The 72,089-nt window shown below is 40.1% G+C and overlaps 2 protein-coding genes across 2 annotated transcripts; one reads left to right on the top strand and one right to left on the bottom strand.

The window, feature by feature from the left end:
- Nucleotides 1-24,481: 24,481 nt before the first annotated feature.
- trhr2 (thyrotropin releasing hormone receptor 2) lies at nucleotides 24,482-43,108 on the bottom strand. Its single transcript, XM_079567186.1, has 5 exons — nucleotides 42,645-43,108; nucleotides 38,734-38,866; nucleotides 38,507-38,658; nucleotides 36,546-36,669; nucleotides 24,482-25,453 (listed from the first exon to the last, which is right to left on the bottom strand). The coding sequence occupies exons 1-5, from the start codon at nucleotides 43,007-43,009 to the stop codon at nucleotides 24,902-24,904; spliced, it is 1,326 nt and encodes a 441-aa protein (XP_079423312.1). The 5' UTR covers nucleotides 43,010-43,108; the 3' UTR covers nucleotides 24,482-24,901.
- A 10,390-nt stretch (nucleotides 43,109-53,498) lies between these two features.
- On the top strand, nucleotides 53,499-69,459 carry pard6a (par-6 family cell polarity regulator alpha). Its single transcript, XM_079567183.1, has 6 exons — nucleotides 53,499-53,897; nucleotides 55,493-55,715; nucleotides 66,105-66,394; nucleotides 67,203-67,328; nucleotides 67,685-67,884; nucleotides 68,566-69,459. Exons 1-6 carry the CDS (start codon nucleotides 53,814-53,816, stop codon nucleotides 68,885-68,887), a joined length of 1,245 nt encoding a protein of 414 aa, XP_079423309.1. The 5' UTR covers nucleotides 53,499-53,813; the 3' UTR covers nucleotides 68,888-69,459.
- Nucleotides 69,460-72,089: the final 2,630 nt, after the last annotated feature.

Here is a 72,089-nt window from a genome sequence, read left to right as displayed (position 1 = left end):
TTGGTGTTTTGCCGTCTTTATATCCACGCTGCCCCCCCACGTCCTCACCCAGCGTTCCTTCCTCCAAAGCTTTGAACCCCCAGTGTGAGATGGTCTTGTTACAGCATCTGTGAATTCAGAATCACTGGCCTTTTCGAGATGTCAAAGCCATCTGCACCCACTCTGCAGGTATTCTGTTTCAGCGCGCTGAGCTGCGCATGTGGAAGCTGGATGTTGGGTCATTAATCCTGGCATTCAAGCTTTTACGCCACAATTAAGCTTTACAGCACGGTATCATGGCTTAATTCAGACTGATCCTTCAATGATATTTAGATGCATGATGAATCATTTCGCAGTCTTAGTTTAGATTAGTTGATTTAGTTTATGAGTAGCATAAGCAAAAAAACAAATGTTTACAACAGGAATAAGAGTGAATTTACAAACTCGAGCAGGTTGAAGTTTACAGAATTTATAACCTACCCCTGACTTGTCAAAACACAAAGTTGCGGTTTTGTGACATAGATTTTCACTTAAGACACATAAACCATTGGCACATTACTCTCATATCTAACAAGGCCAGCATATATAGAGACGGCATCTCTGGAATCGCCCATATATGGTCATGTTTGAAAACAGTTAAGGGGGAAAACAATTTGGAGAAAAATCTAAACCCTCTCTAATTATTCAAAAACTACTTAAACGCTGAATTATGAACATAGTTTTCTACTAAATAAAGATACAAAGACATGGAGAGGAGCAGAGTAGTTCAACAGCCCATAAATACATAAAAATACGGAGAATGCTAACATGATGCTACATATTAGCAGGGTGCTAATGCTAACGCTAGCTAGCGCTTGCTATGACTGCCGTTTTTTTGCCGCTTCTACTGAACAATCTGCTGTGAATAAACATCCCCTATGGACCCGATTTACACTAGACTTTATTTGTATGTGATAAATAAGTTCATTTGCCACCAGAAAATGGCAAAAAAGAGTGTTTCCCAAAAGATTCTATTTCCCCCTCGGCGAGGCCACGCCCCCTTCTGTGACGAGATGCCGTCTGTATATAGAGTACCTTGTTTACAAGAATAAGAAACCTTAGATAGGTTGTTTATAGCAGACTCTAGATAGGCACGCCAAGCAAGTATTTGGTACTCGTTTATGGTCGTACAAATTATAAAGAAGGTGAAACGAAATGTAAAACATTTTACAGAGTATTTTCTAAGACCTTTGATAGGTCCATAATGCCATCTATTAACATTTATGATCCTACAACCTACAAGAGGAAAACACCAAGCATTTGTCAAACAGCTACCTTCAGGGAGAAGTCTTGATCCACAACTGTTTTTATATCTGTATTTTATTTTACTGTGGGCCTTATCAAGGTAGAAAAGCGCTGTATAAGTTGAGAACATTTACCATTTCAAATATTATGAGGTGATACTTTGTGGGAAATGTTTGATATAAACTATAGAACGCTTTAGTCATGTTGAATTTATTAACTGTGCCGCCATCAACCAAAGGACGAGTTGTTAAAGCCTTCAGAGAAGTTCATGCTGTCCTGCTGTCATTGGTAAAGTAAGTGACAAAAATATTGACCTATTTTATCCAATCAGTTTATCCTGTTGCACTGAACATGATCCCTGATGTTATAATAGTGTGCTCTTCAAGTTGATTTTTCTGCAAATTCTGGGCATTTAATTGACATGTGCTGTTGTTCACATAAATAAATGTTCTTATTTGTCCACTCAGACCTAAGCCGTGTTGAATGTTCTTTGACATTTAATGCCATTGTGTGAAAATGCCAACCATGCTAAAGTACTTATGGGTGGCGGCAAAATCAATATAGTTCTGCACGGCTCTCAACAGCAGGGCGGTGAGGACTGACATGAACCTGTGGTGGGGATAAAATGCTCTAAACCTGAGTCTAATTCCCTGACTTACATAGAGCCCTCAAATGTTATATGAAAATGAAGTGTGGGACTGTTCTCTCATCTTAGCATCATATTCACCAGGATTGTTGTTTTAGTGAATGACTTGTCTCTCATGTGAATAAGAGACAAGTTTAGATTTCTAATAGATTTTTTTTTTTTTTTTTTTTAGATTTTTAGGGCCAGATCTTGTACCTTGTGCAAGGATAGCAGCTCCGAGCAATAAGGTTATTTTCCGAGTGGTGGAGCTGTTGCGCTATGAGCATGCACTTGCGAGAGGGCGTCGCTCATAAAGACAGAAAGGACTGAGGCATGGTTTATTACAACTGTACAATGAAAATACGCACAGGTGTTAGGCCTGTGCCGCTGCGACTGAGCGCGCAGCCATTGTGGGTTAATCTGACCAGCAAGTTTTTTGGAGGTAGGGGAGAGTACTGCCTTCAGTCTCCTCTGATCCTCTGAAACGGTGCAGCACCCCCTGGGTTTGTCCCTGTTTCAGAGCGTGGTGTCCCTCACTGGTCAGCTCCTGCACTTCCTCCACTCCCTCCGCTCCCCAGTTGTCTTTCACCATCTTCTAAGAAGAGTGTTGCAGACGAATATAATCCGTCTTATTGTCCAGTTAACGAACATTAGTAGTAGTAGGGTTAGAAGCAATGGGCGAGGAACACGCTTCTGTATGGTCCTTATCGCAGGGAGCTGACATTGCTGTAATACCACCCCCTGGTGGCCAGGGGCAACTCCAAGAGACACTTGGGATCATTGATAATGAGACTTCCAACGTCCCAAGAACGGCTTAAAAGCCTGGCTTAAAAGACCTTTTCTTTTTCTAAAAATCGCAAAAAATCCTAAAACAACTGGGGTAGGTGAAATATTTTTAACCACGCTAATTTTTTGGATTTTCAGCCCGAAATTTGGAAGCATTTTTAATGCGTTGACTGGCTCCAGAGCCTGTCAATCAAGCTCTGGAGCTCTGTAGAGGCTCCGCCCGCCCCACTAGCACTGGGCTTCCCGCCTTTTTAAGGAACAGGCTGTGTAGGAGAAGACAGAGCGGCCATTAAGGTTCACACTCGACTCGGGAGCCTCTTTCATTGAATGGGGCTGAATGGGACCCACTCATCTTTATTATCTTATATCTATGCCTGCATACCTCCTTGTTTGCCCCTTTTTTCTTTCCTGTAGCTCCTCTTGTGACGCCTCCACTGTGCCGCAGATGTGGGGGGGCTCTTGGTGCCTCTTCATTGTTTCAGCAGAAGAAATTGTATATCTCAAATGTAGCTCTGGACTCTCTGCAGTAAAAAGAAAATCCACTGTATCTCACAAAAACTCTGCAAAGATGTACAAAAGCATCCAGTAAAATGATGTGGAACACCGAAACTAAAAATGCAGTTCACAGAAAACTAAAAACTTCCATCCCCATCATGTCCCCAGACAAATAGATGTCGCACAGCGGTAATTGCTATTTATATAAGTTACAGCTGTAGCGTCTAATAAAGAAAACACCTTTTATCATCAATTTCCAAAGAAAATCATCCAAACTCAAAAACGTGTTGTATGGGTTGTACAACATGGCTCTCATTCATAACAGACTCCACTAAGCAGTTACTTTCATTCATAATGCAGAGATGCCAGAGTGGTGCCCTGGGAATTGACAATGAGCTGGTGGGGACAGCTCTGTACAGTGTTTGCTTTGTTTTTATTTTTCCAAATCTTTTGGGCCATTTTTAAAGGGACTATGCGGAGATTAAAAGGGTCAAAATTTTCCTACATGTTCCAACAATGTCCTAAGGTGTAGAATGAGCCCAGACTTATTCACCACAACTGCCTCTAAAATCCTGCACTGTCAGTCAAAATGGTGTTAATTCGGGTCCGAATTGCCGTCATGCACGAGCTTAATATTACACGTATGACGTATTTGTGTTGCGATGCGTAGTTGGAATCAAAGTGTGTGTTGTCTTTCCATACTTTTGGCTGAATTCTTTATGATGACATTACAAGTCCAAAAATGCTAGTGCTTGTAGATAACCTTGGTGATTTGACTCCAACAAAAGATTTTTGCGATAGACCGTGAAATAGCGATGGACTGTGGGAGGCATGGCTTCCCACATAGTGTTCAGCGCGGGCTAACTGAAGCTTGTTCATATTAGCAGTTATTGTTGGTTTTGGTAGCTAGCACAATTATCTAGTAGCCTATAATAGGACAAAAATGAAAATTGCGAAATGAAAAATATAAAATATATTAGACGATGTTGAGCATGTTATGATCATAGACTGCAAAATTAAGAATGGACTAAGGCATTCAGTGCGGGCTAGTTGAAGCTCGTTCATGCTAGCAGTTTGTATTGTTTTTTTGTAGCATAATAGGACAAAAATTAAAATTAAAATTGCGAAAGGAAAAATATAACATATATTAGACGATTTTGAGCATGTTATGATCATAGCCTGTAAAATGAAGAATGGACTGAGAGCATATGGCTTCCCCATAGCGTTCAGTGCGGGCTAGTTGAAGCTCGTTCATGCTAGCAGTTTGACTGGGTTTTTGGAGCCCGCTCCATTATTTAGAATAGGGTCAAAAATTTAAATTAAAACAGTGAAAGCATAAAATTAGGACAATGTTGCGTTGTTAAGACAAACTTGTGAAGGCATGGATGATAAGTTCAATAATGACTTAAAGAGGAGCAAAGTGTATGGTCAACGAAATGTCCTCAATATGAAAATAACCCGGTCTTCTTTGTTTGATCTATTCTTCGGGGCTACAGGGGTCAGAGTGGACAACCATCGAACGACACTGTTTCTCTGTCTAGTGTTGGTGTTACCGCCATGGGCCTCTAAATGGATTCTACATTGACAGATATGTGCAGTGACAGTCATTGCCATTATTTATAAATGCATTTATTCCCATGGTAGAATTTGAACATCAACAAGCATTTCATTTTGCAAAAGCAAGGGCTACATGCAAAGCTCTGAATGATGGTGTTGATATAGATAAATGGCAGCAGAATGTGTCTATTTGCAATTATCTCCCGCTCAGTATAATTAGGTTTAGCTGATTTTATTACTGTGTGCCAACAATAGGATTTCCTTGATTGAAGCCATTCCATTAAGATATCACATTGCCACGCACAGATTATCCATTAATTAATTCACTGTGTTTTTCTCTCTGTGCGTTTTGTGGAACAAGAAGCACAGTAAAGCCTACAGCACATAGCAGGATCCGGCTTAACATCATCTAAACAAACAGGCTGGGTGGACATGTTTACTGTGATGGATTTGGGTCTGTACACGTTGTCGCCTTGCCTCTCTCACAATCTCTTCAGCTTAGTCTAAGGAATGAACTTTCTGCCTTGTGCCTGCTTTGTGGGTATCAACAAAAAGGCAAGATTGCTTTGTTATTAGAATACTTTCATATATGTTTGTATGGGACTAGCAAATATAAACATATAGCCCATATATTCATTAGTATAGTCATAATGATATGACAATAAATGTATTTTAAAAACTACAGCTAAAAACATTACACAAGCAGACATTGCAAAGATAACACACACATCCTTATTTCATACCGGAGGGATTCTCGACATGTGCAAATTCATTAATACATAAAAGAAATCCACTGCCTTTAATATTCTCCCACGCAGTGATGCTGTTTTTTATCTGTAAAGAATAGACTGGAGAGTAATGATCTTTCCCATTCAAGCTAAATATTTCATAACATTGTCCATAATGAGTATCATTTCGAAATCTCAATGTGCCATAACGTCAATATTGTCACGGATCATTTGGATTATGAATTAGAATAACTGTGATGATGTAGTAGGGCTTCATTATGGGCTAAGCTGTCACACAGAAGAAAGACAGATATTTGTTCTGGTCTAAATGGCGATATGGAGTCCCCCTATACACAATGACACAGACACAACAAGCCATGCCCTGAGCTATTCTGGTCGTAGGCTGATTAGACACATTTTTGCAGCCCATACATTCCTTGAGAATAGTGTGACCAGCTAATCCTGCTTCGTGATAAGGGAAAATCGCATATTTGATCGAATGCTAGTAGTCTTTAGAAGGCATCACGTGTAAGAGTGTGATTTCATCTAAATGAGGGGAAGGATGTGTGGATTCTGCCCAAGTCCTATGCTCCGCTGAGGGATGTGCAGAGGCATAATCCCTGCTCATGAAGCTATTGAATTGCGCCTGCTAGAAGAATGGCAGGTCTAAATGGTACATATAAGGCAATTTTACTGGAATTGCTTCTTTTTTTTTCTTCTTTTTTTTTTACTGTGGTTTTCAACTGTTGTTACTTATCATTGTTATAATCACTCCACTTGGTCTACAGTTCACTCCAAACAAAGAGTATGAAGAGGGAAAGTGTGAGCCCTTGGCATTTTGAATGTCAGAACTAATTCTGCTGGCCAACCTTTTGGGTAATTTTCCTTTATCCTTAATAATTTAGCTTTTTTCTTTCAAACGTCATATCTGAGTGAAAGCAGCAATTATTAAACCCTTTTGTTATGGTAAATTTACTGCGGCGGTACTTCATACAGACCAATTTCATCCATTACCGAAACACATAACAGGCCCGCATTAGATTTCAATGTGATACGCATTTTAGGACCTTTTCACCTATTAATAATCATAGTTGCCTTTATGTAATTGTGATAAGCCAAATTCAAAGCTCAATTCATGTTAAACTATAGCAGGGTGAGAATTACATTTCTTAATTTATTTTTCTTAAACATAATACCACACTGCCACACGCACAGGTACAGGAACATGCAGATTGCAGTTAGTGACAAAATAACATTCACTTTTTCTGGATGTAGCTAATGTGCAGTTTATTCAACTTTACCTCATCAGTTTGTGTAAATTGTGCATATACTATGTACCACAGTCACTTCTGGGGATTCTTACTGTTTCAGATGCCTGGCTGCTGGCCGATCAATGTTCTAAGTCTCAACCAGTTGAACCCTGGACCCCCCGGTACCTGTCCCTCACCCTTCCTTCCCGCTCTCTTGAAGTCCTAGCAATAACTGAGCTTCACAGACTTACCCGTCAGTCCTGTCCGCCCATGGGAGCTGTGGATCTCCCTTTCAATGGGGTTCTTCTTCTCAAGGTTTTCTCCACAGCTACTTTTTTTTTATTGCCTAAAGAGGAGTCTGAGGACAGGAAACACCCAAGGACAATTCACTATTGAACATTCTTGTTATTACCTGCAGTTTTTTTTATATATAGAGGACAGTGCAAAGTGAGTCAAAGTGCTGGTACCTTTTGAATTTGAAATGATGAAAAAGCAGCATTGAGAGCGAGGCTGGGTGTATCGGATGACTCAAAAAGAGATTGACTTGGAGCTATTGTTTCTGCTGCAGTATTCATCCATCTTCAGCTCTGCTCTGTACTTCCTTCTGCTCTGGGTGTTATACAATAATAATGTTTTTGTTGTGGTTAGTTCAATCGAAACATCACATAGAAATTGGAATCAAATGTACCTGGGGGAGGTTAGGAGGCGCCTTCAATCACACCTCGAAAGTTTACAGTGTGCTTCTGATAAAGAAATAAAAAGATAAGCACCGTAGTGGGATTTTTATACAGTATAACGTGCCACTTGTAAGTCAGGACATAGTTAACTAATGGAAGCTTCTTTAAAAGTTCTCTTTCCACTAAATTGAATTAAGAAGAGAGAAAAATCACCATGCCAACTACTAACCAAATGCTGGACATTTAAGTCCTAAAGGGATGTTGGTGTGAATATGGAAACATCTGACAAGAATGCATTTTGACACATGTAGGCGGAAAAACAGCAAACCTCATTAACCTTATTATTCATCCTAAAGGGTGCTATTGTCTCAGTGTTCTTGGCTATAATAGGTATAATGAGTTAACAGATGCGGCCCTTCTGCAGACGACTATAATGTTTTTTCAACAAAGAAATGGACTAAAGGCTAGAGGACTGAGAGAGCTACTGAAACAGGAGGTGAAACTTTTTCCAATCATGTGCTGGAAAGGTTACAGCTACATGGCAATGCAAATCGAACATCATGATCAGCGTTTATTAATAATGACTGTATTGCGTTTTTCAAGCCTGTGTTACTAGGCTTCTCAAAGCGCCCCACTGTAGTCATTATTCACTCCATTCTCGGTGGTGTTGTAAGCTCCTATTGTAGCCGCCATGCCACCTCTGCGGTAGACCGGTGTTCACAACAGTGAGGAGTTGAGGACCACCGCCTTTTCTTTCTCTCTCTCAATCTCTGTCAGAGCGACATGAAGCTTCACACGGAGCACACGATGACTCCTGTGGAGGATGAAAGATCATTAATTGATGCCCAGAACATAAAAGCACCTGCAGTAAGTCACTGAAAACACAGTCATGTGCAGGTCACCGTATCAATAATTAATGCGATTCATTACAAAACACTAATTGTGTGTCTGAGTTTGTAATTTCTAAAGTCAGAAGCAAATAGTTGGGAATGAAAACCCCTGGAAGCTAAAATAACGTACAGATGATGTACAGTCTATTTTAAAGTATAGTATAGCAAATATTCAAAAGTTGTAATAATAATAATAATTCACTCGGTGAAAAAGGCTTAATATGTTGTGGCCCCCGACCAACACTGTGTTTGCTTTTTTGGCCCCCGAATGTTTACAATGGTGACACACAAAACTTTTATTACTCATTTTCATATGATAATGAACTCCACTGTATAGATTACAATTGAAACAATACACATTTTTAATAATCACAATGAGGCAAAACAATGCAGGTGAATCGGAACATTGTACAGATTTAGAAATATCATAATTTTCAAACCTTTCCTGTATTAACATTAATAAGGGGAAAACTTTACTTTTTTTCTCAGCATTAATATTTGATATGTGTCTGTGTATGGAAAACACGGTTAGGTGAGAGGACTGTGTTGGGCAGTATATTAAATTTGCCTGGAGCGCCCTCTATTATAATAACAATAACAACACCAACACAATTTGGTCGCACAACTGCTCAGAAGTAATGTTTTACTTTTACTTTTTATGGTCTGTCTTGTTACATCCACTTGACTATGTGCTGTTTTGTGGCTGTAGACGCTGACAGCAGAAGCCCACACTTGTAGAATTTATTTAGCCCTGTATTTTGCTGTCCTGCTGGGAGTAATCGTGCTCCGGGGAATCATTTTAGAGGCGAGCCGAAAAGGCCATAATCAATCTGAGCTCTGAAAAACTGGAGAAAGTGCATCTCCCACTGACTCCAGCAGCAGACGATGCTTAACCATAATCGCAAGTACTAAGTGTGATGCAAGAATGCACATGTTGATTTTGAAAATAGAGAGAGAGAAAACAAAGTGCTCTGACCAGGGAAATGGCAGAAGTGAACACTCAGTTGACTGTGGCCTTGACTCAAAGAAAGTTAGATGAAGACATCCTCATGTACTTCAAGGTGAGTGTGTCCCAACAGCACAATCCTATTTAACTGGCTGAGTGAACAAACATGATGTCTGCCTCTGCCGGCCCTTGACAGTTTACACATCTATATTAGTGACAGCGGAGGAAGTCACTCGTTCAGTGGAGTGGACCAACAAAAGTAGAGTACTGCGACAGGCCTGAAAACCCCGGAGGAGTTCAAGCCTGGATTGTAAAGAAAAAAAAAAACGAAAAACCTTTAAAGTACTGTACATCAGGGCTGTGGGAAATCTGAGACCTCATAAGGTTTGAACCAGTTGAAAGCGTTGCCTCAGACTGGATTCTGCTTCTCACATTTGTCACCAGTCTGCAAAAATGTGTCTTAGAGGAATACATGGATGTAAATCGAGACGTCATTTTGCAGCTGTCACATTATCTGAAACAGCACTCACTTGAAAACAGTTCCACGGGCCATGCCACAAAATCTATACCAGAGTCAAGCAGCAAGCTTGAGCAAGGCATCAGAGCAGAATACCAGTATTTCAATATGATTCTAACCATGTTTTTATTGGTTATTGCAGACTATCGCGTTGAAGTAGCCTATTTTGTTTTGATAATTTAAAAAAATAAACAAGAACAGTGTGTCTAATGGCTTTACAAAGTAATTCTGCTCAGAAATACTTTTTCCTTCACACAAATTGATCTTATCGGTATCTTTGTTATTGTATCACTTTTGTGATAAACAAGATTTACCAACTGTTTTCCAGCTCACACTTGGGAAATGTTGGATGTTGGACGGCCATGAGCAGAAGTCCAAGAGATAAATATAGCATATTTCATATTTTGTTGAAATGTAGTAATTCTGTAACATTTGGTCCATATACCAATAACAGAAGGACGCGGCCATTGCAGAGCGAAGCCTCAAGTGCAGTCAGTCTGGACACACTGGACCAAACAGGCCTCAACAGTTTAGAAAAGAGCCACTTAATCTTTGGTTCTTATCAGCTTGGATTTGGGGAATTGTGTTTTCAAAAGTTTTGTGAAGTTTCAATATGGCAAACTTATACTGAACCACATGGTGTATGTACTGACCTTTATTCATTCCCTTTGCAACAATTTCTGAAGTTGAGATGAAAACAGACAGAAAAACATACATGGTAGCAGTTATTTTTTATTTGCATGATGCACATGTCTTTGCGACTAATCAGTTTGCAGTACATGTGTCACTGTTGTTTGCATGACATTCAAGTCTCTAGGGACATTGCTTCTCTGTATGTTACCCATCTTTAAACCAGTGCTGCAGGGGAAACCATCTTCTAGGATCTTGGTCATGAGTACCAAGTTGAAGCATTCGGCCACTCCGCATTTTCTGGGTTGATGGAGGTAACCAGAGCACCAGGAGGAAACTCACACAGACAAAGAGAAGCAAATGCCTCTGAGAAATGTCAGGCAGGAGGAATCTAACCCGGAGCCTTCGCTGTGACATTAACGTGCTAGTCTTGCCCGCATATTGCTATGGGTGCAGAGTAAAATGGAATGAGTCTCTTGACAGCTGCCACCTTCTTTGACACTACAGACCCCTGGTTCTTTTTTAAGCTCTGCAATATCTAACTTGCTTCAGCTTGTGTTGGTTCGGAGGCGTGGCGGCGCACTCACATACCAGCGCTGTATGTATAATTGATGGAGAGTACTGCTGTACTCACACCCACCACTGACCCATGTTATCGGCATAGTCTCGCAGGGCGGCACAGCGCTGTCTTTAGTGTGGCACTGTCACTATGACAGCTGCTCTGCTCCCTCCCAACTTTGTGTCTCTTGGAAACAGGCACTTTGCTCGTGGATGACTTGGACACACGCACACACATGCAATCTTGTACTTCTATCTTAGTGAGGACACTCATAGACATAATGTATTACCCAGCCCCTAACCCTGAACCCTAAACCCCTAACCCCAACCTCAAGCCTAACCCTAATCTAAACCGAATTTAACCTTAACCCTAAAACCACATCTTGACCCTCAAACAGTCCTTCAAATAAGTGAGGACCCCCCAAAATGTCCTCACTTTCCAAAAATGTCCACTCTAAAAACTCACACTGGTCCTCACAATGTCGGAAGTACACACACAACTTTGTGTCTCTTGGAAACAGGCACTTTGCTCGTGGATGACTTGGACACATGAACACACATGCAATCTTGTACTTCTATCTTAGTGAGGACACTCATAGACATAATATATTACCTAGACCCTAACCCTGATCCCTAAACCCCCAAACCTAACCTTAACCCAATTCTAACCCTAACCCTAAAACCACATCTTGACCCTCAAACAGTCCTTCAAATAAGTGAGGACCACCCAAAATGTCCTCACTTTCCAAAAATGTCCTCACAATGCACTTTTTTCCCATGAAGCAATGTGGAAGATTGTTGCAGCAGCTACATGTATGTAAAAAAGCTATGTGATGCTGCAACACCCCCTTCAATGAAAAGTTTTTTAGCAAGCACAAAAAAGTCCAATCTCTCAGGACAGCACAGGGTAGAAATGTGCTATAATGTATTTAACTAATAAATAAAACATGAAATACAACCATAACATGGATTCCTCATGAAAAAGACTTAGAAACAGGGCCCAAAGTCAGTCATCGCTGCAATGTGTTTACTCAGAGTTTACTCATTCTTTCAACGCACTGCTCCTTATTTTGCGGAAGTTTATTTCCCTTGTTGCTGTGGCTCTCAGCTTCGAGCTGTTTTGATCAAGAGATTGGTTTAATATGTTTCAATGGAAGTCTAAAGATCCAAGTTTGACTCAAGAGATAACCTCTAAATTACACCACTAACACCCAGAACCAGCTCCAAAGTAAAATCTGCATTTTATTTCCCTATTCACTATCAGTCACAGCGCTCTGTCTTCATGAAAGTGGCTGATGAGCGTGTTACCATGGCCGCCACCTGCAGCTGTTTATAGTTACTGTACGTCTTGAAACTGTCATACATCCTAATGTCAGAGATTTATGTCAATTCAAAGATGCCACTATCAATAATTGTGTTGGGCTGGAGCCTCATTTGCATCAATCATCTGTTCGTTAAATGTCAGCATCTGTCACCATCGACTGATTAAATAACAGGATAAACACGAGTTTTACGTGGAAAAACAAGCTCACAGAAATATTTTTGAAACCACAACATCCAGTGACATTTGGACAAGTGCTCTTGTGCCAATGGCAGCATCTATTTGTACCACTCACTTACCTAAATACCAGGAACAGTAGTTAGCTGTTACCTGCTGCAAAGAGGAACACTAGAGGTGGATTCCTCACCAATACGATGTCCACAGTACCATCAGCAAAATGTCGAGTTTTGGGGAATTGATTATAGTATTGATTGAATTTGGGGCAAAAATACCTCAAATTCTGGGCTTCTGTTTGCATACTGTGTTATATTCTTGTATAAAAGAGGGCACAAGTGCAGCTGGTACATTCACCCTCCAGAGTATTATGATTAAATGAACAGTGCAAAGAGACGGTTTCACTCTTGTCACTCATCGTAACGTAAATATTATTCTGTCACATTCTTTCTGACTATTTACAAAACTATATCCAAACACAGGGAACAGGAAAGCATATATACTCAATCAATATCTTTCTTACATTTTCTTTACAACACCCGGCTGAATCCCATCTTGTTATCTCAACACCACCTTCTATCATGTAAAACGGGAATGCATTAAATCCAAGAGAAACAGCTTCTAACCACTCAGCACTCAGATATATCAAACATATTGAATCTCTAATCCATGCCTATAAAGCCCTGTGATGCCTGAGGGAGAGAGCCGTGTGTGTTGATGTAAAGGGCGTCTTCGCAGGCTAAGCCATAGTCGTATAAAGAAAGAACAAAACACAAGCCTCTATTTAAGTGCCGATGTTTTTCTGAAAAGTACAACACTAAAAGAAAAGCGAGTTGTAATAAACATAGATTTATGCCTGCAGACTAAAAAAAACAACCTGGCTAACTGCACTGTTCTTGTGAAGTGACAAGCTCAACATGGCAAAAACAAATGAATCATCAGAGCGCCTATTGAATCTCAGAAAGAGAAATTATGATATAGTGAGAGTAACATTTATATTGTGAATGATTTAAAAGTAATGTATAGGATTTAGCTCTAGCCGTACTATCACATGACACATTTCTAAGAGCCTTGATAACAATTTAGGCTTAATCATAATTCACGTCACTAGCAGCTTTACGTATATTGCCAGAAGGAGGGAACTAGCACCTTTGCTGCTCCTGAAAATTCACACTCGACTGTAATTGGCTTAATCCACCTGTGACTCATTCAGTGGGATGGACGGACAGACCATTATAGAACAAAATGGAAATGGGTCATATGTCTTGTTTCTTAGCACATAAAAAATAAAACCAAATGATATATAGTACAGAACAGATCCAACATACGTCCATAATTGAATTTCGACAAATAGAGAATTGAATCAGGATTCAGCAAGTGGTCGTCTTTGAAAGTTCTATAGTGCTGGAAAAGAAGGACAATCAAGCACAGTCTGAGCCAAAATGTTGTACAATTAACTCACAACTAACATCTTTCTCATCATTCTTTTCAATCACCTCCACATCAATCAACAGCTCATTTCATTTTCAGAATTAGCAACCTTCATCTCCACCCGTTAGCAACTCGAGGCTTGGAAAAATGCATCATAAACGAGCAGCTATTGGTTTCTTGGTGGAAAATGGAACAAAGTCAGTCGCTATTTTCCATCATTTTTGAAGTAATTTGATATAGGTGATCATGTGCAGTTGTTTTTATGTTGTTTTTACGTTGCAGAAGAATGTGACACTGATAGGGCAATATCACTGGTGTTACTTTGTTGACAGTAATTTTGTTTGGAGTTAAGGCTGCAGATGATGCTTTAGAATTATCCTTCTCATCTTTCCTGTGCGGCAGATTAAAGAAAAAATAAATACTCAAAGGGGCAGTGTCTAGCAGGGAAACCCTAATCCCACTAAGTAATGTAATTCTGCTGGTCCAGGTCTGAACACATTGGATCCAGCTCTCAGCCAAAACGTAATCAGTTTTCCGCTTCCTCTTTCCATCTTTCCTAATATGGCCACAACAACAATCTGAATATGTCACAGAGGAGGCAGGATGTGTCTGCCGAAGCATTTGCACCTTCCAATTTGGAGCAGAAAAAACAACTAAAATTAAGTATTGACTCATACAATCCCAAACAAAAATTGCGGCAACATATGAGCTTATGAATAGAAACAATACATGTGTGTGTGTGTGTGTATAGCAGCATGTGGATCCTGCTCTCCTAAATAAACAAAGGATTATTAGGGGATTATCCAAAACATTTGGAAAAGGAAAACAGGTAGACTTTTTAGATGAGAGACATAAACAGTGCGGTCAGCAATTTATTTAGTATTATAATTACACAAATTGACTATAAAGTTGTGTCTAATAAGTAAGTAAGTGCTTTATTTGTCATTTTTCAACCGTACAACGAAAGAGTGTTCAGATGTTAGTCCTGAGCCACTGCGACTGAGCCACGCCACCACTGTGGGCCAACCTGACCTGGTTTTGGAGGTCGGGGAAACCGTAGCACCCGGAGCCTTCAGTCTCCTCTGATCCTCTGAAACTCTGCAGCACCTCCTGGGTTTGTCCCTGTTTCAGAGCGTGGTGCCCTGCACTGGTCAGCTCCTCTTTTTCCTGCACAGCTCCCTCCGCTCCACAACAGTCTTTCACCATTTTCTCGGAAGAGTGGGGCAGTTCATCTGTTTTATTCTCCAGTGAACGTCTATTAGCCAGAACAACAGAGGGTGTGTGGCTTAGCTGTAAGTCTTGCCCGGATACCTCCTCGTTTGTCCCTTTTTGTTTCCTGTAGCACCTCTTGTGTGCTGCAGGTGTGGTGGGCTCTTGGTTCCTCTTCAGTGTTTCAGAAGATGAAATTTGTCGGTCTCAAACATCATTAGCTCATAAGCTAGCTGTTTGTTTTACCTTTTTAGTCATAATAATATAATCATCATCAAAATAATATGATAATAATCATCAAAGCAAACAAAACGGTATTATAAACTCCTCAGTCCTCACTAAGATCCTGGTTCAAGATCCTGGAGAAGGGTTCTGCTGTCCTTCTTCTACTTGCTCCTGACAGTTTGCCCTTTTGGCATTGAAGGATGGGTTCACTGTAGCTGACAAATTTTCTGACTGCAGTGAGAATTAAGCTCCTTTACTCCTTATACATACTCATGCGTTTTTGTAACAAGGGGAATATACAATTTTACTCATAAAAGCTTGGAACATCTTGTACAGCTCATTCGTCCTACAGTTTTATATGTCTACCAGAGCAGTGTTTTTGCAAACAAATGTTTTAGCGATTATACAGTGTCTTTGTGCAGCGGTGGCCTGTTATAAATGTATTGAATCGGCTGCAGGCGCCATAACAACAACATGAAAGGTCTTCAGGCAGAGCAGCAGTCCTCATGTTTTGTTGTGCCTTCCACGAGTGCCATCATTACCATATTCAAACACCATTAGGCCCCACTGTGTCTCCTCAGCTGAATGTACCGTACATCTCAAGCGGCTCTTTTATTTACATGTCAATCTCTGGCAGAAGTCTTCTATGGGTTCACATGATATGCCGAACAAAGCTGTAAAAGTAAGCCTTGTTCTCTGGCACAAATGGTTTGTGTATGTTAACAGCTCAACTCTCCTTTGCCGCTTGCAGATTGTTGATCCTGAATTCTATACACTGTAAATTCCAATTGAGGTGGTGACATGAAATAAAGTGTTATAATTACTAGGAGACCTGACATTTTCAGCATTTACCCTCTATTCCATGTAAGAAGTACATTTTCAAGAGAAAATTGTGATTAAGTGCTTTTCCATTTTACAGCAACGTGCTTCTGCTCCAATAACAGGGTTTTGCGAGTACTGACTAACTTTACATGATGCCAGTAATGATTATTTGTGGTCCTGTTGTGCTCACGCTCATTCTAAAGTATCCATTATCAGATTCTGTCCCACTTACTAGGATTTGCCAGTTTTGAATAATATCGGCTGAACATTGGCTTGACTTGCTTTTCCCTTTATCCAGTACATGGTTTTAGTAACTCTCACTAACCTCCCCAGTGTTCTCTACTGCCCCCTGTAACGGGAACTTGACTGTCTAGTAATCGTAACTGACAAAACTAAGCTGTAGCCTATGCTGCCTGTGATTGGTTCAGGTCATATGTCACATGTACAGAATGAGCCAATCAGGTTGCTCTGAACTGTTTTGAATTCAAAAGAGAAGTGTTGAACAGCCTCAGTGTATCATCAGTAGAAACAGCAGAAAACAGGACCTTTCCTGTTTTATTTCTCATTAATCGACATAAGGTGAGTGTGTCTTTGGATATATTTGTGTTTGCTCTGAGAGTTTGATGTATTGTTACCATTTTCAGTATTTTTTTATATTTGAAAAATGCAATAACGCTCTTGCTCTACCTTAAAACACATTTGTTATTTAATTTAGTGACTGCACAGGGGCCTGTCTAATATTAGTGACACAAATTTAAGTAGTAAAGCTCCAGACGTGTCATTTAAAGACAGAAAATAGATACTTAAGGGTCATTTACTGAGTGTTCTCGTGCAAAAGTGAAGCAGCAGCACAGTCATGTTTGTGTTTTTAACTCATGCAGCATTTACATATTAGCTTTGGCCATATTACTGTAATACTCATTACTTCGAATGTTAAATCAAGTGCAGCCTGTCCACAAAATGGCATATTATATTTTTTAAGTTTGCACTCACCATTTAACAACTCACTGCATTAAATTAATGTATATCTAAGACCACTGGTTATGATTAAAGTTTTTATTTTTTCCACAGACAATAGCAAATGTAAAGATTTAGAGACTGACTCTGCATCAAGGCCGAAGGTAAGACTGCACTGATCAGTGTTTTAAACAGCATGTCATTTAATAAAATAATCTTTGAAATGGTTTGTGTGTCCAGTGTCAGACTGAGGAGTCCAGCTGTGGAAAGACCTGATGAGACGGAGCTGAACACACTGAGGTGAGACTCAAATGTTTGTGTCAAAAACATTTTACCTGTGGTTTGGACTTTTATCAGTCCTGATTTTTTATGATATAGTTTATCCTTATTGTGATAAAACTCTGAGGACGTTCATTACTTACTGTAATTCTTTGTTTTACAGAAATGAACTGCTGTAAAAACTTTGAGACCATCTCAGCATCCAGGCAGTTGGTAAGACAGCACTAATCATTATATTTGGACAAATTGGCCTGAAGTTGGATGTGAAATAACATTCATGAATGCTTTTGTGTGTGTCCAGTGTCAGACTGAAGAGCAGCTGTTGAAGGATCTGCTGAGGCTGGAGGTGAACACACTGAGGTGAGACAGAGTCAGAGCTGAGATGTTTGAATGAGACAAAGCAACATTTTACCTGTAGGTTTTGGTCTTGCCATAGGGACTCACAACTAAAGCATTTTTGTTGTTTTTATGTCTTACAGAAATCTGACCACGCTGATGAAGACTTGACGGTGAGTTACAAAGATGCCCTTCCTCCTGCTGTGAGTCTGCAGAACCTGCTGCATGTACAGAGTCTGTGGAACCTTCTGAGACACTTCAGCTCCTCGTCTTCATCGGCTCAGTACAGACTCATCCACCTGTTTGGACTGATGTGAACTATAACTGCAGAAAAGAGATGTTTTATCATTAACTGCACCTAAAAATGTAAGTGTTTTACACTGTGTTAATGTTAAATAAATTGACTTTATAACTATACTTTGTTTTGCTTTATTACAACATTTATATCTTGTACTAAATTTGTAAAACTTCAATAATGGGAATAACCAATAAACCATAAAGGGAACAGGAATATTCCAGTAACCAGCACTAAGCATAATAGTACAGGTTAAGGTCATGTTTAAGTAACAAAAGTAATCAGTACTCGGAAACACCAGTTGGCAGTACTAACATGTTTAGTAATCAGAACTTGTATCATAAGCAATGAATACTGTGAAAGCCGTCTTAATCATAATAGCGTTACTAGTAATCATGGCTTAACATTGGATGTAATAATTATACATCGGGTTTACAACTTATCCCAAGTAAGTTCAATGAGTTGGAATTTACAGTGTAGGAGACACTTTAATGTCAGGGCATCACACACACACACAGCAGGAAATGGATCGCGGGCTGACGGAGACTCTCATTTTCAAAACAGCTTCTTTGCTCTTGTTTTCACGTGGGAAATATCTGCAGATGTTCGTGCAAAGCCCCTTCATGTCTTGACTTGGAAGAATGGAGTGGTAGGTCAAGGGTTAGGGCGCGACGAATGCAAACAACCAAAAGAATGCAACTTTGACGGGACCACTTTGCTAGTGACGCTCTGCAAAACATCTTACTTGAGCTGTCCCCCCGGTGAACTCATTTTAATTCCCATCCTCCGCAACGAAAGCTTGAGATGTTCTTTTTCTTGCTCTGCCTCTTTTCTTACATTGACTGAATTCTTTGTAACTTTATTTGATCGATGCAAATAATTGTGCCGTTGATTGTTTGACAGCGAGGCCCGCACTGTGTTATTTCCGTATGGGCCAATCATTTCAGGGAACAAATATACAGCTATTGTGCAGAAGCATTCATGAAGACGTCGAACATACCCGTGAGTGCTGTTCCGGATTGATCGGAAGCTAAGTTGATGCACTTCACACTTCTACAGTTTTCAATGGCATGTTGACTTTGTGTGTCAATTCTGGAAAATGTAGAGCAGGGGTCTCGAACAGGCGGCCCGCGGGCCAAATCCAGCCCGCAAGATGATTCAATCCGGCCCCTGACTTGTAGAGCACAAATTCCAGAGTATGTCAAAAAGTAAGTCTCTAGCCCATTCCTGTGCGGAGTTATGAATTTTTAAAGACATCACCAGAATGCTCACTCCAGCCACTAGGAAAGAAAAAAGGAAAGAATTCCACATGTGTCCAACAGAGTCCAGCACTGACATAATAAGAGATCAGGATATAAACAACACATTATAATCACGTGGTAAATGAACAGTCTGCCCCTGGGTGACTGTGGCTACAATTGTAGCTTACCACCACCGAGAGCTGAGTGAGTGAATGAATAATGACAACAGTGTAGCAGAGACTCGTGACACAGGCTGTAGTGTCCGGCCCATTATTATTCATTTATTGAAAAAGTCTCCTAGTCCTCAATAGTATTTTCCCAATCAAAACATATTTAACTGGAGCTTTTGTTTATGGACCCCGGCAAAACACTCCCGATATATTCTGGCCCGCAGTGAAATTTACTTGGAGACCCCTGATGTAGAGTATTTATGGAAATGTAAAAACTTTAAAACAAACAATACAAGAGCAAGACAAAGCTGAGTATGATATCGTAATCTTGTATTGTTCCCTCAAAGATTAGATTTTCCTCCTCCTGGGGTTGCAGCAGCTAACATTCTTTTGAAGTGATTTGCATAAAAATGTTAGATTTGATTCAAGATACCTTTCCGAGTGCAGTATTACATTTGTTTTCCATAACCATGTATCATGTATTCAGAAAAATAAAACTGCTGCATCCATGTTTTCACAATACACAGTCTTTTCAAACATTTTGCACATTAGTTACACAGTAATTATAACTGGGGAGACTCAGGGTCGCAGCACAAACAAATCCATTAAGTAAAAGGCTTACGATCCTGAGCTATGTGTGGCGGAGGTGGAGGGGTGGCTGCCATGGTGAGGCTGGAGATGATGTGATGATTGGATGGTGGAAGATGACACTGCAGATACGTAGGTCTCCAAGGTTGCCACAGAGAAACGACAAAAACGTGCAGGAATTGTAACAGTAACATAGTAAAAAAGCAACAAAAGCACGACTGAAGAGTGATGAATAAGCAACATAAAAGCAACAAAAGAACAATGGCCGCTGGCTGCTCTGCTTTGTGACGACGACACTGGTTACCGCCATTGCTGTAGTACCTCCATATAGCCGCTAGGACCCCATTGGAATGCATTGCGCTTTAGACACGTTAAAAACAACTTTAAAGCCTGGTTTCTAATTTTCTTAAACTTTCTACTGCTAGATATACCTCCTGTGATAACGCTGGGTTAGTTACATTTAAAGAAACCAGGCTGGTTTTCGGGAAAAAATGAGGGTCGGACTGTTAGCATTGGAGCTGCTCGAACAACACGTCACACAGGGGCTGAATCTACAGTGAAGATCCCGCCCTTATGCCCTTTAATGAACATGCTTTCGTCAGAGCTGGGGAGGCGGAGTCTGTAAATCCGCCATGATTTCCCCCTCGAGCGTAGTCATTGTGGCAAACAGGGAGGAGAAAGGAGGAGTCATCTATTATTTTTTACGGTCTATGCAAAAGCGCCCCAAAAAACTGATGAAAACACGATAAAAAGCGGAAAAAAATGCAATGCCAAAAGCGTACAAAATCACAACAAAAAAGAGACGAAAACATGACAAAAACGCTTCCAGAATGTGATAAAAACGTTACAATCGGTTATGCAGGCCTTAGCTTTCAAATGAGGCGTTACACTGGCTTACAAGCATCGAGAAGCTTTAAGATTTGGGTGAAGCCGAGCTGGAGAAAATCCGCTTGATTAAAGTGGGGGGTAGTAGGTTAAAGTCACATTACATGACATTTCTCCCAATACATAGAAAACATATATATGGTATTACAGATAGTTTCATTGTTGAAAAATACCTAAACAATGAACAAACAGACTCTCTCCTCAGACCTGATTGTGGCTTTACTTTAGTCTCTTAAATAAAAGATGGGCATGAACAGTATAGGAAAGGTCATAACACCACACAGTGATGTGGCATGAAGTGGCTGCTTATTACGGTTATTAGCACTCTATATGTCACACTATAGAGCTTGAACGCAGTTAGGGTAATGGTGTGAGTGATGCGGCTACAGGTGTGTTTAAAAGAAGAGAACATTATGATATGACTACAAGCTCAAACCAGCTTTTTCAGTTTGTATTGTGGTTTGTATTTATAATAATCGCTGGTTGTCTTTAGGCCGTCCCTGAAGCTAAACTATTGCATACTTAAGAGTATGCATTGAGTATTCAATCTTGACCTACTTTGAATGTCAATTAGTCACAGGTATTTAAAATCACCATTAATGTGACTCAATCAAAAGAAAGTTCACCCACTTCACATCAAACTCAGACTGTTTTAATGTCCTGTGACTGTCACTGTGCAGCTGTGTGCCTGAGACTGTAGCGGCGCGGTGTAGCTCTCCTGGTGAGTGCAAATGTCACAGAATGGTATTTACATCTCCCTGTCAGTGTCTTCACAGTCCTGTGTCCGCCATCTGCCTCCTCACTGCTCCTGCAACACCTTTGACAAAGTGAAACGCTTAACTTTCACGCTTCGTATTGTACCGTGAGAGGTGAGAGAAGTTGTATTCTCGAGAGGCAGCTAATTAGTGAAGATAGTGTTAAGCATCAACAAAGAACGCTATGGCATTGAGCGGAAAAGGGACCTGATGTTTATGTGATTATATTGTTTGTATTATGTCTTGGCTGCAGGAAATAGAGATCAGTTTTTAAGTAAAGAATGTTGCATGGAGAATAGCTATAGTTTAGTACCGCAATTTTAGTGAACTGCACATTGGTGTGTACTATGTAAAGCTCATTTTCACTCCTACAGCATCTGGACTTGTCACAACCGACTTGGAGCAAATGCTGTCCCTGCATCACTGAGCTGGATCACACCCAAAAGGAGTCCATCAGACTCGTGAAGTGTCACAAACTCTGCTCAGCCACTTTACTATTTTCTGCACCCATTACCATTGCACTGTTTTTTTTGTTTTTTATATGCATTACCCAGTCATATCCATAGACTGCTTTACAGAAAATGTAAGTTCACCAGCTCACATTGCTTTGTTTTGTCAGTGAGTGCATATACTATACCATACTTAGAGATTAGGTCTTTATTTCACAAATTGTAATTGTTCCTTTTTTGTTATTGTTCACTTCCATGTTCAACCATTGCAGTGAAAAAAACAAATCCAAGTAGGTGAACCCTTTCACTCACAATGGCAAAGGAAAACATTCTGAGTCCGAGAACTCTGTATAAACCAAGAAGTTTTGAGAAAAATAACTTAATAAGACCAATTATTAAAAGATGTTTTTCCTGTTGCAATAACAATTACAGACATAAAAGGTAACTTGTTTGGCCTTGTGCCAATCTACCCATAGGTTCTGACAAAAAGTGCAAAGAACTCAAATATCTGTGGTAATAATAACAAGTAATAACTACACATTTTAAGCCTTAATAATGATGAATTAGCACTTAAAGTGGGAGGAAAAAGTGAGTATACCGTTTGGAATTTCTCACATTTCTGCCTACATTGGACATAAAATTTAGGCAGAAATATGTTTAATCATTAGAATGATTAAACAGTGTCTGCTTAAACTAATACCACCCAAACATTCATCATATTTTTATTGGCCATAACATGTAAAGATTCACTGGAGAGTGATGAATAAATAAGTACACCGCCTGAATCTCACTGAACTACAGCAGTTTTGTAAAGAGGAATGGTCCAAGATTCATCCTGATCGTTGTGAGCGTCTAATGTGCAACAACAGAAAAGCAGTTATTGAATAATAATAATATTATGGAATAATAGATGTAAGTGAACCCCTATATTAAATAGCTGATCCCTCTTTTGCATCAATAACTGCTTGTCTGTATTTGCAGCTCTGAATCTTGGAACATTCCTCTTTACAAAACTGCTGCAGTTAGGCAAAATTGAGACGGTGTACTTAATTTCACGCTCTCCTGTGACGGTTTACATGTTATGGTCAATAAAAATATGATAACATGTAAATGTTTGGGTGGTATTAGTTTAAGCAGACACTGTTTAATCATTCTTATGGTTTTGATGAAGATCAGACCAATTTAGGCAGATATGTGAGAATTTCCAAATGTACTACTTACTTTTTCTTCCCAATGTAATTAGCCGCCAATCAGCAACTTTTTTACCGTGTATGGCCAGACCCACCTTCTTTCACCCAGAAAGAAGTGGGCGTGGTTTATCAGGCTACCTTCTCTCATATGTCTTGGTTAATCCTGTCATTCAAGAGCAAGACATGGTCAAATATACAACTAATTTATTCATAAAAATAACATTGTATCATCTTACATCTCAAGAGCACATGGCACTTTTCAAAATGCTGACAGGATTTTACAAAAGCAACAAACACAGTCATCACAAACTTGAGTGATCACAAGTGAGAAGACGGGCAGCTGTCCAGGGCTAAACCATGACGCACTCACACGTCCACGACGCACAGCACCACGGCCAAACACCATCCACACACAAAACACAGCAAGTTTGTATTCAAGTTTGTGCTATAGAAATCTGGTGAGTCACTGTGTTGGACAAATGAAAAATCATAGAGTTCCTCCTGCTGTAGCCGCCGGGGACGTAAGAACAAATGGGCCAATATCTAGCAGCGCACGTCCACACAGCAATGGCTCATGAATTATAGAAACCACCAGGCAATCAACAATATATATAAACATCAATAAATAATATCTTTAAACAGTTGTAGAAGGTAATATCAACCAAAGTGACTGAGGCACAAAGAAACACTCTTACAGAAAGAGCAATTGAACTTCACATGAAATAATACATCTTAACAATACAATACACTGCACAGATCATATGGACTAGTAAGTAACCGAGTAGAACTTCAGTATGTTGTTTTTCCCCCCAATAAATTATTACAAAGACTATATCACGTTCCACACAGTTAAAGTCTGCAATGATCAAGTAAAATCATTTGGGACATAAGAATTTAAAGGGTAAGCTGACTTACAGGACAGGGTCTTTACGCCCTTCACAATACACAATATACACTTTTTATCCCCAAGTTGACACAAGTAAAAATTACAGTTTTCAAAGTGCATGCTTCAAGAATCTTTGAACAAATAAATGCTATTTCACATTTTCAAACTATTCAGAGCCAACAAGCCCGACATCGTATTCACACTAAATACATGATGAGCACTGTACAATTATTACAGGCGCAGCGCCAAGTGCCAAGTGTGCAGTGATTATAACTGATGTATCATTTCAGTCTCTATATGGAACATTACATACTGTAATGCTCCTACACATTATATATAGGTGATCCTTCTATCGCACTGCTCACTGAGGGATGTTGACCACAATTAACCTCCTCATGTGGAGGTTCACCAGGACCGACCACAACTGTCACTGGTGACATTTCAGAAGGCAACAGTAGATTGTGTGCTTTGTCTCTACAAAACCACATTAGCACTCAAAACACGTTTGAAATCACAATATTTATACACATAAAACATTTTTGGCAGAGAGAATTATCTCATTTTATCAAGATCAAGTCAACTCACTGGCAGTGGTCAGCGTAATGTGGATTATGTTCTGTATGATAGATATGTATTTGAGGGCTTGTGACTTTAGAATTCTTCAGATCAATGCTTTGGACTTTGAGTTATGCTGTGAAGGTACAATGAAAGCTATGCTCGTACTGGACAATGTGGAGCAATGTACAGGACATGTGGTATGAAGGCTTCACATCTGAGTTATTTTGTGCTGTTCATTACTTATGAATGCGCTTGAAAATGTGACCGTGTTGTCCACCGCTGAGGGTGTCTTCTCATCATTCTCCACTGGGGGCAGAGGTTCGAAGGTGAACGCCACTGGGCCGCTGTTGTTTGCTGCCTTTGTGCCATTAACTACGATCTGGTGACCGCTTCCATTGTGCTGCGGGCTCACATTTAGTTGCTTTTTGACCTTCTCTCTGTCTCCATCGCTGTGTGGCTGGGAGCTGCGCCTCTCTCTAACCGTGCCAAACCCACTCTGCAGCACAGACATGGTCCGGTGAGCGCCCTCTGGCCCCTGGCAGCGGTACAGCCCTCGAAACGCAGAGCGAAACTTCTGCGACATGGCGTTGTAGATGACTGGGTTGATGGCACTGTTGGCGTACATGCAGGTTCGACAGAAGAGCAGGAACCAGGCGTCCAAATAAGGGGTGGACACGAAGGAGTTAATCAGAACCAAGGTGCGGTAGGGCATCCACAGCAGAGCAAACAGGATTACCACGACCGCCAGCATTTTAGTCACCTGGAAACAGACACTATGAATTAGTGAATTAGTTGTCATTTTCTTTTGGTCATTTATGGATCCACGTTCTCTATGAAAAATACTCTTTTTAGTATTTGTACAGAGGTCGAGCCCCGTTGTTTACAAAGTGGTAGCAGATATCAACATAATGGAAGTTGGGAGAAGATGTGAACAAGGCGGTGCAATGACAAGGTTAAACCCCACCCAACTGAATCTATATAAGTAATCCAGCCTGCTACTTGTAATTTCAGCCTGACCTTATTATGGAATTGTTGTCTGTCCTGTGCTGGGTGTTGGGTTTCTTTTGGTTCCATTTCACGTTGGTGTGTGTGGAAATTAAAAAGCTGACATGGCAGCAAAGAGGGCCTTAAAGCAGTACTATGGAACTCATGCCCCTAGTGGCTATAAGCGCCACTGCAGGTGTCGAAGCATTTTTGCATTTTTTTACTCATTTATTGTCCGTGAGAGTAAATACTACACTGACAGAAAAGACAAAGGGAGAGAGGGATATTGTACATCCAATAACACAATGGAGATGATTTTCTTTCACTCAAGCTTGGCTGTAAATACTGTTTAAGTGGCGCTAGCCCGCTGTCAGCTTTGCCCGTTAGCCTGTTTGCTTCTTCTTCGTGATTCCATTAGTGTGTATTGGTGACCCGGAGGCAGGAAAGCTTCAATTGTGTTTTTTTGGCCAGAGACACCAGGGGGAGATGAAAGACCCCCAAATCATCCCATTAACATTTGTATTAACCCCAGACGGGACTATGGAAAGGATTTATTAAGGTAATAAAGTTACTCAGTACTGCTTTAAAGAGAGAAATAAACGTCATCATAGCTCCGGGAGTGCTTGAGTGGAGGGTATACTTCAGCTGTAAAACCAATAGCAGTGTACAACGAAAAAAATAGGAACGCTGCTGTTATTCTGACCAGGCTAAGATTGGTGCATTGTGGAATTGGGTTGGGATCTTGTTAAAATAGGGAAACATCCTAGCTTATGTCAACACTGCAAACAAGATCAAAACACGTTCTTATTGATTGTCCATTGCATAGAACTCAATGAGCAGAGCTGTTTCAAACTGTTGCGCCTCTGTCTCAGAATAATTGTGTTAGTCTTCAATCATTATTAAGTCCTTCCCAGGGTCAGGATTTCGCTATAAGAGCGCTGCTGCTGGACTTCGTTGTAGCCACAGGGCTGGCTGTTTTGGATGTAATCACCTAGAGAGGCAGCAATGTTCAATGAGGTACCTAGTCTGCTGGAAATTGCCAGAAGAAGAAGAACTGGGTGTTTGACAAAGCTTTTGTGGTGAATGTGAACCAGGTATAAATGATGACTAAAACAACCCTTATCTATTATGCAAATCATCATAATCCATTTTCTTGAAGTTCATTTTTTTTACGTAGATGTTCCGTGTTTGAGGTATGTTTTTATGGAAATTAGCTCTGAGCTAAATCCGGCATATTTACAGCACTGGTTGTCTGTTCATTAATATGCTTTGTCCCATTCAAACAAATTAATAAATGAAAATGAGTTTTTTGAGTGATAATTAATTTGGGTGAAATTAATTCAATTTTGAGCCACTATATTTACAATAATTATTAGATCAAGGAGATGCGAAAAATTTAATATGTAAATGTTAATGGCATTTCAGAGTGTAGGCGGTTTGCTGTGGGCAGGATGTTAATAGTCACATTAGCAACTGAAGTATTAAAAAAGCAGAAACATGTGTATTTTAGTTAGAAAGAGTAAGCGTTAGCATATCCAGAGTAACCGCAGTGAATTGGCAGTGACACAAAAATCAGGAAATGTACCAGGAAAGTTATCCATTGTTTCTTTGGCTTGGATTTTCAATATTTTTTAAAACGCACTGCACTTATTAAAGCTGTTGCAAAGAAATGGGGGCGATGAGGTAAACAATAATGCATTTGGGATTACTGAATTGGTGTTATTTGTGAAGCTTCTTGTCTGTTTATCTAATGCTGAGGTGGCTGTCCCTGGCTTAGGCTCACCTCTTTATCTTAAATAGGCTGTGCATTATACCAGCTATCTAGCCACAGCCCAGCACTTAAGTCTATTCTAGTGTAGAGCGGGCAGGAGCACGGGAGATGGCTCTAAGCTGGAGGTAGGAGGATGTGTGGCTTTACTGGAGCAGATAAAGCTAATCACTGAAGTCTTTTAGGTCCACCGCGACAGCAACCTTCACTCAGCTGTTACCATGGCCACCAGCAGAGATGACAAATACACACAGGTGATTTTTCAATGCCGAACTACCAAGCGGTCAAGGTCAGGTGGTCATGGTTCTGCTCGTTTGGGGTAACTGACTCGCGCCTCGTCCTTCTGTGTTTGCAACACTGAGACTGTGTTCACGGTAAAGTATTGTGACACTATATTGTGTGTGTAAATCACATTACTGACCCCTTTAATGTTATGCTAAATATGAACATCAATCACTGTTACCAAGAAAATGGCTGTTTTAACATTCACTGTATAATTTTCAATCCCACTGTGGTGTTGTAATCAAGAGACGTCATAGAAATGCGCACATCTGTTAGACAACGCCTTACCGGATCTGTTTAACGAATGGTGAAGCCAGTCCCTAGAAGTATGGTATGACATGTCCGTTTCATGGCATTAAGCTATTTGATGTGGTTTCTTTATTACAAGAGGAGGTTCAGCGGCCACTTGATGCGCATGCGACCACATAAAAGCAGAAACTTGACTGAATATGATTTTGCGTTCAGTTTAGATGAGAATTTATACGATAATTCTCATCTAAACTAAGATTTGTACATCGATTATTGATTTCGACCTACCGGGGAAAACATCTGGATCGTTCATAATTTGCAATGTTACCATGGAGATCCGCCATGTTTGCAGCTGTTAGTATACATTTTCCATAGACTAACATTCGCTTAAAGAGGGGGTATTATGCTTTTTTCAATCACATAGCACCATTCTATAACACACTACAATGATGACGAAACCTTCTCTTCGTCTGTAAATGCAGTAAATTAGAAAAACTGCTTTGTATAACATTGCTCTCTCAAAATGGCTGTAGCGAATGTCTTGAAATAGGCCTCTGTCTCTTTAAGAACCTCTGACTCTTTCCGACACGCCCCCTCCACACGCTGTCTGTAGTATCGGTGGGGAGGGGGTTCTGCTGAGGAGCAGTGGTTGGTTACTCGGCTGGTGACGAAAGCTCGGAGGCGTCTCCAGGAGGTGGGGGCGTTCCTAGGAGGACTCAGGCAAACCTATCCCTAAAATGGCTGCCATCAGAGTTTTTACAGATTACTCAAAAATACGTGAATGTGCCAAGGCAACACTTCAGGCATGTTTTTAATGAGGGAATGACATAATAACATGATGTAAAGCTTGAAAAAGTCGATTTTGCATAATACCCCCCCTTTAAAACTGTATAAAACGTGAAGAGAAAAGCCATGGAGCAGCTCCGTTAGCTGCTGAGTCACTAAAGGTAAATACGTGTCTGTATTAGTGTTTTAATGTGAACTATAACTCCAGTATTTCATTTTTTCAAATCTCTATTAGTTTATCATTGCTAAAGACATCACGATCCGGAACTCTAGTATAAGGAGTATTAAGGCTTTATCTTATATTTGTGGAGACTTATAGAAACAAATCAAAGACCTTTTTAATTATCATGAAAAGATGCAAATATTTCTCTTATCAAAATCTTTTTATTGTTGAATTATAACTGATGATAATACATTTGGCCTAGTTTGCTATAGTGAAAATTTCAAGTGAAGTGAATATTTTTATGCAATCAAATACGAGGCATGTTAAAATCAGCAAAATCCCATAATGATAGGGGCTGGGCTGGTTTTGATACCCAAACCCATCAAAAAATGTGCAGATTTCTTCCCTCGTGTTTGAAGACTTAATCTCTGCACTTAACAATCAGACCGTGGCCCCTCGACTATTTTGAGAACATACAAGGTTCGTATCATTATATATCTGATAGGGAAGTGTCAAGTGACGGAATAAGTGAAGACATCTCTGGCAGTTGCGCCCTCATTATGTAAATCCTGCGCTCTTTGAAGGAGGCCACTGAACGCATCAGATTAGGCGCCTCTCAGACGACGAGTGTGGTCATGAGGAGCAGACCGCGGAGGGGTCGAAAGGATTCCTAATTTGACTCTGAAATAGGGCCGGACTGTTTTGGATTTGCCCTTTATTTTGGATTTTGTAACATCAATGATAATAGCTGAATAAGCGTTTGTGGGGCACTGTTTTGTGTTGCATTATACACCGTTGGCTGAGCGGACGAAATTCCCAATGGGGACAATAAAGTATAGCTTTACCTTACCTGGACCTTTATGGCTTGCACAGTTGGCAATTGTTCCCATACCCTCCAAGGAGCTCATTTTCTTTTGTTTGTTTGTTTATTTATTGATATCTTTGTTTGTCCCTTGCCATTTTGTTTGCTCACAGTAAATATTTCATAAACATATCATAAAATAGAGATTAATCGGTAGACTGTACACCCCTGTAATTGGTTCCCTGGGCCACATGCCACCTGTAAAATGATCAATTATTCAGAGTGAAGTGAAATTACGTGCCGCGTTAAAATTCAAGGCGCGAATGTTCCATGTCCTGGTATAGCCAAGCTGCTCGCATATGGAATTATAAACGGCCACTGCTGAAAGAGGCCATTGGCACTGCTTTTTTTAAAAATAATGTACTGTATTTATGTTCTTCTTGCATTTTTGACACTTCTTTTGAGAAAACACTGTGGGGAAGGCTGACATTTTAATTGCAGTTCAAGCGCAGAAAAAATACTTTACTTTGGCAGTTGCAAAAGCCAGTGACTAATCATGTCGAAATGCCTTTGACTTTACTTGCAGCCTCTTCTCATCTTTTTTTCAATAGGAAGGTCTTTGGTCGAATGGAAATGCATTTTTCCTAATAAACTGTGAGAAGAGGTCCATTCGCCTCGCCTTTCAGTGGCACGCATTCTGCAGTTACTCAGACAAGAAGAAAGCAACAGTCACCTATAGCTCAGAGTGATGACACCTGACAAGTGTTATGAATGCTACCATACAACATTAAAAAATCCTATAACATGCATGTATAAATTGCTTCGCCTTTTGTCAATAAATTGTTCATCTTTTGTGGGTCTTTGAGTTTTTGGAACTGCAATAAGGGTTTTTAAAACATGACTCAATAAAATATGCCAAAGAACAGACTGCACGGAGTAAGGTTGGTTGATTTTGATTCTGTAAAAACTGGACTTCACAGGTGTCTTCTTTGTAACGTAGCCAAACAAAGCCGACGAGCTTTGCAGATGGATGGGACTGTACTTGGACCACGAGGCAAGAAAAATAAAACAGCCAATGTCTTATTGGAAACAGTCGGGGGATCGTTTCACAAAAAATCACACTTGTGTCCCTGAAGTGTACATTCACGTTAAGACTGCCGGAGAATGAGCTTGTATGTAAACTTAAAATAACGAGATCGGCTGGTGGTGATGGTCGGTGATGATGGTCGGAGGGGCCGATGGCACAGTTCAGCAGCCTGATTACGTCAGTCTAACTCAGGGCAGATGTGACTTATATTACCACTGAGTTTGGAAAGAGAATTTGAGTGTCTGGAAAAGTGCTGTTTGCATCAGTGTTAATTTCGTCGACTAAAATATTTAGTCTTAATTTTAGTCAAAGTGATATTTTTGACGACTAAAATTGGACTAAAACTAAATTAAAAGTTTTTCATGAGACTAAAACTATGACTGAAATGTCCAGATATTTTAGTCGACTAAAATAAGACTAAATAAAAATGAAAAGGAGAGACTAAAATCATTCAAACTTCTATCGACAGTCTGAAAGCGCCTCATATCATTTAAATTCACTGCCAAATGAACAGCTCTGAGCTTTATTCATGTGGAGCAGCTCCATGAAGTCGAGGACCTGATTAAATATGATTATAATGAATATTATTATTATTAAATAAATGCAAAGTCGACTAAATTAGTCTTAAATTTAGTCGACTAAATTGACATGCAATTTTAGTCGACTAAAACTAGACAAAAATTGAAAAGTTTTTTTAGACTAAATCTTGACTTAAATTAAATTACATTTTAGTCAAAAGACTAAGACTAAAATTAAAATAATATATGTTGTCAAAATTAACACTGGTTTGCATAACAGGGGCGAACTGACGGAGACAGTTTAACTATTGTGAAGGTAACTATTGTGAAACTGTATATTGAAAACCTCAGTGAGTTTTGCACATTATGGGCCCGATCTTGTGTTTCTAAATGCAGACTATGGCGTAACATTTTCAGATCTTGCCACTCCAGAGTTAGCGCATTTAAGTGGGAAGTACATGGGGTGGAGAAACACCCATGGCCAATGGCGATGTCACGTACAACAGCCTTTTCCTCCAACCAGACTCCGTGGCAAAGGGGAGGGAGTGGGGTTGTGGGGGAGTGGGGGTGAACTACTGTAACGGACTATTCATTGGGCTTCCTGTCAAAGAGCTTCAAAGGCTCCAACAGATACAAAACAGTGCAGCTAGAATACTTGGGCGAGCCAGGAAGTATGATCACATCACACCCATTCTGTTTTCACTGCACTGGCTGCCGGTTTCTGCTCGGATCGATTACAAAATCCTGCTGCTCACCCATAAACGCATCACTGGTCACGCTCCATTATACCTGCAGGAACTCATACCACGGAAAGCCTCCACCCACACCCTCAGGTCATCCAGTCGCCTTCACTTTCATGTTCCTTTCACCAAGCGCCGAACCATGGGGGATAGAGCCTTCACTCTGCTGCGCCAAGGTTTTGGAAACAGCGGAGTGGAGCTGAGAGAGATACTAAACTGGGACTCTTTTCAAACTAAAATGAAGACATTCCTTTGTAAGAAAACTTCTAATTGTTGATGTTTTTAAATGTGTGTGTTTTCTTGTAGCACTTTGAGAATCACTGAATGAAAAATATGTTACAAATAAAATGTTATAAATAAAAAAAATATTATTTTCATGAACACTTTGTTTTGGTCGCGTTAACGAATAACAGCTGAGCTAAAATGGCTGCCATCAGAGTTTTTACAGATTACTCAAAAATATGTGAATGTGCCAAGGCAACACTTCAGGCATGTTTTTAATGAGGGAATGACATAATAACATGATGTAAAGCTTGAAAAAGTCGATTTTGCACAATACCCCTCCTTTAAAGGGATTAGATGCAAGTTAGCCATTTTATACTCACTACTGCCACCTCAGGTCATACATGTAACGGCACCTTCAATATTAAGCTCGTGCATGACGGCTCTTCAGACCCGAAGTAGCACCTTTTTGAGTGACAGTGCAGGATTTTAGAGGCAGTTGTAGTGAACAGGTCTGAGCTCATTCTACACCTCAGGACATTGTTGGAACATGTAGGGGGAGGAAAATGCATAATTGTAACATTTTTAAACTCAGTATAGTCCCTTTAAGAAAGAACAGCTGCGCCACATGGAAGATAGTCATAGCGCTTGAAGCTTGCGCTGTCCTTGCACCAGGCACAAAATTTGGCCTTATGTATTTCCAATCGAGTCAATGTTTCCTGATTGTTTCTTCATTTTATATTACCAGTATCTGGTGCCACTCAAAAAGCAAACCTCAGCCTTGCCTTCTGTAACTAGCTATTAACCTGTGCTGTTGCTACATGCCACTAAAATATTCTGCAAATAATGAATGTTACAGTTTTGTGTTTCTTTTTTTCATCTGGGTGCAATTCAATGAATAGGCTACTCGTCACCTATTTTTGTGACTCTAATAAACTATAAATAGGCCACTTGAAAACGGCGGCAACACAATGTACTCGATCAATATTGCACCATTGACGGGCACAACACTAGTACATACCGTTCTCACCTGCACATCACACCATATTGGACGTCCACCGCGCTTTATGCTTTGGTGGTCACAGCTTGAGTTTGAGCTTCAGACAAAATGAATCGGTTGGCTGGCACGTTTGATGGTGTGAGCACTGCTGCAGTTAGAGACCACCCTTTTCAATAAGTCTTGTAATTCTCCCGCAGCCCTTTGTCATTTGTGCCTTTTTTATGAGAATCTCCGGCGTATACGAGGGGGATACAGAACTTTATCAATCCGAGCGATATCTCAGCAGTGAACAGTGCCACAATACCATTATGTACCACCACTATCACTGGACTATCATCTAGATCCGCCTGGACTCCTATCTCTAAAACAAAGAGCAGAGGGATGTAATAAAAATCTATACAAGACTCTCTTTAGCAGTTTTATTCCTGCGGATTGTCGAAGAACCCTCAAGTGTCCTAAATGTAAAAGATAAATGCAGAGGTGCTACTTTTTTCTAATAACCTTTTGATAATATGGCTGATTGTTGTTCAAAGTATAAAGAATAGATAGAGATGGTTTGAGTTTGTTCTGAATTAAACATGCAGATTATTCTTGTACCAGTGGTGCCAAATGGCTACATCTGCATCAGTGAATTTGATTGCTTGAGAAACAATCAATTTATTCAAGTTTTGGACGTTATTCATGTATTTACATTCAAATTATTGCTGGGTTAGAAGGGCCACCCTGAGAATCTGGACTGTGAGAGGTAAGTTGTTTGGACACAGGTGTATATATATATAGCTTTTGTATATAATCACATGCAGCGAGTTACATCATTGAGCTACAAAGAGCAGGTTCAAGTGGTTCAAGAGGTTGCATTTGTTTGACCTCAGAACATTCAATGGAGCCTGAGGAGAAGAACAGGTCAGAATCCAACAGCAGATTGCGTCTTTGCAATGACAAGATAGAAATGCCTGGATCTGGTTTATGGTTAATATACCTGGAATCAATGTCCTCAATATCCATATGAAACAAAAACTGGTAGAAAAGACAAAGGCTATTCAGTTCAAACAAAGGTGAAATATTTTCGTCACTATATCAATAAAAAGTGCTATTATAAACGTTTTTCACTGCATGTGACAGGTGTCTTTTTCTAATTATGACTTAGTTTGATGGGATAACGCCTTTAGTGAGTATCAATCATAGTTTTACACCATTTAAGTGACGATTTTATGAATGTCTATGTTCTAAAGCTATTCACCTTTAGATACTGAACCGAAAACAGTTTTGGCTCTCAACGCCTTAAAAACATAACCTTTACCGCCTAAATCTAAGTGAATATGGGCATGCTGCATATCATTGTAAAGCTAAGATCCATTGCTGAGTTAGTTTCAACCTCTGCATATGCATTTTGATTGCCGCGCTAAATGCCGCGGTTAGCATCAGTATGCTAAAGCTAGCATGCTAACGAAAACGTATCAAAGCCGGGACAAGAACTAACATAGAAATATCTAAAGCAGCCTAATAAAATAAAATCGACCACTGCTGAAGCCAAGTGGTTGTATTTTAGTTTAAGAAATAACAGATCTGACTGTATTTGTAATGATCAGATCACTTCACTTGAGTTGTCTATTAATGTGACCTAAAGCCTGTCATATACCCAAGGACATTTAGTGTAGAAAAGTCCAGTGATCTTTGTTAAATGTTTATCCATTAGTTTATCAGTAGATATAATTGATAAATGATCTATAATATCATGACAATAAAATATGGCTTAAAATGGAGAAAAGAGTCAATTCCATTTTACACTCAGAGAAAGCCCCTTTTAAGAAAGTGGTATCGGTAAATATCGGGTATCGGCAGATTCTCAAAAGCCAGTATCGGTATCAGAAAAGGTGGATCGGTGCATCTCTATCTTTGGCACACACATTTCTGATTGATTGTGCCCTCAGACCAATTTCAGTTGCCTCATGCAGCTTGCTTTCACACTTTTCACACATTTTATAGCAAGTTTAATTATGCTGCACACAGTTATTACTCAAATAGCTAATATTCCAGTGAGAAAAGGCTGCATTAAGGGTCTAAGCCTAGTGTTGTCAGTGTCACACCATTAAAACCTCTGCCAAAAGTACCAAGTTATGTGTTTCTCTGCATTGTCCAGCGATATGCACCCCCCACTTCAGTATGCGGCCCACGATAAAAACAGCTTAGACACCCCTGGGCTAAATGGATATATAGTGTAATGCTATTGTAATAATACCTTTTTATGCATGTGATGTCATAACATATAGCAAAAGAAAGTGGAGTGGAGTGGCTACGTCTGCAATGTTATTCTTTGTCCCTCAATTTCACTTTCAAACTATCATTGGAGGTTCCATTAACTTCTATACAACTCCAACGCTGTAATGTTTGTCATTAGTGCTGGATGGACTCACTCTAGGTTATTACAAAATTTCAAAAAAGAAAGTAAATAGATGGAGCCGCCAAGGGTGACTTTGGGACTGGCATATATATATATTTTCCTTTCTGTTTGGTTTATTTCAGTCTGCAATTATGCAGTAATCATGTCACAAAAGAGAACGGATTGATTTTTCAAAATTGCCTAAACTGAAAAACACCGCGGCAAAAACAAGAAGAAAAAGAAACTGTAATGCACCATTTTTGTGATTGGATTGAAGAGGAAAACATGATCTGAGAAAGTTTATTTTCCTTCACTATTGAGCCCTGATGCGAAGCTTTCAAATGCACTCAAGCTGGAGCAGTATTTGATGGTGAAATAATAAAAATGTCAACACGTCTTTGAAAGATTTTGAACAGATGAGACATAACGCAACAGTTCTTCCCAGCTCATGCCAGCTTAAAAAACACAGGCAAATCCAATATAAGTGGTAAAATGCTGATGAAAATAAATAGTTCAGAGCAAGATGCATTGGAGGGGGGTATTGTAGATTCAAAAGCCTGGAGCAATCTCAGCAAAAGGAGTGCTTTTTCAAGAAAAAGCCCCTTTTCACTGTTCAAAGAAGCCATTACCAACCCAATTACCTTTAGGGCTTGTAACAGGCGGGACGGAGAGCCACCAAGAGGGCACTTTCTGATGCTTTGGATAGCGGGACATCATCAGGGCTCGATAGAGAAATCTCACCTCGACACTCGCACATAAGAGGGCAGTGGGGTGAATAGCGGCGATGTGAGGCAGTGATTGGGGAGATAAGTGCATATGTCAGGAGAGGGCGGGGAGCACACAAGGCAAACGCTAAGCCCAAAGCACTGACCTGTTTCCTGGAAGAGTGGGCAGAGCGGGTCGAACGCCCCCCTTTCCCACCGCTGCTGTCCGAGGGCTCTCTGCAGCTGCGGCGCACAGTGGTGGCACTGGCTTCAGGGTGGTTGGGCAGCGGGCTGTAACAAAAGTGTCAGCACTGAGTTTTGTGTTTGAATATTCATTACAATGACACACTCTTAAAAATTAAGCTCTCTTCTCACTGGGACTTATGGGATTAGGGGTTTTAGCCAAATAACTTGATAGTCAATCAAACATGACAAAGCTACTTTTCTTGAGCTCAGCGGCTTGTGAAGGGTATAGACAATTTCACCGTGTTTCTGTTGTAACTTTCAGTGAGGGAGGAATGTTGAATCAGGACTTCTGGGATGGAAACTTCTGTACGATTGAAAGCTTACACATGGGGAGAAGGTTTCTTAAGTTGTGCCCATCATGCACTACGATAATAGTTATGTTTTGTTTGTTTTTGTTTTAATTTTAACCTCTTTAACACCCAAGCATCCGAGCATATTTTTTATTATTTTATTATTTTGGCAAAAGAGCGACAAAAACACGCCGGAAAAGCAATGATAACCTGACAAAAAAGCAACAAAACACGCAAAACGAAAGGGTGATGAAAAAACAACAAAAAAGTGACAAAATGAGATGAAAAATGACAAAAACATGACAAAAAAGCAACAAAAAAAGACAAAACATGACAGCAAAGTGATTAAAAAAGATGAGAACGCAACAAAAATACTTCCAAATGTGACAAAAAAAAACGTGCTGGTAACGCAACAATAACACACACACAAAAAAGCAACAATAACACGACTAAAGAAACAAAAAATCAACAAGAAAGCCGCAAAACAGTGACAAAAAGGTGACAAAAATGCATGAAAAAGTGACCAAAACATGACAAAAACACTAATTTAGTTTTAGTCTTAGTTTTAGTCTTTAGTCGAGATTTTGTCCAAAAAAAAAATCGTTTCAATTTTAGTCTAGTTTCAGTCGACTAAAATTGCAAGAAAATTTAGCCGACTAAATTTAAGACTAATGTAGTTGACTTTGCATTCATAATATTCATTATAATCATATTTAATTCATGGAGCTGCTCCCACATGAACAAAGCTCAGAGCTGCTCCTTTAGCAGTGATTGTAAATGATCTGAGGCTCTTTCAGACAGTCAATAGAAGTTTGGATGATTTTAGTCTCTCCTTTCCATTTTCATTTAGTCTTATTTTAGTCGACTAAAATATCTGGACATTTTAGTCATAGTTTTAGTCTCATGAACAACTTTTAATTTAGTTTTAGTCCAATTTTAGTCGCCGAAAATATCACTGGGCTGGGGGTATGAGGTTAAATTCAATAGCCTACTTGTTTAAAGGCACACTGCATAACATTTTGGACTTCATTGTTGCCATTAGTACAAACCATGCTCCTAATGAGCAGCTCAACACAGAAAATGCTTTTTCTGCAGTGGGTAATCAAAGAATGGCTCTGGATGAGAACCTCAACTGTTTAAAAGTCAAATTCCACTTTAGTCGACATCTCCATAGAGACGAGCTGGAGACGTACCCACTCCCAGTAAAGCTACAGTCATGTCTTAGGGGAGCTGAGCCACTCACAGCAAAAGCACATGTTTGTTTGTACATTTATGAGGTAATTTTCAATGATAGATGATGTATTTCAATTGTGTGTACATTTCTACACAGTGTGGCTTTAAATGCAGTATGAAGTTTAAATGAAAATTCATGAATCAGCATGCCTCTAAACACACCCACTGCTCTGTACAAAGTGTTCCTCTCTGCTGTGTCGGGGGGAATTCAATCTGTGACTATAATCAACCAACAGAAATGCCTTCATTCATTTGACTTTTAAATGAATGAATACAAAGTTTTGGAAGCTCATCTGAAAAGGTTGTTGGAGTCTTCTCTCTCTCTCACATGTGCTGCGCCAGTGTCCAGATGCAGTTACCTGAGGTAGAGGATGCGCGCAATCAGACCGTAAAGCACAATGGCCAGGAGCAACGGGATGACGTAGAAAATGGCAAAGTCAATGAGGTAGATGGGCAAGTAGAGGTCACGCTTCACCCTGTAGCCACACAGCACGTGTCCATCCGGCCCCACCTGCGTGTCAAAACAGAAACACCGTGTTGAAGCCACATTAGCATATTTGCCGGCAGTCTACGCTCTGGTACTGACCTGAATGTCCACCAAGAAGAGCCATTGCATGCAGTAGATACAGGTGAAGATCCAAACGCCTGTGATGATCCGCTTGGCCCGGGACACTGTGCACACAGTCTGGGCCTTTATGGGGTGGCAGATGGCAATGTATCTGTTGGCGATGACAGAAACACTGCTGTTTTGCTCATTTCTAAAATAGGAATGGCTACAATGGAATTCAACAGAGTGGAGAAGATTTATTGATATTCTTGGCTCAAAACAATATTTGAACACCATTCATTATACAGGTGCTCGTCGTATAATTAGAATATCATGAAAAAGTGCATTTACTTCTGTTATTCAACTTAAAGGGACTATACAGTTTGATAATGTAAAAATTAAGTTTTTTGCTCCCCCTACATGTTCCAGCCATGTCCTAATGTGTAGAATGAGCCCAGACCTTTTCACCACAACTGCCTCTAAAATTCTGCACTGTCACTCAAAAAGGTGTTAATTCGGTTCTGAAGTGCCACCGTTTTTACATACTGAGATATGTTCTTACCTTAGCTTTGACGAGTTCTTTAGGACCTGTCTGGTCTTCCCCCGTGCCTCCTATCACGTAAACACAGCGCAGACGGCGTTAGTTTGAAATCTGCGCAGTAATCTTCACTTTACTGCGCGGATGCCAAATTACTCCTGGTATTATTACGCCTTACAATATAGTTCCCCCTTTTATCCGCTTAGAAAATCCACATTGTTTAATTTTGTGTAATTATACTTTGTAGTGTAACACTTCACGTAACCATATTTAAATAGGGAAAACGTGGAAGAGCTTGGTAGCTTCTATCTTGACCTGTTTTGGAGCTATAGAGGAGAGCAGGAGAGGCTAAATGCTAACGCCGTCTGCGCTGTGTTTACGTGATTGAAGGCACGGGGGAAGACCAGACAGGTCTTAAAGAACTCGTTAAAGCTAAGGTAAGAATATATGTCAGTATGCAAAAACGGTGGCCTATTCCTTTAATATAGAACCTGCAGTTACGCGTAAGACCTGAGGTGGCAGTAGTGAGTATAAAAATGACCAACTTACATCTAATCCCTTTAAACTGTGAAACTAATGTATGATAGACTGATTATATGCAAAGTGAGATATGTAGCAATTTATTTGTTATCATTTTGATGATTATGGCTCAGCTTGTAAAAACCCCAAATTAAAAATCTCAGAAAATTGTAATATTTTAAAAATGGTCTGTAAGCCATAATCATCAAAATTATAACAAACAAAGGCTTGACATGTGTCACTTTGCATGTAATGAGTCTATATCATATATTAGTTTAACATTTTGAGTTGAATAACAGAAGTAAATGCACTTTTTCATGATATGACGAGCACCTGTAGTTAGTGTAGATCAAGCTGTGTTTTAGTGTCTTGTGAAAACGATGAATCATCTTTTCTCTTACATTTTGAAATTCTTTACACAATTTTATTACAAAAAAGTATTTGTGATCAGAGTTTTCAGAGTCATTCCTTTTCTTTGCCTTTACGAACCAAGTAAGCACTTAAACTCTCCAGTCAGGGACAAGAATGCAGCGATTAATTTCAACAATGCTACATTTCATAGCAATTTATTTGCCTACTTGCTGAAGAGCATGGGAAAATAAATGTCACGGTCAAGGTATTTCCGTGGGCTGAAGTGTTGTCATAAAGTAAACACTTTAAAACGTTCTAACCCACTCAGTCTTCATTTTGATCCAGTCAAACTTAATAACCAACTCAACTGTGTAAATCCCAAATAACAATTATTCAATGAAATAAGTTGACAATTATTTCAATAATCAATTAGTTAGCAATTAGCCCAATATTTGTCTCTGCCCTAACCAGCACATGAGAATAAATTGCTTTGGGAAGTTTCATAGAATTTGATAATTACTCATTTGATAATTTATTCTAGTTTTTAGCACATCTAATTCATGTCTAATTATTCATATTAAGCCGACAAATCTGCTGCTCCGAGGTCTTAGCTGTTCACTGAATACTCCAGAGTCCAGATAAATTAGCGCCATGACCTTTAGCAGTTAACAGTGACCGCTTTAGTTAATGTGCGCTGTCCGCTTCCCTGCGGCGCTTCTGACAGACACAACTGCTTTAAATATGTATCAGCTTCACTTCAACACCACCCCTAGATGGATCAATACAAATAACTTGAATAACTTTACTGTTTTTTGTTCAAACTGTGCTATTGATTTACCGTAACTGAAACAAAACTAAAGACAAAATGAACTCAATTGAAAGTATTTGAATGACTCTATATGAATTAGTTCAAGCTCAATAATGTATAACAATGTTTTAATCATTTAAACACGTCTCGAGATAATTTATGTTCCACCAAAAGTTAGACTTAGTTCAGCTTTCCCTGAAACACCAGGCTCTCGAGGCAAAAACAGGATTGATGATCACTAACGAAACACTCTGACACCATGATAACTTCATTATGACTTTACCCGCAGTACCATTGTGGATTCTCACATCCATAATCAGAACCGGCTATAACTGGAAGGTAAAGGATCTGGGTTAGCGCAGTCTAAAACTGCAGCTACTGTTTTGTGCTGTGTTCCAGGTCTGCAGTGGTTGGTATTAATCAAAAGTAACCCAAATACCGGAAACACCTGCAAAGACTCGCCAATGGCTACTGTCTCATATGGCCATGATACATATTGGGGCAACACAAGTGTAATTGCGCTTTACAACTACTTATAAAACTAATACTTCAATTTGAAACAAAATTCACTTTTGTATCGCGTTGTCAGCGTTTTTGTCACATTTTGGTCACTTTCGTGTTTTACTTTCATACATTTATACATTTTTTGTCCGTTTTTTCCGTGTTTTCATCCTCGTTTTTGTCACTTTAAGATTCGGGTAAAGCCAAAATGGAGCAAGTGATCTCGATTCAGGTGGGGGTTAAGAGGTTAAAGGTTATTTGGTTTATTACTAACTATTGTATAAATCAGTTCAGTTTTCAGAGTCTGCACTGAACTCATGCCCCTAGAGGCCATAAGCGCCACTGTAGGCATCGTAGCATGTTAGCAGGCGTCGTAGCATGTTAGCAGGCGTCGTAGCATGTTAGCAGGCATCGTAGCATGTTAGCATGCGTCATTTTTTTACTCATTAATTGTCCGTGAGAGTAAATACGCTGACAGAAAAGACAAAGGGAGAGAGTGATATTGTACATCCAATTACACAATGGAGATCATTGTTTTCACTCAAACTTGGCTGTAAATACTTAGCTTACGTAGTTAGCTTTGCCCGTTAGCCTGTTAGCGTCTTCTTCGTGATTCTATTAGTGTGTAATGGGGACTCCAACCTGGTGGCAGCGAAGTTGCAATTGTGGTTTTCTGGCCAGAGACACCAGGGGGAGATTTAAGACCCCCCAATCATCCCATTAACACTTGTATTACCCCAGAGGTACAAAAAGGATTTATTATGGTAAACAAGTTACTAGTACTGCTTTGAGATATTTAGTCTAATGCATCAATCTTTTAAAGATAGCACAATTTCATTTAGATATTTATTATTCTTGTTATACTTGTTTATTAGATTGCAGAAATATCATACATTCAATTGCATGCCACATGCCCTCTCTGGACTCTTTATTTTATTGGGATGCAGTATTGTAATTGTGGTACAAATCACAGTACAATCAACAGACAACAAAATAGCTGATTATATGTACAGCTGATGTACAGCTGAACCTATAAAGGTTTGTGCTTTGTGTCAATTAAATTTAGCAAGTGCTAGAACAAAGCGTTTCTTCTTTCTGAGGTATACTTGTACACTGCCATTGTTCAAATGAATAAATGAACATTCAGTGCATATTCAGTGCAGCTGTATGCATATATAGTGTTGTGAACATATCAAGCACCACATCGTTGCTTAACATTACAATACTACTAACCTCTCAACAGTGAAAGCAGTGATGGAGCATGACGACACATTGATGCCCAGATACTGCAGGTAGGTGATGCCCAGGCAGCCAGCGTGTCCAAACACCCAGGTCCCAGTCAGGCTGTCGGCCACGTTGGGCAGTCCTGCCGCCACCAGGACTGTGAGGTCGGCTATGGCCAGGCTCACCAGGTAACAGTTGGTGGGTGTCCTCATGTGGCGCGTAGTGAAGACAACCAACACCACCATTATGTTCCCGATGATACCCATGCTACACACCAGCAGCACCAGGAACACGGACACGGTCTTGTACTGGAGCGACTCGCTCACACTCGGGCTCAAGGAGATGTTGGTCGGGGTATCCGCGTTGTCTGTCATGTCTACAAGCCTATATGGTATCTTCAGGAGATGTCACTACATTATAGAGGCCTTTAGAGGGAGATCTAAACAGTGGAGAGCCTACAAATGGCTGAATTGGCTGTTCATTACAGATAGAAAAAAAAAACAATCACAATGTTTAAAGTTAGTGAATTAACTTTTCAATGTTTAAATTTGAGAACCTAATCCTTACCAATTATTAGGTTTACATATGTAGTTTCAGCACTATTCCGGTATAGACTGGAAATTGCAGATTCTACAAACCAATCCTTGGTGTCAGTTCCCTTTCCCAATTAAGGCGGGGGGAAAAAAGGTAAATTTGCTATTCCTCCTGGATTGGCATGATGGTAATTTAGCAGACGAATGGGTGTTTATTGTTGTCTATTGTGTTAGCTCTACTGTCCTCTCTGTAGTTAATGTGGTGTAGAGACAATAATCGGTCACTGAAGGCAATTATGTTCCTCACTCCACTTGCACTTAGGTCGCCCCCACAGTGTCACCTGTAACAAGAAAATTAGCCCAGTTATTAAGACAAGCGACATCACAATAGTCTTTAGAGTAAAGATTATTCTTTCATATAAAGCTTTTCAATGATGACTGCATTTAACACAATGTTCTGAATATGTTTATGCAGTTTAATGATTCTCCACTTGTGGGTCGACTTGTGTCGCAGAACCGTTTTTTATTAGTCAGGGTCTAACATTTAACTTGATCATGAACTTTTGAACTGATTGTTGTGTTTAAGTATGTTTAGGGTCCTCTGTTTGAGACAGAAGTTCTAATAAAAGTACTGTAAACTGACAGACCTCACAGTACAGAACAGAGTAGTGTATCCTTTCTGAAGAAGACACACACATATTAGATGCATATTGCATGAGTTTTAAACTTTTCGTTTGATATACTTGAGTGAGCTCTAATTTACCAGCCGTAGGCAAAGCCATTTTATGTAAAATGTGTTTGTCCACATTTCGTTCACAGAATAACATATACCCACAATTATCAGACAACCAAAGCACCGTCTGTCGTACATCGCAGGAGATCATTCACTAGAAACTAAATTTTGTGTTCCCTGAACACTGCAAGCCAAAGCTGAAATTGTTTTAAGTGAAGCTTTAATCCATTTAGTGTGGCATTAATAAGCAGTATTTTAATGAGTCTGTTTGGTCGTGCTGTGCACGCACTGTGACTAACAGCCATAATGGTGCTCTCCCGGGGTCATTAGACAGCAAACCAGGCTTAAGTATATATTAACATAATATTTTATGAAAACAAAACACAGAAAATGCCAACGGTTTATGGTTTCATTATCGCATAATGATGCCTCCTGGTGACTCTGTGAGTGACTCGCACTGAAGTTACAGTCACTGAAAAACTAAATGTGTGAACACAGCGGTTGTTACGAGCTGGTACAATTTTCAGATGAGAAAAAGACGAATCACATGAAAACTTGATGAAAAGTTCACAAGTTCACACATCCAGCTTCACATGGCTTATCTGGAATAAGATCCAACTCAAAACAATACAGAATGTATTGTATCAAATCTATAATGAATAAATGAATGGTTTATTTTGGTTGATTAATGCATTTAAATCAATACAATTTCCAAGCAGTAACGATAACAAAAAATATTCAACCAAAAAAGGAATAGGCTGAAGCAATGTTTATTTATTTATGTTTTATTTATGTCTATCCTTGTTCAAACCAGATAACTGACACTGAATCAGCTTATCACATTAAAACTATACATGATCAAATAAAAATAATAATCACCTATTTATTAAAAAATATTTTTATACATGCTTGAGGTAATCGCGTATAGTCTTCTGCTATGGTTAGAGAAGTTCACTGTTTGAATTCATCTTTCAGTCCATTTCATAGCTTAACACCCTCAACCTTCACATTGGTGCTTACTTTACTTTGACATTTTCAAATATAAATAGACCCTGATTTAAAGAAACTCTAAATAGAATTAGGAATGTTATTGTTTTTAACCCTGTGAACGATTTCTAGCACTTTGATGTTGACAATATCCAAGTTTTATTTTGAATAAATACATGATTAGCCAAAATAATTAACAATCCTTATAGCCCTTTTTTGTAATTTTAATAAAGAATCTATGAATGTCTTATCTTTGCACAATATGACAGATGGGACATAACTAATAATGATCCCTGATGTTGCGACCACATAACGACGTTGCTGACAGAAGAACTGACACGTTGTAATTACAGACTGGTGGTCAAGCTGGAATAACACACTGCCACGCACTTTGTTTGTTTTTTTAACAGATGGCAGCAAAAATCCCTCTTCTGAGAAGAAATTGTCATGTTTTTTGGCTTCTTTTGTTGTTCATATTCCATTAAACACAGCCTTTGGAAAATGCGAAAGCAGATTTCTCCAATTTAGCAAACTGCTGCTCGTTCCAATCATAAGTTGTTGTGTTTTTTTTAGTTTTTTTTCTGTTTGGAGGCTGCAAAACACCATGGAACTATGTGTTATGTTCACAACATGCCTGCGCTTGAAAAGTTGAGAGAAGCAATCTAAACCAAAATAACAAAAAAACACTAGAAAATGACCACAGATTTGGATTCTACTTTTTCTTATTAAAAACAACTACATAATGTCTGCTTGGATTATGAGATAGACCTTTCCGAAGCACGTTAGAGCAGTGGTTTTCAAGTGGTGGGCCGGGACCCGAAAGGTTCCAGTGGGTGGTGTGTGCTGGTGACGAAGAGATTCTAAATGTCGAACTCTTAAACTACCAAGTATTAATCACAGTTAAAGAGCATTTGTCTACAATTTGTCTAAATGTTTATCAACTGAGAAATCAGAAAAAAGCCCTATATGTTCAAATCAGTTCATGGATTATGATTAACACTTCACTGGTTTATTAGGCATGGACATTCATAATAATATAATAAGCAGCTTAATACATTTATAAGCACATTATTAATGGCCTATTAATTACCCATGCTTATTAATACCTATTAATACCTTATTCATACTTAAAGGCCCTATACCGTATTTTTTGATTGCAAACAACATACCCATCATTGTCTGAATATATTTGTAGCAACCAAATTCTTTACAGAGACATGTTTATAGGCACTGTTCAGGGTCACTTTCACAAAAATGCTAGAAAAATAGCCTGAAAGTTCATTAATGTCATACAAATGTTTGATCATTTGATGCACAGTGTTTTCCTCACAAATGTTTGAGTTTGCAATATACTTAAAGGTACACTGCGTAACATTCTGGACTATACTGTTGCCATCAGTACAAAACATGCTAATGACCAGCTCTACACAGAAAATGCAGTGAGAAATCAAAGAATGGATTTGGATGGGAACCTAACCTACATTTCTAAAAAAAAATCTACTGACTTTAGTCGACATCTCCAAGGAAACGAGCTGGAGACGTACCCACTCCCGGTAAAGTTATGTCATCTCTTAGGCGAGCTGAGCTGCTCACAGCAAAATCACATGTTTGTTCGAGGTATTTTTCAATGCTGAAAATATCTGTCATAAAATAAATGTAATGTATTTCAATTTAATTTTTTGGGTAAAATTCTACACGGTGTGGCTTTAAGAAGGACGAATACATTTCATTCCATTTCTCGAAAGTAAAATCAGATATAGCTCCTTTAACGAGCACCCCTTGATATAAAGCGTTACCGTCCAGTATGTTATGGCAATGGGACTCCCCATTGCAGAGTGGTGCGTCCCAATGCTGTACAGCACAGTAATAGTGTGTTAGTAATAACGTGGCACTGGGAATGGCATATGTGTTATTTTCACAACATGCCCGCGCTTGAAAGGTTGAGAGAAGCTAAACCATTACACCTAAAACTAACCTGGCAATCATGGCTATTACAAACACAGGACATACAAGTCATTTTATTTTATTTTAAAATCTATGACTAATTCTACCTACAGCCCCAACCCAGCAGCCTAAAGAGCAAAATGCATTATCTCTCTCAACCCCCACTGTAACTGAACGCATTTTCTCCAGTTCGGCTTTACCCAAATCTAAAAACATCCCACAGCCTACTTGCCAGTGCAACACCTCATTTGAAATCTAAGACCTGCAACACTGATGTAAGAGTTTTCCCCGTGTTCCCGTGCGTTGCTGCTGCATTGTCACCACTGTTCTGGTCACGTTTTTGTTGCTTTTTTCACCCCCATTTACGTCTTGTTTTTCATCTCTATTTAGATTTGGGTAATGCCTGGATACCTGGGTAATAACTGTATGACATGTGCATATACAGTGCAAAAGTTGAGGGCTGAAAAGTCTAACACTACATTTACGCTTCTGTATAAACATCAGCTTGAACAAGAAATGAATGCTTTGGTCACATGCAGTTACAGCTACAGGATCAGACTGACCTGGTGATTAAAAAGCCCCCAGTTTCATCAGCTTGATTTGTGAGATTTATAAAATGAATAAACTTTTAAGTAGAAAAGGATACAGGAAAAATTTGCGACTAAAACATCTTTTCTGGAGTTCGCCGGGAACTAATTGGGCAGAAGCTTGGGTTGTTTTGGAAGTGTGGCCAAAGCCTAATTAGTCTGCTACTCTCAAAGTGTTAACCCCTTTGCTCCTCTGCTTGCCCCGGTCCCTCCGCACCAGGCCTCCCCTCAGGAGGGCCGCCTCTAATAAATTGCGGGGGGACAGAAAATGAAAAAGTCATTTAGTTGCACATTTTGACCATCAATCAGGGCACATTCACTTTGGTATGTTACACAAGCTCCTCTGAGTCAACGCGCTGTAAACCATTCTATTTATGCAGCTCTGGTGAATCACTTGAGGCAAAACCGCCCGACTGAAGGCATTTCTGTTGAACCATGGTTTACAACTACACACACACACACACACACACACGCACGCACGCACACACTGACAGACGCTCCGATATGGCGAGGGGGCTCTTGATATTTGAAATGTCATGTTTCTACAAATGTTTTACTCAGAACAACTACAATATTTGCGGCTCAAGAGCGAATGCCCTTTTGAATTACATGAACGGTGTGAACATGATGGTTTTTTAAAGAACACGCAGGCACCAATGATCTCGATTAGCTCTGCAGCACCAACAATTCATAATCCCTGTAAAAGCTGCATTTTGACCACGTTCCACAAAAGTGTAAATAAAAAATGCTTTTAAACATGTGCAAAATAATCAAAAAGGCCACAGCATCTACCTGTCTATCCAAGATCACAGGAATTGCATTGGATAAAACCAGATGTGTTGTTTCAAGTGTTATTCATAGAGTTTGGTCTCAAAATCAAAATCTACTCTAATGTAACAATGCATTCAGTGGGAAGTGCCAGAAGCTCAGTCTTCAAAGCCTTAAAATGGATGGATTTGAGCAGTGAAATGAACTGAGTTATGCAAGAGCAGGACCCAGGTGAAGAGGGTCTGTTTGCCCCTCTTTATGTCTTTCTCTCACATTCCTTCCACTAAGGCGCACAAGCATTCAAAACAAATGGAAGTCAAGTCACCGAATACACATAGATTTGACTACAGCAACATGTCTATTTAAACTAAACACAGACATTGTTTAAATTACAAATGCACATGCCGTTGTAAGTGCTCCATTCTGAAGTCCCTGATCAACTTCAAACTTGTGAAAACAGAGTTGCATTTACCTGCCTTTGTAGTTTATTGCAGTTCTCTCCACTGTGGCTGTGCCGGTGGGTGATAGTTCCTGATGCAGCTGCTCTGTCAGGTGAGAGGGATGCTGCCCACTGAGGTGTACTCTACAATCCTGCGCAGCAAGTCTGTCAAGAGCCACAGTCTGCTCCACACTGAGGGAAGGAGCGTCTGCACCTTCACAATAAGAGCACACAAGATTACAGCCAGTTATACCACGAGAGTCTTACAGAGTGAACACTGTACTATAAATCTATAACAGTCTTCAGCAAATGCACTTGGGGAAAATTAATGATGAGTTACATCTAAATAAAAAAATAAAAAAAACTACTACAACAGCTTCAAGAAGTTCTAACATTATAGTTTCCTTGCTGAAAACGATGCATAATTTAGTAAACGCTCAAAAGCACTGACAAATGCACTTCAGTTAACATACACGGCCCGGTTTAGTTGAGGAAACATACAAAGCACAAAAAGAAACGTATTCTCAGACTTGATGGGCAATGAGCGTGCTGAGAAAATGTTGGTGCAAGTCTGACCTCCAGCGGCCGATATGAAAATTACACTATGAAAAATTACACTATGACTCGCTTATTTAATCTGTTGTCGGAAACGTGGAAGGCTGCTAAGTGACTTTAATGTAAAGACAGACACTGAGCTGACTTATGCACAGTCGAGCTATTTGCAATATAATTGGTGGCACAACGTTTAGGAGATGAACGAGCATTTATAAAACATCCGAAACTTAAAGATCAAACTTTGGAAACTTACAAATCTCGCGCGAATCCAGAATTGGAACCCTCTTTCACATTTTAAAATGCGCTGGACAGACTTTTAATATTGGAAGGCTCAGAAAACTTTGATGGCAGGTTATAATTCAACCTTTAAATATTGTATGTGTGTTTTTAGGCTTTTGCTGCCTTCATGTGCTCTGGTAAAGATGATCCTTTCCAGTTGTGAAGAGGAAATTAGTGTATAATAATAAAAATGTATAATAATAATAATAATAATAATAATAATAATAATAATAATGATAATAATAATTTATTTTTTTACAAGACGGTAAGTATAAAAAAGATACTATATTAAAACTAGCTAAATGCAGAGTGTCAGCTTCATAACAATCAAAGGTCATCTCATCGGGAAGTCGGGCATCCAAATGATTACCCAGTTTCCCAGTGGAAAATAGAGGTGGCGTTCATGTGCAATTCTCCTCTCCACAAGATAAGATAAGATAAACCTTTATTGATCTCACAAAGGAGAAATTCACTTGTTACAGTCGGCGTTACTTCACAGTCTTATTGCAGTCTGACAGCAGTGAGGATGAAGGCTTTGCGGTAGCGCTCCGTCCTGCACTGAGGGTGTCTCAGTCTGCCACTGAGAGAGCTGTTCAGCTCTTCTACAGTCCCGTGCAGTGGGTGGGAGGTGTTGTCCATGATGGAGGTGAGCTTGGCTAACACCCTCCTGTCCCTCACCTCCTCCACAGAGTCCAGGGGGCCCCAGGACGGAGCTGGCCCTCCTGACCAGCTTGTTTAGTCTGTTCTTGTCCCGCTCTGTGCTGCCCGGGGCCCAGCACACGGCAGCGTAGTGGAGAGCAGAGGCCACCACAGAGTCATAAAAAGTCCTGCTCACTCCGAACGACCTCAGTCTCCTCAGAAGGTGGAGGCGACTTTGGCCCTTCTTGTACAGGGAGTTGGTGTTGTGGGACCAGTCCAGTTTATTGTTGAGGTGAACACCCAGGTACTTGAAACTGTCCACCTCCTCAATGTCCTCCCCCTGGATGTTCAGCGGTGTGTGCGGTAGTGGCTTCCTTGTGAAGTCGATCACCATCTCCTTTGTCTTACTGATGTGGTATTTACCATAATAACGAGACCACATGACGGCAGCATTAAAGGGGCTAGACGCAAGTTGTCATTTTATGCTCATTACTGCCACCTCAGGTCTTACACGTAACTGCAGTCTCTATATTAAGCTCGCGCATGACAGCACTTCTCACACGAAGTAACAACTTTTTGAGTGACAGTGCAGGATTTCAGAGGCAGTTGTGATGAACAGGTCTGAGCTCATTCTACACATTAAGACATTGTTGGAACATGGAGGGGGGGAGGAAAATACATAATTTTTAACATTTTTAACCTCCGTATAGTCCCTGTAAGGAAGAACAGCTGCGCCACATGGAAGATAGTCGTAGCGCTTGAAGCTTGCGCTGTTCTTGCACCAGGCACACAATTTGCCCCTATGTATTTCTAATCGAGTCAATGTTTCCTGATTGTTTCTTCATTTTTAAACTCGTATAGTCCCTTTAATGATCCTTCACCTTGTTCTCATAAAAGGTGAACTAATGTGTAATTGAACTGCAATTTTCATTACGGCCACTGAGTGTCAGCGTTGCACCAACTATCTTCTTCCTCAGGCTGGTCTTTCTGCACAGATGATGGTACGTTTGTATACACTATTGGATTGTTTCTGCTTTAATTTGTTTTATTAGTATTTATTTATTGCATTCATGCATTTTTATGTTGCCTAATGCCTATTTACACTCTATTCATTTATTTATAGAGTGTGACTTGTTTTTCCTGTTTTTCATTGTATTATTTCCAAACACGGACTGGTCCAGTTAATTGAGAAATGTTATATTGACGTATTGTACGAGCTGTTTGTTGCACCCTGGAACTGTCTTGATTAATTTGTTAATTGATTAATTATTGTAGAAATAAAGTAGTGGAGTGGTACTTTCTCTAACAAAAAAACAAAACAAATAAACCACATTTACAACATACCATGATAATTGATTCAGTTTGTATTTTTGAGCAAAGTGAAACTATTCTCTCCTGAAAGCGGTCACTTAATGTTTGACTGATTAACTTCAGGTATGCGCCTCCATAAAGTGTGCGGGCCGAACGACTGACTGACTCACTCATCTCTCATTTGACGAGGATGACGGTGTGTAAGAGCCGCCCTGTATTGTTAGACCAGGCCCAGAAAAAAAAAAGTAAACCTTGAGAGATATCCAAACCTGTTGTTCTGCCTGTGCACACCTGTCACGCCCAAACACATGAAAGGGCTCCCTGACTAGAGGCCAAAAATACCAGGCATACATAAGCTGCTCCGTCTATCGCACCTTGCACAGAGAGCCTGGCTTGTGACTCACACCCCTAAATAAAGGCAGCCTCACAAAGCTCTTTCAGATTGACATATCATGGTATATGCAGCGACCATGCACACAAACGACACTATATTAGCCACAATACAGTTTTACATGAGGCTCAAAACAGGATGATCAGTTGTTTTGGATCCAAATGACTATTTTGAGTGTACAGAAGTTTGGGAAATGGACCAAAAATAACTTTGTAGATGATTTTTCCCCAGTCATGATCGATCCATGAGAAAAGTATCCCAGAACTAGTCTATTGGATCTTTGACTTACTCCACACCAGTCTACTGATGGTAGTGGGTGTGTTGGTATACTACTTTATGTGCACTATAAGTAGTAATAAGTAATTAAACGGACAAAGGAACGTGACAAATCACCTGGAAGGCTTTACATAGCTGACATTCTTGTTCATTGAGACATTTCCCCCTTGCACTCTCCAACCATTCCTCTCCTGTCTCCCTCACTATATGGTGTGTGTGTAGGCAGGGTGCTACTGTGGGCTGCTGCTTGAACTGGTCTGAAAAGTGACATTTTAGAGAGCCTTGTCATCCTTGAGCTGCTATAATTTCTATTTCTATTTGAAGAGTTCATTTGCAAAAGCAGATATCTCCGTTTTGAATTTTTTTAAAAATCGTTTTGGATATTTGTTATTGCACGCAACAGATGCCACTTATGAAGCTAAAGTTGTGTGAATTTAATTAAGAACAAGTGACTTAATATTTTTATGGCACTGAAACAATTCTGGTAATGAAAAACACTGCAATGTAAAGAGAAATGTTGAAGCATACGTTGAGTTTTTTCAATGGCACTTATCTGTTTTTGCAAATGAACTCTTCATTTTAAAACCATACTCGTTGTTCAGTCACAGCCATACTGAGTTAAAAAGTAACTTCATGAATGATGCCAACATTTGATCTACAGCTTGATCATGGTGTGATAATTCACCACAATCTTTGACTGAGTGCACTGTTGGAGTGAGTTTCAGTGCCTACCATTCTGATTTTGAGAAGTTACTTGGAAGTGAGGGGAAAGCTGACAGACAGAACGCTGAAAGCACACAGATGGACATTCTTAGTTTGATGTTTTTCTTCCAGTGGAATGTTTCTTATCTGGGAGGATTACATGTTTTTGGTAATTGGACCCTTTACATAAGCAGGAATCTGTCTCTCTCTCTCACACACACACACACACACACACACAGAAAACGGTCCCGGGACGGGCTGGTACAGTACTGATGATGTGAACAGGACGGCTCACTAAGACACTGGGAGGATGGGCTACTTCTCTCACATTAGGGAGGGTAGTCCTATCACTTTGGATTCCAGTCAAAGACACAAAATCCCCTGAACTTCATGTGTGTTTGTTTGTTTGTTAATTTTTAAGACTAAATGTTGTGTGAACAAATCAATAACCTGATCAGTGCATCATAGGCATTTCATTAGTCATGTATTTTGAATGGTGTTTTTGTTGATGGTTAGCCTATAATAAATACCCCTTGTTACTGCATTTGCACACACATTTGGCCTATGCAGCAATAGTTAGTGTGCATGCTTTACAGGCCTATAGCAAGTCTCAATTAAAGCACAGCCAAGTGCACTCTTTGTGAAGTCGCTCCAGTAATGACAGACCTGCTGTGCAGACGTCACTGTTTGTCCGTGAGGACTCGCACACAGTAGTATCGCCTGTGACAGCGTCCCACACGCTGCTGTGAGGCGGGCAGACTGAGCGGACTGGATTTACCGGACTCCACCTGTCGCGGACGCTGCGTGCGCGCGCTCGTGCCATAAGCGCAGTCTCGCTGACGGAGCCAGTGCTGCACCTGGATGTTTCACCGAGGGATTCAGCGGATCAACACCGTGTCAGTCCCCGCTGCTGTTCGCCTGTGTTTCGGTTATCCTTCGTGAGCTGATCCCGCAGCTCGAGGAGGGGACGGGGGGCACAGAGAGCCCACTGCGGCGGCTGTTGTTCTCCGCAGTGTCGGAGCCAAGCGGCCAACATGAGCACCATGTCCAGACAGCAGCAGCAGCCGTACCGGCCGCCCGTCCGGGTACACGACAGCCTGGTGGAGGTCAAAAGCAAAGTGAGTGTGCGCCTCCTCTGTCCCCACATTTGTCCTGTCGTAGACGGTCTGATCCAGAGCCCCCGCGGGCGCTGTTGTTGTTGGAGGAGCGGCTGGAGCAGAGCTAGCTCCTGCTCCTGCTGCTGCTCCTGCTCTGCTGCTGCTGCTGCTGCTGTAAACAGGGGGAATAAGGTGTACGTTTCATTACTAGACAGCATTAAAGATGCTACTCTGGCAAAGCTAACTCATTATGGTTGTGTCGTATCTACACGGCCTGTAGCGTTAAAGTGACACTGTGTACGCGCTCGACTCTCAGTTCACATTACGTATTTTCTGATGTGAAAGTGGCTGATGTGTGTGGATGGGATGACGGAATTCGGACAGGGGAATGCTTTCTGCTGCACATGTAGTTACAGGCTGCAGGATCCACTGTCGTAAATGGTCAATTGGCACTTTTTTCCACTGGTTTAACAAATTGTGTAAAACATTGTAGGATCACAACCATTGTGATGAGCGTCCATTGCTGCTGCACAGATGTTGATGACCACAGGCTGTTTAATGCAGCTCACTGGCTCTTTATTCACTGTATAATAGCCAGGATTTCCATCCCCCAAACACAGCCATGGCTCGTTTGTGTAGCTGGTTGTTTTATTCTTGTTTATTTAGCTAAATGTGCTGGAGGGGGAGCTGGTGGGGGGGCAAACATCAAAGCATGTGTAGCAAAATAAAACGGAAAACTTAGTGCCATGTTTCGGCCAGCAGAGCAAACTAACAGAACAGCTTAATGGAGGGACTTGATTTGCATCTGTCATTGAAACTGAAGAGGATGCATACATGGATAACAGGTTACCAAACAGAAACCTCTCGTTTTATGGGTTTTTCTTTTTCAGTGTCCCTCATTGACCTGTGTACAAGAATTCTCTCTTGATGTGAGACAAAACAACTGCGCTTCTCTTGTAATGAAGATTATTGCAAATAGAGTAAAAGGAGATTAATTATTTTATCTCCCATAATTTGTTTGGTTCAAGTAGGAGGCTAGGGGCTATGGCTAACCTGATAAGGGTTTTTAAAGGTGCATTATGGAACTTTTTATGTGTGGGGGGAAAATGTCATGACCCAGCGGCTGTATGGGTGGTGAGCCTGGCACGTTTACTTTCCATCAGAGACGCCTATATGTAATATAATAATGTAACATCATTGTTTTTAGACTTTCTGGTAGGTTTTCACTGCTGACTCACCAGAAAAGCCTCCAAACAATTGATCCTGGAGGCCCCATGCCAACCACCAGTCACAAAAAACTCAATTATGCTCAAATATCAATTTGTTTTCTCATAAAAAAGTTACGATGCACTTTTAACAAGGCTGCTAAATGCAAACTGTTGTCTGATACTTCCTGAACTAGCTCCAGTTCTAATAAATACCAGCAACACCTATTAATTAAAATGTTGTGGTTTGCAAACACACGTCGGAAGAATTTATAATGTCATATTTCAAATCCCTTTAGATAAAACTATTGCTCTTGATCTGTAAACATTGGCATCTCTTTTATCTAACCCCACATGTGTTCTACAAAGCAAAGGAGTCTCTAAAATGACTGTGTTCTTTCCGGTTGATAGTTCGATGCAGAATATCGGCGGTTTGCCCTAAAGAGAGACGGACCCGGAGGCTTCCAGGAGTTTTACCGACTGCTCCAAACCATTCACCGCATCCCGGGTGTGGACGTCCTGCTGGGGTACGCCGATGTGCACGGAGACCTCCTCCCAATCAACAACGATGACAACTTCCACAAGGCAGTCTCCTCGGCCAATCCTCTGCTTCGGATCATCATAAGCAAGAAAGGTGAGGACACTTGTAGACGCACACGGGCACTTTTCTCAACAAACAGTGTACGACTCCACAGAGGCTGGTACTTTTGGTTTTGTCTTTGTTTGAAATGCCCCGTTTGACAAGGTGAATGGAGTGTATACTTGGATCGTGCATAATTCATGATGCAATGATGGTAATCTGCTCAGAGGGCTTCTATTGTAGTTTGGCTTCAGACACAGTTTAATCTGATCAACGCAGTAGCGGAGGAGGTGGTACGGGAGCTGACCAAAATCAGGCCGTGTCCTGTATCCGCACAGTAGGCAGCATTTGGGCCAGGAGTATGAAGAAGCACTTCTAAGGCAACTTGGATGTTTCATTTTATTTTACTGAATTGACTTGAGTCGACTAATAGGAAATAAATGTCAGACATGAAGGACTGGCTAAGAGCGAAATATGACCTGGGATTAAAACCATGATTACTTAATGATTCTCCGCAGCGTACACCGTACAGCAATAGTGATGTGTGAAATCATTATTATTGGATATTATCTGGTGTCTCGTATTTATGTAAAATCAAAAAGAAAGAAAAACTTGTATTAGAAAAAGGTATTTGACAATGGTGAAGTGTCAACATTGCTACTAATACAGCATTAGGAAATCAAAGCCTCATGTTTACTGTGAAGAATAATCATAATGGACAATACTGGTTATTGAGAACCTCTTTTAATTTATTTTAGTTTTTTAGTGATAATTTCTTTATTATTTGTGGTTATCATACATTTTTACAATTTCCATTTACAATATTTGGGGTTTTTCTTTTCTTTTTTTTCACCACTCTGCCCACTGACCTGGAGAGAGAGAGAGAGAGAAAGAGAGAGTGAGAGGAGAGGAAAAAGAAAGGAAAGGAAAGAAAGGATAAATGAATAGAAACAGAAAAAGGGGATATACCAGACTATAGATGTTTACAAAACAAAACAACAAAACAAAAAATGTATAAAAAGAAAAAGAAATATAGAAGTAAAAGAAATAAAAAATCAAAACTAAAAACAATGACAACCATGATAACATCTACAACAATAATATTGATGATAACATATTGAGCAAAGATAACAGCGACAATATTCACTCTTCTTATCATAGTACAATATCAGCAATAATAATTATCAGAACCTCTTTTATTATCTGAAACCCTTCAAAATTCCATATTGATCGTGCTTTACAACATCTGGTTCTTAGTGAGCCACAGTCAGCAAGGCGAGCACTTCAATATGTCCGAGTCTGTATGTGCTGTTATTTTGGGTATTTTCCTTGTACATTGGCCTCACCTGACCATCTGGACACAACATGACAGAAATATGGTCGACTGCTGTGAAAGTAAGTGGGCATAGCTGATGCAGGACCCCACTTAGCCTGACCCACTTCAAACTCATTTTTTTGTTGGGATTCATTACAATCAAGTGAGCTCAAAAATGCTTCAGCTCGTAAGGCCGTTTTTTTTTTTTAATATTTCCTGGCTTCTACAGTCACTGCTAACCCTCACCCTGCTGCGATCATAATAAGACTGTAGTGAGATATGACCCTAAATGCCATTTCACCTGTTCAGGCTGAAACACAATGCTTAATTTTTGGCCCAGCAGTAGTTATGTCTGTTTTATTTGGCTGCGTTGTCTCCTCTATCCTTATTAAACCCCTGTTGCGTCCCCTGCTGTGTCTGCTGTGTCTGTTGTGTGTGTCCTGTGCAAAACAGCAGTGAGACAGTGATCCGGAGAGAGTGATCACTGCCCATCTGCTGCTGCTGTGAGCCATTAACCCCTCAAAGAGATTAACTTACTCCCAAAGACTCCATCACACCGTTGACTTTGTTCCTGAATACCAGCAGGTTTTAACTTGTTTCCCAGAGGAGCAAGAAACAACAGAATCCAATACAGACAAATTCAGTATTAACGTATGTCCTTCTTCTGAAATATAGCATATATAGCCATTAAAGTAGGACTGCTCATCTGAATCCTCCAGCTAATCAATTATTGAAACAGTAGTCAACCAATTTAGTAATACATTTTTTTCCTCATCTGGATCCATATACATCAGAGCATGCCATAGAGCAGGAATCTGGTGCAATTAGATGTTTTAGGATTATTGTTCATCTCAAAATGGGATGAAATGTAAGATATGTGTAAGTTCATGTATAAGCTGCTCTGAATTACCATAATGTCATGTAACGGCTAAAGCTACATGTCACAGAAACTAGTCAACCTGATTATGTGCACACGTTACATGGGAGGTCCCAGTGATGTTACATAAGAAGAAGTGATCCTGTCCTGAGTCGGTGGGATGTTGTGGACACAGCTACACAGGAGAAAATCAAATATTTATATGCAAAAGGAATAGACGGCACTGGTGCAGATCCCACATAAACTACCGCAATAAACATATTGGGGCAAAGCTCAGACGAGCCTGAAATCAAGTTAATTAAAACAATCGTCTGCATAACACGCACGTATGTAAATATACTGTGGAAATAAATAGAATCTGAGACTGAATATTATGTGTCTTTTCTTGCAGTCGCTTTGTTGTAATTGGAAATATAAAATAAACAAAGCATGAACGTAGCTGCTCATACTGTAAGGACCGCACAATTTTGGCTAAATATCTAATTGCAATATATCTTCAACAAACATTACAGTTTGGGTCATGATTTATGTTAGTGTTCGTCCATTGTGCATATTTTTGCCTGGAGAATGAACATTTGAGTTATTAAAAATCAAGCAAAATTAATTTTTACAATACAATATATAAAAATGTATAGTCTTCTGTAGGACTGTCACGATAATTATTGTTTCGACTTATCGTTCAATAAATAACAGAATAACCGATACATTTTGGGCTCAATAATTATCGTCTGTACATTTATTAGTGTTTTTACCTGTTTTTTTCTTTGTAAATTAGATTTTTAACTGAAGCAAAAAGGTTACACTATATTTCATGGTTAAAGATATGATTAAGCACTTTTAGAACAAAGTTTTACTGTCATTTATGCTTTAGAGTTGACAGTATCTAGTATCGTTAGAGGCAATAATATCGTTTATCGCGATATTTTCCTGCCTCAATATATCGATATTCAAATTTGTTATCGTGACAGGCCTAATCTTCTGTTTGTTTTCGTTTTGTCCCATCCTCTGTGAGTGTGTGTGTGGTTGATCACCGACCGCTGTTTTGAATTGTGAGAACACCGTGCGTTTCAGTCTTGCCAGAACAGATCCTCTTCCATCATAACCCGTTCCAGATTACATTTGTGTTTCCGAGACACAACGTTGCCTTCACGTTCTATTTTTGTGGCGCCCGGGTAGGTGGGTTAATACCTCTCAGCTTGAGCGGAAGTGTCCTATATTTGGGGTTTCGCCTGTATCTTCCAACTCGCGGTGGACCTGCGCTCGGACCGGGCCATATGGCAGTCCCTCCGGCTCCAGATGGTGCCCGCTGTGAGGTCATTTTATTGTGTTTTTTTTTAAAAGCTTCGATCTCATGCACCGGGAGAGCGCCCAGGCTAATATGATCATGCACAAGTTCATATTCATTATAGATTTATGACCAGAGTGAATGATTTTTCCCACAGTGACCATAGGGCTGCCATTTTTTAACCCTTTTGGACAGGCTGGAAACAAAAACTTGACAAAATGGCAACAAAAAGCAGTGAAAACACAACAGAAAAAAGTAAAAATAAACAATGAAAAACTTGAAAGCTTCTCGACTGGAGAGCTTGGCCAGTTCTACGCCTGATTTGAAAGCTAAGACCTGCAAATCTAATCGTGACTTTTTTTTGTCACGTTTTTGTTTTGTTTTCCTGAGGTTTTATTGTTGTGTTTTTGTTGCTTTTTCCATCACATTTTGTCACTTTATGGTTGTGTTTTTATCCAGTTTTTTGTCACTCTTTTGTGGCTTTCATGGTGCTTTTTCATCACTCTTTAGTCCTGCTTCTGTCACTTTTTAACTGTTTTATTGTTGCTTTTCCGGTCACTCTTTTGCCGCTTTTTTGTTGCAGTTTCTTCCTCGTTCTTGCCGCTATTATGACATTTTTTTTCCAAGAAGCTTATAGATCTGGGTAAAGCTGAAGTGGATAAAATGCTCTCGCTTACTGTGGGGGTTAACATGTTGTTAATACCATCTTATGTTGCTTCTTTATCCAACTAATTACAACAACAACTAATTACAACAACAGTAGTAAATAAAGCAAAAGCAATATGTCTATTTGGTGTTTTGGGCATGTTTTCGTTTTACCAGACTCTGGAATCTGCACCGTATCTCTTTCTCCATGTCTCATCTTATCTTATGTGCTGATAACGCGTCTCTTTAAATTCCCCCCTGCTGTATAGTGGCAGCATGTTAAGCAGGCCTTGCTACTTGACTGCATTCATTCAATAGCTTTGGTCCTTAGAAAGCATCAGTGGGCAGCAGCGAGGTGCTCAGAAATGTCTGTGCCTTCGGGCCTGTGTCTACTTTAGTCCCTTCAGTTCTGAGCACGCCACATATTTCCATGGGCTTTTAGAGCGGGCACTATTGCGGCCAGTTTCTTCTCTCCCGCTTTAGTTGTTATTCACATTGCGCTGACTGTGTGGAGTGGGCCCTGGACTTGTACATGTTGATAACCGAGTGGCGGAGGAATGCAGCAGGAATGCGGCTGGTCGGGTCCGTGTCTGCGGCACTGCTTTCGCTCCACCTGTAGTTTAGTTTGTGAGTTTTTGTGCAAATATTATGGCCCCGTGTCCCTCAAACAATGGCTGGATTGTTGAACAGTACACCTTGTACGCTCATATCAGAGAGAACACTTGACTACTCATCTGTCGAGAAGGGATTGATTGACAAGTGGATTGTAGATTACGGAAGAGAATTTGTTTGCCCGGAGGAGCAATAAAGAACAAACCGTCGTATTCTCTCAACTGCAAATCAACTCTGCTGTGACGAAGAGAGTAAACAACAGAGAAGGCTCATATTAAAAGCATTTCATAACAGCAAATACGATTTAGTTCAGGCATCACCAACCCTATGCCCACGGGAACCCAGGTGCCTTTTGGGGCTTTTTCTGCCCTCGGGACTTGCTCTAAAAAATAAAACTGTTTTCTTTCTTGCAATCCGCTTCCTAGAATATTTCTGTTTTTGTGATGCAGTATTTGTTTATAAATGTATTGTATTTAATCGTGCCCTCTGGACATGTTAACGCTCTTGAAATAAGACTAAAAGGGCTTGGCGGCTTCTGATTTAGCTGTATCCGTATGAGCATTGTGGATAAACAGATGTGAGGAGGGAAGGGCACACTGTACCCGTCCTGGAATGTCATCTGTCTGAGGCAAAACACCAAATGTTCTGCTTTGCTTTTTCAAGAAATTTGCACAACTTTTAGCAAAATACTCGACCTTATCCAGCGTCATTCGAGGCAGCCAGCAGGAAATGCTGCACTGAAGGTTACTGTCTCTCATCAGGATGTAGACCAGTGATTCTCAACTGGTGGGTCTGGACACAAAAGTGGGTCACAGGACCATTTTTAGTGGGTCTGGATTCTATACCAGGGACATTTTGTTTTCAATTTTAAAAATGAATCCAATCCACTTTATTTATATAGCACAACAAAAACTTTCCAAAGCGCTGCACAAAAGATCATAAAAAAACAATATAGCTTCTTAGCTCCACCACTATAAGTATATAAAACATTAACCTCTCAAGTACATTTTCTTCAGGTCATCTTTACCCAAATCTAAAAGCTTCTCGACTGGAGCTTACAGCCTATAGGCCAGAGTCATGCCTCTTTTGAAAGCTAAGACCCACAAAACTGATCTAATATTATATATCTAATATTAAGTTTTGGTGCCTTTTTGTCACTTTTTTTGTTGCCTGTTTTTGTTGCTTTTTTTTTGCGTTTTCTTCCTCATTTACGTTTTTCAAGAAGTTTTTGGATTTGGGCCAAGTTGAACTGGAGAAAATGGGCTCGGTTCAGGCGGGTTAAATAGCAGAAAACTGCAATTAAAAGCAATATATAGAAATGAAATAAAAAACCTTAAAAAATAAACAGAAGTAAAACAATAACACTTTTACATAAACATACAACCGATGTTTGTGTTGTTTCTATCATCATTTCAATACAATATTTTATATGACAAATTACAATTTGTTGCCCGTCTCGCCCTTTAATCCGGCCCTCAAAACATGACCAAGTCCGATATGCATTGCCTCCCTACTGCACCAATGTTTTCACTGACATTAAGAAAGATAATGCATAACTGCTGTGGTGTTGTTGTTGCTCTTTTAATGTGTTTAAGCCAGGGGTGTCAAACTCATTGTGGGTCGCGGGCCGAAATTGAGCTCCCACGGCGGGTCGCAGGCCACATATAATAGAGAAAATGTTTCCAATAAATTAATAATAATGAGCTGTGATTTGGTCAAAGACTTGACTGTAGCTTCATTAATAACGTCTTACACTTTTATTGCACTTTACAAGCCTGTGTCACAAGTTCCTCAGGGCTACATAGTCATTATTCATTAACTCCACACTCCACACAAGTTGTATTTGAAGCCACAGCTGCCCTGGGGCAGACTATCCATTTACCACGTGGTTATATAGTGTGTTGTTCATATCCGGAGCTCTTATTATGTCAGTGCCCTCTGTTGGACACGTGTGGAACTCTTTCCTTTTTTTTAAAAGTAATGCTCCCTAGTGGCAAGAATGAGCAATATAGTTATTCTTTAAAAAATCATAACTCTGCACAGGAATGGGCTAGAGATTAAATCATCCGGCCCGAGGGTAAATTATCCGAGCCCACGGGCCGTATGAATGTATGTAACCTATTAATGAATAATTGTTGCTAACTATCTATCTATCATTTTGTGTCCTCATGAGTAACTCTGTAGTCATAATGGTGATTCACATTGACAGACACATTACAAATGCTTCTATGTTACACTTCCTGCTTCCTTTCCTGTTGCTCAGCACCATCGTTATCAATGCTAAAACATCTCTATTCACACTATGTTGCCATGCAGTTTGCGGCAGTGAAATATTACATTATCCAAATACTTCCTGTTGAGCACAACTCTTTTTAGGACGGGCCCAGTCAGTGATGTCACAGCAGGTGTTTTCTTTGGCCCGACTGACACACGACACACACTATTCAGATCTCGGCTGGCACATGCTGCAGCTCTGCTAGTGACTGACTGCTTTGTTTAGCACGGTCTTCATAGCAACAGGACAACAACACGCCATGCAGAGAGTTCATGTTGCCCTGGACAGGTCCAGCAGACCAAAGAAACAAAGAGAAAAAAAAAAAAGTTTTGTTATCTGTCATATAATGCATGTGGCGTTCATTTTGAAGTGGCGGGCGGGTCAGAACTCTGTGATTGAATATTCCTTTATACATATCAAATGTTTTGACCAGGTTTGTGGTGTATATCTCTGTGATGACTTTTGCCATCAACCTGAAAAGTGTCATAATATCTTCTATGTCGGCACAGATAAACTAAGGTGGAATTATCTCCTCACACCTGTGCTAAATGGAATAATTCAGTCATACAAACGCGATTGTTGTCAGAAGAAACCATAAAGATGAACTTTATATTTGTTTGTGGACCCACTCACTCTCCCAATCATTGATCGGGTTCAACGTTAAACAATTACATCATTTATGACTTAATACTTGATGTAAAACATTAAGTTAGACTTGAAGTAAATTTAAAGTGCATATGACACATTAGACACAATTTTTGCTAAAACGTAGTTAGCATAGTTATATTTAAGATTTAACAAGACTGTACTTAGCTTTCTTTAGTTTGGCCATTTTTGTGATGTTTATAGTTTCACTTCCTTTTTGGACACTGACAGGAAGTGACATAGATGAAGGTAAACAGTTCTAAACTGTTGCCGCACAACCATGTTAAAGCAGTAAACCACAATTGCAACTCTGCTGCCTATGGGTCGGAGCCACCAAGGCACAATGATGGAATCACGGCAAAGCTATCTGTGGGCTAGCGCCACTAGCCCACAGATAGTGGTTAGCGCTCGTGCTTCACAGCTAGAAGGTCCGGGTTCGATTCCCACCAGGGATGAGGATGTGTGGAGTTTGCATGTTCTCCCCGTGTCTGCGTAGGTTACCTCCGGGTACTCCGGTTTCCCCTACCACTAATGTACAATAGGCCAGGATGTATGAGAGTGTGTTTGAGAGTGCACATGGGGGACGACGGATGGAAATTAGCCCAAGGCTGCAATCCGGTGTGGCATGTTCATTAACTTCCACTGTCCCGACCAAATAAACCATTAAATAAATAAATAAAATTAGTTTGAGTGAAAACAATTATCTCCATTGTGTAATTAGATGTACAATATCCCTCTCTCCCTTTGTCTTTTCTATCAGTGTAGTATTTACACTCACGGACAACTAATGAGTAAAAAACCTCAACATGCTACGACACCTGCAGTGGCACTTATGGCCTCTAGGGGCATGAGTTACTTAGTTCTGCTTTAAGACAATTGGAAATGATATGGATTGTTACCTTCTTGAATGAAAATAACTTTTCTACCTTCTTCATTAAAATTGCTGCTTCATTGAAATAAAATTATAATTATGCAACTAATGAACTTGCAACTGATGTGATCCATCTAAATAGGTTTTAATGCTTTTTAAAATATGATTTGTCATATGCACTTTAAGTTAAGGGCCTCACTTGTCATTTTGCAAAAGTGCAACAGAGTTGTGTAGATCAGTGGCTCCAGCCGATCTGTGATTCGAACCCTGCACCATGTTGATATTTTTATACGCCATGGTTTCTCATTGAATGTATTTATTTGTGCCATTGTATCTCCAAATCCACCAGTGGGACACATGGCAGATACATAATTCATACAAAAAAGTATATACTTCTCTTCTTTATCTATTGCATTATTGATCATACAGTTCTCACAGCAGCAGAGCTCTGAGTGACAGCTTCTGAAACTCTGTGGACCTTCTCATGTTTCTCAAAGGGCGTCTCAGATGAAACAGTCGCCCTGTGGATGTGGTTTTAGCAGGATTATACGCTGGTGATGAAATCTGTGTGTCTTTAATCAGTCTTGACCTCACACATGGCTCACTCCAGCACAGACTCCACAAACAATCCCTCGTATTAATCTTTAATCACCCAGAGTCTTTAGACCTGCTTAGGATCAACTCCACTGAACAAAAGAACTTTCTCTGACCACAACCGTGACGCAACAGCAGCGAGGTACTTCTGATTGGCCATTAACTGTGAGCCCTAGAGGGAAATCCAGACTAAACAGGAATGAATCGATTCAAACACGATAGAGTTGTTTTGACTTTGTTTCCCATTCATTTTTATTCATGATTGTTAAGTATATGGATAAATGCAGCTGTGAAGAAAGGTTGTTGGCTTGAAAAGTTGTTTTGTCATCAGGAATAGGTTACTTTTCAGTTGAGTTGAACTTTAACATTGTTTTTTAGGGATTAGGTCCTTAAATGTTACCTTGTTAATCTTGTGGCTACTTTGACCCTTTGTTCATTTATACTGACAGAGAAGACTTTGTGTTTCATCTGTATAGGCCTTTTCATTATATACATTTTCTTTTTCTTTCTTTTTTTCACATTCTATTTTTTCTCTCTCTCTTTTTTCTCTTTTTTAATTTTATTTGTAAAGATCAAATGAGTATATGCATACATATCTCAACAGAAATTCTTTCCTTTATGCAAATTTTAGGGGGACCTATCACAGAATACTCATTGGCCCGTAAGGGAGCATGGGGTAAGTTGAGCCAGTGGGTCAGTTGAACCACCCTTATATTTTGAAAAGAAAACATTTGTATTTTTATGTGAGATTATAGATTTAATCTTTACAGAATTTGAAAAAATGTTATTCATGAATTTTTGACCTGATCACAAAACCGATCGACACAAACAAACAAAAACATGGAGGTCATTTTTTCTTTTTTCTGATGTTGGTCATTTTGCAAATTTTACGGCAAACTGAGCTGCCTCTGCTCCATAAGAAACAATGAAAAAATGACAAACTACAGAACATTTTAATGTACATTTCTATAGTTTTTGCTTTGTTTATTGGTGGTTCTAGAAAACTAGCAAACATTTTTCACAGACAAACATTTGCTAAAAACGATTCAAAAGCACACAGAAAGGAGTATATCTAACATGCTTGAGTGTCTTTTGGACACTCAAGCATGTTAGATGTTTGGACGCTTTTATGTGAACACTAACTCCAGCATTTTACATTATAAAATCTACATGGTTCATTCATTATCATTGAATGTACCCAAATTCCCAGAATACTTAGCATTTAGACCACACAGCCCCGAGCTACTACTCAATATTTAAAGAATGGAGAATGTATGAATGGAGAACACTTATTAATTGCACTTGTCTTCTTGTGTCTCTCCAGAGGACGAGCCGGTCGTGTTCGGTACCAACTCCCTGCAGAGGCGTAAGAAGGGCCTGGGTCTGACCGGACTGAGGACCACCGGCTCTGCGTCCGCTCACTCCAGGAGCAAACAGGCGCTGCTCATCGGGATGCCCCAGAACTTCAGACAGATCTCCTCCATCATCGACGTGGACATCCTGCCGGAGACGCACCGCCGAGTCCGACTGCACAAGCACGGCACCCACAAACCCCTGGGCTTCTACATCCGGGATGGGGTCAGCGTGCGGGTCACACCGCAGGGCGTCGAAAAGGTCATACATGTATTTATGTTCCATGACACGAGCTTTGCTTTTGTGGGCTCAGACTGACGCATTTGCTCTCAACCCTACTTAAAGGGGCTAGATGCAAGTTAGCCATTTTATACTCACTACTGCCACCTCAGGTCTTATGTGTAACTGCAACTTCTTTATTAAGCTCGTGCATGACGGCACTTCGGACCCGAATTAACACCTTTTTGAGTGACAGTGCAGGATCTTAGAGGCAGTTGTGGTGAACAGGTCTGAGCTCATTCTACACATTAGGACATTGTTGGAACATGTAGGGGGAGGAAAATACTTAATTTTGACATTTAAACTCTGTATAGTCCCTTTAAAGTCCTACATTTATAATAGAGTATAATAATAACAGAGGTATACAGGGGAATTAATGTTTAACTACAATATTTTAAGCAACAGTATACCATTTGAATTCCTTTAATCCAATCACGGTGAGGGGATGGGGGCGTCCATCCCGTACTCCTGTTTGTGAGATGGATCGATTAATTAATCAGTTTGCTTGTTTGCTCGCGTCAGTTTCTATGATTTACTTCATTTAAGAAATAAGGTCACAAAACGTTCAAGAAAATGAATGCCAGAACTGTTATTGATTTCTTTTTCATCATTTTACGACGATAAACTGCTTTTGTCCAACCATTCATTTCATTGATCCATCCGAGAGTGAGATTGATCACTTCTGTCGCAAATCACAAAGCAGGCCACTTACACAGCCCTAGCTAATAACACGAGACACACAAAAACAGATTTTCACACTATCTTGATGATCGTTTCTCCCGTTCTGCAGGTCCCGGGAGTTTTCATCTCGCGTTTGGTGAGAGGGGGCCTGGCAGAAAGCACAGGACTGCTAGGAGTCAATGACGAAATCCTAGAGGTCAACGGCATCGATGTAGCAGGAAAATCACTGGACCAGGTAATCACTGCTTTATATGCAACTTGTATATGAAGGTACTAAGTAGCAGCGCAGGGTCTCTGTCAAAGAGCGTTTCTTATCCTGTATTAAATGGTTTCACGCTTATGAAGATGGGTCTACATTACACAATAAGGTTTTAATATATACAGAACAACATGTATAGCGTCAAGTACATCTATACATTTCTATCTAAAGTATAAGTAAATATCATAAAAAACAAGGGAAAAAAGTAGTTGCCTGCAAAATGGTTTATTAATTTATATACCACCTGTACGTTTGAAATATGCCTTAAAAGCTTTATTCACATGAGCTGTGAGGAATCCGCATTGCCACATAGTTATGGTGTCGTCCTGCAGGTAACAGACATGATGGTAGCCAACAGCCACAACCTCATCGTGACGGTGAAGCCGGCGAATCAGAGGAACAACGTGGTGCATCGCGGCAGCAAGACCTCGATGGGAAACTCGGGGTCTGTGGGCTCAGCTGGATCCACGGGCTCCGCCCTGTCACATGACTCTCCAAGCCCCGCCTCCCAAAGCAACCCCATCACGGCAAGGTACAGTTTACTGCAGCAGTAGAACGAGGGCGAGGGGAAGCCTCAGAGTGAGACGATAAGGCAATACTTCAAATTCCTTCAAAGAAAATGTCTCTGTTCACTCGGCTTTTCCCTTTGGTGTGTTACGCATCTGCTTCTTATCAATCTTTTTGTCAATCTTCTTTACATTTTCAGGGGCCATTCCCTTGATTTTAAGGGTACTTTCAGCTTGTCATGGCTGAATTAACAATACTCAGTCTGTGCGCAAAGGATCTCAAGCAGCCACACATTATATATTAGGTTTACACAAAAACACAATGTGCAAGTCATGTGTTCACAATATTCAGGAGTTATTAAATACTGTGCAATCCTAATGATAGTAATTTACAATGAATTTACTTGACTATTTTACTGAAAAAAGCATCTGTAATGGCAGTATACCCTAAGCATACTGACACTGTGGCTACTAAAATGACTGGTTCCCAGACACGTGTTCCACTGGATATAAACTCCAGTATCCACATCCACATGTGACATTCAAGAAGAATTGTCCCCAATTGAGCGGCCCCTGGTTACATCAGACCACGGCTTATATAGGCCCAGGTAGGAAAAAGAGACATAGTGCCACATAGGGGGTAAAATAACAGTTACAAATCATAAATGGCTCCTACAGCATCTGACCTGTGCCGTGTTTGTCCACAGCAACAGTATTGTGGAAGGAGACAGTGAGGAGGAGGACGACGAAGACCGAGACCTCATTTTGGAGAACGACCTCTTGCCATATCAGCCCCAACACGTGGCCAACAGCAACAACCTGAACCTGAGCCGGGACTCTGCTGCCAACGGCCGGCTCAACAATAACACGGGAGCCCGGGGCCTCCCCCAGAGCGTCTCCTTACCCAGCGGCATCGGGGCGTCCCTCAACAACAGTGGCGCGCTGTTGACTAACCATAACCAAAACCCCCCCAGCACTGCATCCTCCAGTCAGGACATGAGAGAGGACGGCAACATCATCACTTTGTAGCTACGGCAGAACTGAGACAATGGTAACGGGACTGTGAGCGCGAACACTATCCCACAGAGGGGTGAAACAGACTTTAGCTTTTTTCAAAATACTCACTTTTTTGGGGTCGACGAGGACAGAATTGCCTTTCTTGCGACGACCCACTTTAGGGGGTACAACTTAAAATAGTATGGCATTAAAATTGAAAACAGTGTATGACATATCTTTGCCCGAAGACCACTGGAAGAACAGGGTCTCCTTTGACTTTTGCAGATGGGATTTGTCATTTTGGTCGAGAAAACTCTTAAAACACGGATTGACTTGTCTGTAGAAATGGTTTAGTGACAGTAGGTATAATTGCCATTTTGAAACAATCATACTGAAGTTTTATTTCACGCTAGTCATAGTCACAATCAGTATGTATTTGATGTTCAGTGCAAATATAATGATCTTGTTAATGCATAAGGTTAGGTCATTTAAGCAAATTTACAAACAATGTAGTAGAATGAAGGCCTACTCAAAACGTATAGTGTAATGCTGGGAGCTCACTATAGGGGTTTAGAAACTTGATTGAATTCAAACCATGCAACAAAGAGACAAACATCAATATACGCACACCACATGAGGTACACGAGGTTCAATTAGCATTCAACAATATGAGCCTTATTTGTGTTGTGACGTTGAAAATCTACAATATATGGCGTTCATTTCTGGTTCAACCGCAGACCAAAATGCCAAGCGAAGGCGTCCCCTGCCTAATGAAAGTCAACGGGGATCTTGTGGACAGTGGGCGTGTCTCCGGCCGGACTCTTGCACAAGCCATACGATAATCTGATGTCATTGTACAGAGACCGCGCCATCTCCATCAGACTTCATTAACCCTGGGACTCGGGGAGGAGCGACCTCCAGGGGCCACCCAAGGCCGACAAGTGCTCTCTCGTCGATATCACAATGCCTTTATAGACGATACATACAATGGAAGACTTTGACTTGCGGAGAAGTGTGTGTGCTGGAGAGGTTATCATTTGCAATAATCATACACAGCAATATGCCATTCATTTTATCAATTGGCTGTTTTATTCTCTTATTTTAATCCGAAAATAGATAGAGGATGGTTGTCTTCTAAGAAAGATGCTATGTTTAGACAGGAAATGAATGTTTACAGAAGATAATGTGATTATTATTATTATTATTATTATGGTTTTATCAAATTAATTTATAACCTTTAAAAATGTATCGAATGCTTTAATTACAGTGAAAGATTTAAAAATGTTATCGAAGGTCGGGGCAATATTACCTGAATTTATATCTTTATTATTGATTGAATATTTTATCTTTGATTTTGAAAAGTCATTTTGATTTTTGTGCCACTCATACTTCCTGAGGAGGTTTGTACTGTGAATATGCTGAACTATTAAAGCTGGAGTATTTTTCTATTTACCAACCTTTATCAATTAATTTAGTGGGGAAAAACCAACAACAATAAGGCGTTATGGTCCATTATGATTATTATTCTGGTAAACTCATTCCTAGCTTTCCAAATTCATGTCTAGCATCAACATTTTTCACAGGGATGAATTTTGTCTATTGAGGCGACATCCACACATCAGCACACATATTGTATTAGGAAGTGGCAGCCTAAAAAAAGGAAATTCCTGTCATGACTCCGGGTCTGCTCAGTCAGTGTGGACATAGACAGACTGTTCTTATCGGGAGGGGGGAATCCTGGGCGTGTGTGACTGAGGAGGTATCGCCTTTCATCCACAAATGCTGCTCACTGGCACACTGCGCTCTTTCTTTCCACGTTTGTCTCCCTGCGTCTCCTGTTGGCAGCCTGTCAAACGCTATTAGTATCACTACACTGTTTACAAAATGCCATCGCTTAGGTCGGTTTACAGAAGGAAATGTGCATCTCTGTATTAAATGGACAGATATCTTTCCATATCACTGTACTGCAATAATGATGGTCCCATGTCTGGCCTTAGAGACATTCGTGATATTAAAACCCACCAAGCTTAGTCATAGATAACAGGCAGTTTGACTTTGGGGCTGTAAAGTGACCATCCGATAGTGTGTGATTGTACGGCTATGACCTCAGCCTGTGAAGCCCATGTAAGCCCATATAAAGCAAAATATAATTTACCAATCCACCCTATTAAAAGCTGCTAAAGCCATGTTAAAATTCATGAAAAGCATCAATAAAAAACAATTAAAACAATAAACAGAAATAACGAGCCAAAAACAAAAAATAAAAATTACACTTATGCTTTTGCTCATGGGGTGAACTCTAAGACATAAAACTTTCTCGACTGTTTAAATTAATAATAGACAAAAGACCAACACATGTAAAAACATGGAATAGCATTAGATCTTAGAGGAAAAATCATTATGTGATAGATCAATTAAATTCACATATTTTAACTTAACTTTCAATTTCGCATAAATACTAAAATTACACTACAAAACATGTGCTATAATTAAAAAGCCAATGATCATGTCAGCACCTACTTGATCCTAGTGCTTTAAATACATTTTAGAGGCCTCACATAAGGCAGAGTAATCTTTGTGCCTGTGTCAAGTTAGGACGGGGCCATTTGAAGTATAGACTACTAAATTCAAAAGTCCCTTCAAAGTTTCTTTTCAGGTTAACTATTGAGTAGAGCCAATGCAATGTGGAAGTTAAAATATTGATACAGTCTTCCACACAGCCTAAAACTGTTACCTTTGTAAATGCCCAAGTGTGAGTGTAATTCCTAGAGTTACGGTGACAGGAAGGGGCCTTGGGGTGAGCCTTGGGTCAAGTTAACACCCGTCTCTCTCGCTCTGCTGACGGAGAACGGATGAACTGTCTCTGTCTGTTGTGATATTTGGTGGTGAGGCACTGGACTTGAAACGTGAGGACTTTAAATACTGCATATCTATTACAGGATTAACTAAACCAAGCAGAGCCACTGTTTGTGTTGGCAGGACGCCGAAGTGGGAGAGTTTGTATCTACAGGGGGACGGTCAGGGTACAGCGAAATCAAGCCTTTTTAATTAAATTAGGAATGAGCTTTTTTTCCCCCCTTTTATCGCACAGCTCAGCTTCTACTTGAGCAGTAGACTAATACTGCTCTGAAGTAGTGCTGTTATTGAAGTAAAACATTTGATTTTGTTTTTACACTTGGTGAAAACACTACTTGTGTAACTGTTTGAATGAAAAAATCTGATTAATGTTTTGGTT

The sequence above is a fragment of the Gobius niger genome, assembly GCF_951799975.1.
Source record: "Gobius niger genome assembly, chromosome: 12".
In the NCBI taxonomy this organism is placed as follows: Eukaryota; Metazoa; Chordata; class Actinopteri; order Gobiiformes; family Gobiidae; genus Gobius; species Gobius niger.
This window is presented reverse-complemented; position numbering and strand designations above follow the sequence as displayed.

Coding starts and splice junctions, on each gene's coding strand:
- trhr2 (XM_079567186.1), bottom strand. CDS start 43,009: ATGACAGACAACGCGGATACCCCGACCAACATCTCCTTGAGCCCGAGT. Junction 38,659..38,733: donor TCTTCTTGGTGGACATTCAG/GTCAGTACCAGA, acceptor TTTGACACGCAG/GTGGGGCCGGATGGACACGT. Junction 25,454..36,545: donor CCCACTCTTCCAGGAAACAG/GTCAGTGCTTTG, acceptor GTCTGTTTCCAG/GTGACTAAAATGCTGGCGGT.
- pard6a (XM_079567183.1), top strand. CDS start 53,814: ATGAGCACCATGTCCAGACAGCAGCAGCAGCCGTACCGGCCGCCCGTC. Junction 55,716..66,104: donor GATCATCATAAGCAAGAAAG/GTGAGGACACTT, acceptor GTGTCTCTCCAG/AGGACGAGCCGGTCGTGTTC. Junction 67,885..68,565: donor AGCAACCCCATCACGGCAAG/GTACAGTTTACT, acceptor GTTTGTCCACAG/CAACAGTATTGTGGAAGGAG.